Source organism: Mangifera indica, chromosome 17, assembly GCF_011075055.1.
Source record: "Mangifera indica cultivar Alphonso chromosome 17, CATAS_Mindica_2.1, whole genome shotgun sequence".
NCBI classification, from domain to species: Eukaryota; Viridiplantae; Streptophyta; class Magnoliopsida; order Sapindales; family Anacardiaceae; genus Mangifera; species Mangifera indica.
The window spans coordinates 6,388,264-6,442,597 of NC_058153.1; the positions used below are offsets into that span (position 1 = coordinate 6,388,264).

A 54,334-nucleotide genomic window follows, 5' to 3' on the forward strand; every position below is an offset into this window, starting at 1 on the left:
TCTCAAGACCCGTCATACTTCTTTTTATAATAAAGTGAAAATGTAACGTTTTTAACTCTTTTACAAAACACACCATTTTAACTTCAACCGTTAGTATCCTCTAACTCTGTTAATGAAAATTTTTGCATCTTAACATCCTTTCTCTGGCCAAAAGCACAACGCATGGCTTGAAATAGAAGAGGCATAAAATTTCAACAACTAAACTCACTACTTCAACAAATTAAACTGCTACTTATCCCATTCCTACAATATATTGTGCCTAGTAACTTTTCTTACTGATTATTCATCAATCTGAAAATCTATATATACTATTCAAAGAAATTAGGAAGAAACAAAAAAAAAAAAAAACACCACCATGCATCGTTGGATTGAAAGTAATAGATTCCATCAATCATTTCTCCAGTACAACACCTCTAGAACTTATCTACTCTCCACATAAAATAATTCAATTATATGTTTACACATCAATTTTTTTTAATCTATTAATACTCGCTTGTTTGTATATAAAATATTACTGATAAATATTTTCAGTTATAATAGTCAAGAGATGGTGTGCAAATACCATATATACAATATTAATTATTAGGTTAAAAGGAAATTGAAGCCTTTATCTGACACAACAACTTCAAATTTAGTATCTATTAGGGGTAAGCACCTCATTACCAGTTTAGAATCGGAATACTCAAGCACCCAACCATCGGTTTTGGTTCCAACCTAGAATCGAAAAATAAGGAGACCTACAAGTTCTGGGTCAGGTTTCGATTCTCTATTATTAGAAATCAAAACCAACTTGGAATTGGCCCGAACGCTCAATTTAATGAACTAGGTCAGTACTCGACCCAGTGCTTACTAACAACTTAATTACAACGTCCTTTTAAGAGTCTCCTCATTTTCTTTCTTGATTCTTCATTTCCTCATTTTTCAGTATCTCTTCAGTTTCTTTCATAGATCGTGTTGTGTAAAATGACGACAAAAAGGTGCTCTACCGAACAAAAGAAGAACAACCGGAACTAAAGGAAGATGAAGTTGGAGTTTTCTTTAATTTCTTTGAATGATGAATCTCCCATTGCAACGGATGAAGCTTTCTCTAACGGCAAGATCTGGACGATATTTCTTCTTCTTTTTTTTTTTTTTAAATCAAACTCTGTGACGCTTTTTTTTTTTTTTGATACAAGTGGGTATTCTTATTTGTTATCTGCACGCACGGTGCATACAAATAGCAGTGTAAGATTTGATAAATTTTCCACATTGCTAATGCATTGAAGATCAAAGCCTTACAGTTACAAGTCCCAAAACCTTCACCTACGCAAGTTGCAGCAGAGCCACCTGAATTCTTCGCCAGGAAATTACAGGGAACAAACAAATGTCAACCATGCGATAATATTAATTAGTTATTAGGTCAGGTTAAACAACTGTTTAATTGAGTTATTTTATACATTCAAATCATTCCTTGTAAACTGATGTGAAATTTCCTTATAATCGACATATGATCTATCTTAATGGTTAAGATTTTATTTAATTCTAATCCAAAAGATTACATTAAAAACCGATCAAAATATCTTGCATTTTCAATAAATATATTTATTAATATATAAAATTGTATTTATGTAATATTAATATCATCGGTTCAACTAATCAATCTACATATTGGCCTTTTAACCATAAATGATATGTTATGTTATATAATGTTTTGAGGGTATAAATTACAAGAATAATGATGCATAACACCATGCATGAGCAAGAAATCCAAAAAGGATGAGCCAAAAAATACTATTTATTCTAAATCGCACTACTTTACAATTTCTTCAAATTAGACCTCAAATGCAATTCCAATGTGGTCAAACTTTATACACAAGTATTATAACACATTAAACTATTATATCATTAAGTGTTGTAAAAATATTAATCAAGATAAGACAATAAAAAATGGAAGAAAATGACAGTGACAATTTTGTAATTTTTTATGTAACTCTCTACTAAGATAAGGAAAACAATACACATATTAAAATGACACCAAATTGGAACACAAACATAACCAAGGCATAAAGGATAAACCACCAACCTTGGAACTCCACCACCACCTTCTTAAACCCAAGAGAATGGATTAAATAATTGAGAGGAATAAAAGCTTCAAGCTTATACACTAAAAATAACAAAGTTCCCAAAAGTTTTTTTCACATTGGAATGTCTAGTCTTTATATAGAATGGGCTTGGCAGCAATGCTTTCATAATTTTAACCAAAAAAAAATCTTAGTTAGATAAACTAAACTCCTTAAATTAAGCTAAGTCATTCACTCTCTAATTGAGCTATGCCTCATTAACTTGGATGGAGACAAAAGTGGTTGTCTTTTCTCTTAAATCTAGGGACTATGTCCCCTAACTTTGGCAACTAACTCCCACTTGGTTCAAGAGTAACTAAATTGCATTGTTTTGAGCTCAAAGGGCTTCCTTATTGCTCTTGGATGGCTTGGATTCTTGGAGAGGCTTTACTTGGACTTTCTTTGGGCCAAGTAGCTTATTCACTTGGGTCTTGAAACCCATTCAAGGAGGCTATATCTAAAAGAGAGATTGGGTTTGTTTAAGACTTGAACTCCAACCTTCATGGATCCTTGGCTTGCTAGGAGGGTTGTGGCTTGCTAGGAGGGTTGTGGCTTGCTTGTGACCAAAATTTGGAGAGGAAACTGGATATGCATCATCCTCCCCAGGTTGAGAAGGATTCGTCCTCAAATCTTAAATGTGTCCATCCTCCAAATAGGGCCCACATTAAAGGTAACTGAAACTCTTCCCATCTCATCTAGAATGTTCACCTTGTAGGCATTGTCATTGATCTTCTCAAACACTTCAAAAGGACCATCGACCTTTGAAGGTAGCTTACACTTTCTCTTGGTTCGAAACCTCTCTTTTCTCACGTGTACCCAAGCTAAGTTACTTGTTTGGAAGAGTGAAGACTTCCTATGCTTGTTGATCTTATTTTTGTAAACTTCATGGGCCTTTGCAATTTGCATCTTGATGACTTCATAAAGCTTTTTCATGGCGGTTACCTTCTCACTCGCTTATTTATAGATTTGAACACCAAGAGGTAAAGATATTAGATCCAAAAGAGTTAAAAGATTGATGTCATACACTACCTCAAATGGAGAGTGGCTAGTTGATACACTTGGAGCTTTATTATATGAGAATTTAGCTTGAGTAAGCTTTAAGTCCTAATCCTTCAAATGTTTGCCAATCAAAGCTCTTAAGAGCGCTTCCAAAGTTCTATTAGTCACCTCGGTTTGGCCATTGGTTTGGGGATAATAAGAAGTGCTAAACATTAGCTTAGTCCTCACTTTGCTCCATAAAGTTCTCCAAAAATGACTCAAGAACTTAGTATCTCTATCTGAAACAGTGGTTTTTGGGATTCCATCGAGTCTTACCACTACCTTGAAGAATAACTCAGTCACTTTGCTTGTATCTTTGATCTTGGTGCATGGAATAAAATGAGCCATCTTTGAGAACCTAACCATCACCACCATGATCGAATCTTTTCCCTTTTGAGTTCGAGGCAGAGCAACAACAAAATCCATGCTCAAATCCTTCCAAGGTTGATTTGAAATAGGTAAAGGCATGTAAGGACCCAGTTTGAAATGTGACTTAGACCTTTGACAAGTGTTACATCTTAAAATGATAGCTTGGACATCTTCCACCATCTTAGGCCAATAAAAGTGCTCTTTAAGCATGTCCAAGGTCTTGTTAATTCCAAAATGACCTGTTAGACCTCCCCCATAAGTCTCTCTAATTAAGAGCTCCTTAAAAAACCCTTTTAGAATATATAACCGAGACCCTTTGAAGAGAAAACCATCTTGGACAGAATAATTTTCATATATTCCCTTGGAACACCACTGCATGATCTCCATAATCTCTTCATCATCTTGATAGTACTTTTTCATGAGTTGAAACCCAAAAACTCTTGTATCAAGGATGATAAGCAAGTAATGTCTTTTTGAGAGGGCATCAACAACCACATTTGAGGATCCTTGCTTGTAAAATGAAACAAAAGGGAAAGATTAAAGGAATTCCACTCATTTAGCATGTCTTGAGCTAATTTTATATTGGCTACTAAGGAACTTCAAGGTTTGATGGTCAAAATGGAACATAAATTGTTTAAGCCTTAAATAACGACTCTAATGGTCAAGAGCCCTAACAATTGCATAAAACTCTTTATCATAGGTGGAGTACCTCCTTTTGGACTCATTTAGCTTCTCACCAAAATAAACAATTAGCCTTTTGGCTTGAGTAAGGATGGTTACAATGCCAACTACACTTGCATCATACTCTACCTCAAATAACTTATCAAAATTAGGTAAAAGAAGTATGAGAGCTTTACATAGCCTTTTCTTGATCTCTTCAAAGGCCTTAGTTGTTGTCATGGACCATTTAAAGTTGCTCTTCTTCATACTTTTGATAATGACAACTATTATGGTGCTAAAATTGGGCATAAATCTCCTATAAAATGATGTCAACCCATGAAAACTTCTTGCCTCAATAATGGTCTTGGGTTGAGGCCAAGACTTGATAGCTTCAACCTTGGATTGATCTACTTGCAATCCTTCTTTATATATCACATCCCTAAAAAACACAATTTTGTCTACAAAGAATTCATACTTCTCTTTTTTTGTCAATAAATTGTTTTTTCACATGACATCAAAAACACTCCTCAAATGCATAACATGATCATTATGATTTCTACTATATACAAGCATATCATCAAAATAAACAACCACAAATTTGTCAAGAAAGGGTTTGAGTAACTCATTCATGAGCCTCATAAAAATGCTTATAGCATTGGAAAGGCAAAAGGGTATGAACATTCACTCATATAGGCCTCATTTGGTCTTGAAGGTTGTCTTCCACTCATCTTCTTCTTTCATTCTAATTTGATGGTAGCCACTCCTTAAATCAATCTTTGAGAACACACAAGCACTATGCAATTCATCAAACATATCATCAAGTCTAGGAATACGGTACCTATACTTGATAGTGATGTTATTTATGGCTCTATTATCAACACACATCTTATAGGTGTCATCCTTCTTTGGAAAAAATAGTACCAATATCGAGAAAGGACTCATGCTAGGTCTCACATAACCTTTTTTAATTAATTCATCAACTTGTCTTTGTAACTCCTTAGTCTCTATAGGATTGCACCTATAGGCAAACTTATTTGGAAATGGTGCTCCTCGGAAGCAAATCAATTTGGTACTCAATACCTTTAGTAGAGAAAGACCAGGTGGAAGTTTATTGGGAAATACATCCTCGAATTCGATAAGTAAGGGTTGTACTAATGGTTCATTCTCCTCTTGGTTACTTTTCCCTTCAAGCATTAATAAGGCATAAACCGGTTGATGGTTAATGAGAGCCTTCTCTACTTGTTGACCACTTAAAAGTAAGCTCTCCTTTGTTACTTCTTTCCCCTTGTAAGCTATTTGGAGTTGTTGTGGACTAAAAGAGGCCAGAGTGATGGTTTTATTCTTGAATCGAAAGAAATAAGTATTCTTTTTACTATCATGTTTCACCTCTCTATCAAATTGTTATAGCCTCCCTAGTAGTAAATGGCATGCATCCATGGGAATGATATCATAAAGTATCTCATCATTATAATGCTTCCCAATTGCAAAAGAAATAAAGACTTTTCTATTTACTTAGAGAGTAGTCCCATTGCTCAACCATTGTAGCTTATAAGGTCAAACATGTGGTATGGAAGCCAATTTGAGCTTGTTTACTAATGTAGTTGAAGTAGCATTAGCACAACTACTACTATCAATAATCAAGGAGCATACCTTCTTATTGATGGTGCACCTTGATTGAAAAATGTTGAACCTTTGTTCTTTATAAGGAACGTTTTTGACATGCAAATTTCTTCTAATCACCAATATTTCTCCTTTATCAGCCCTTCGAATAACTTTTTCTTCATCATTGGATTTGACCGATTTATGGCTAGAGGTTTTATTTTATTTTTCTTCTTCTTGAAGTAAGTCTTTAATAGCTTGTATCTTTTTCAAAGTTAAAGCTTTTCTATTTAGATAATCGGCTTGGAAGTGTCCATAACTATAGGACTTGAAGCACTTCTTGTTAGTGAGGCTTGTCTTCCCTAGTTTAGGCTTCTCTTTGCTTACTTCTACCATTTTTTCCTTGCCCTTATCTTTTGTAAAAGGCTTAGCCTTGATGTAGGATGAAGACCCCTTATGGAATATAGTCCCTTTGGATAAAGTCTTGGAAACCGTGTGCTTCATGGTTTTCGTTTGCTTCTTAACCTTGATAACTAACCTATACACAACTTCAAATGAACAATAAGGTTGAAGCTCTACCATGTTTGTTATATCTTGTCTAAGGCCCCTAAGTAACCTTGTAATGGTTTGCTCTTTCATTTTCGGTAACTCACTTCTCATCATTAATTTTTTAAACTTTCTAATATAGCTTTCAACACTTCTATCACCTTATTTGAGAGTATGTAACTTTAGGTATAAATTTTGTTTATGGTTCTCGGGTAGAAACTTTCTCTTCATAAGCTTCTTGAGCTTTTCCTAAGACCTTACTCTCTATTTACCTTTCTTCTCTCTTTACTTCTTCAAGTTTTCTCATCATGAAAAAGCATAGTCTTTGAATTTCAAAATAGCCACCTTGCAATTCTTCTCATTCGAATAACCTTTGTATTCAAACACCCTTTCAATTGAGTGCAACCAACCCATAAACTCATCAGGGCTAGTACTATCTTCAAACTTTGGGATATCTATCTTGAGTCCCCTATCATTATCTCTATCTCTTCTTGAGGCCCTAACTTGTTCTTCTTCACTTGAATCACTATAGATAACCAATTCCTCTCCATAATGTTTAGGAAGAGGGTGTTGCCTTACAAGTTTTCTTGATATAGGGTAAGGGTCGGGGTTAAGATAGGGGGGAGGGGTGGGCAGTTTTAGTTCAAGTTCATATCCCTAAGCAATTACATGAATTGGGTCATTTGGTCTTAGAGTTGTAAGACTTAGTTCATTTGGTTTTTTAAGTTCTAGGATTTCCCTTCGAAGTCTCATTCGGCCAATTTACCAAGGGTGAAGGGTTGAGGATGAAGAGGATGAGCCTTTCTTTGAGGACATGTTTGAGTATGGATAGGTGGGTTAGGCTTGAGGTTTTAAGGTGTTGGTATTTAGTGTTATGGAGAGAATTGGGTAGGGAATGTGTTTGAAGTGTTTATGTGTGAATTTTGGCTAAGGTAAGTTTTAGTATATGTTTAGGCTAGAAAATGGTTTAGTTTTAGGCAAAATTTATGTTTTGTAAACAGTACCTATCGGTGAACAATAACTTTGGTAAGAAACAGTAACTCCGAAATCAAAAAAATCACAATTAGCTCATACAAATAACCAATGCTCTAATACCAAACTGATGTATAACACCATGCATGAGCAAGAAATCCAAAAAAGGTGAGCTAGAAAACACTGTTCACTCCAAATTGCACTACTTTACAATTTCTTCAAATTAAGCCCCAAATGCAATTCCAATGCAGCCAAGCTTTATATATAAGTATTTATAACACATTAAACTATTATACCATCAAGTGTTGTATAAATATTGATCAAGACAAGATAATCAAAAATGGAAGAAAACTATAATGGTAATTTTGTAATTTTTTATATAACTCTCTACCAAGACAATTAAAACAATACATACACACCAAAATGACATCAAATTGGAATATACGCATAACTAAGGCATAAAGGATAAATCCACCAACCTTGGAACTCACCACCACTCCTTAAACACAAGAGAATGGATAAAGGAATTGAGAGGAATAAAAGTTTCAAGCTTTTACTCTAAAAATGACAAAGTCCCAAAAGTGTTTTTCACATTGGAATGTCTAGCCTTTATATAGAATAGGCTTGGCAACAATGCTTGCATAATTTTAACCAAAAAAAAAACTCATTTGAATAAACTAAACTCCTCAAATTAAGCTAAGTCATTCACTCTCTAATTGAGTCATGCCTTATTAATTTGCATAGAGATTAAGGTGGTTGCCCTTTTCCTTTAAATCTAAGGATTATGTCCCCTAACTTTGGCAACTAATTCCCACTTGGTTTAAGAGTAACTAAATTGCATTATTTTGGGCTCAATGGGCTTCTTTGTTGCTTTTAGATAGCTTGGACTCTTGGAGAGATTTTACTTGCACTTTCTTTGGGCCAAGGAAGTAACTTATTCACTTGGGTCTTGAACGCATTTAAGGAGGCTATATCCAAAAGAGAGATTGGGCTTGTTTAAGGCTTGAACCCCAACCTTTATGGATCGTTGGCTTGCTAAGAGGCTTGTGGCTTGCTTGTGACCCGAATTTGGAGAGGGAACCCGATATGCATAAAATAATATTACAATTAAAAATTGTCATACAATTTGACGTGTTTTAATTTGATTTGATAGTTTTAAATGAGGGATAAACTTAATTGAAAAAAATGATTTGATTAAAACTTTCACATTAATTGTATTTATTATACTAATGAAATCCAAATAATTTAGTAATAATTTTTCAATAAGGTAAATTAATAAATATTATGCTATTTAAGTTTTTAAAAAATCGGTTTTAAGCCAATATGTAAATGAATATAATGCAATCATGAAGTAGATAACAAGAATCTGCGACACAGATTTTAGTTTTGATGACATATTGGTTACATGGTGTTATTCTTGTGCACTCACCTCACTTGATAATACGAGTACTAAATCAATTATTATGCCAAGTGGATCATTCAAGTTAGGTCGGTTTAAATGTTTTAAAGGAATAAAAATTAAAAATAAAAAACTTATATTTTATAACTTTCATTTTACAAATATTTATAAACTATTATATATATATATATTAATCATTTAAAATTAAGAAGAGTAAAAATACACGTTTAAGTTAAGAGTGTGAACAAGCATAATAGCATTGTCCTATGAGACTTAATCAGGGCAGTGAAATTTAGACTTTTCTCCATTTGTATTGAATAAAGTTTGGCAAGCATTTATGATCTTGGAGAGTGGAGGGCCCTGCAGAAATACTATAAATTTGCTTACACACCTCTCATTGATAAAACTCTACATGTTTTTCTACCAAGTAATTTTGCTTTCTGCTAAAACCTTTAGGCTTCTATTTCCTTAACTTAAATACATTTAAATTTTTCTCTTTTTCCAATTTATTCAACGACATTTATAACATATTATCAATACGATTCACTCAAATATATCTTAATACTAGTTATTTTTCAATTATATTATTATCTTATTTGTATAATACAAATTATATTAAAATATTATTGAATATAATTATTTTTAAATTTTGTTCATATCAATTATTATATTAATTGATAATGAAGTTATTTTTATCTTAAACATTAATAAGTGATGATAGAACTGTAATAAAATCAAAATTACTTTAACAATATTTAAATGGCCAAAAGACTTATTCCCACTCAAAGTATCTTTTAATCTCAAGTTTTTATTCCTTAACAATGAAAATCCCAAATACCTACCTATAGGGGGTTAAGTTGGTTAGTTTTAAGGATAAAATTATCATTTTATCTGTAATATTAAAAATAAATTAAAATTTAATCTTTTTTCCCTTATAAAACTCTAAAAACTAAAAGTTTGTTTGTTATACCAAGTTTTAAAAAATGATATTTTTCCCCCTAGAGTTTAGTTTTTAAACTTCGGCGTTATTGTCGGTAGCCTCTCCCTCCCAAAGCTTCCTCTCTCTCTGGCGATCTCTCTCCACTTAGTTGGACATCCAATTGGCGTCGAATAAAGCTTAGGAGACAAAAAGCTTCATCTTTCTGACGAAGCTATTCATCTCACAAGTTTCATTCGATGTTGATTGAACATCCAGTTAAGTAAAAAGAGATCGCTAGAGAGAGAGAAAGCTTCAGGAGGAAAAGACTGCTTGCAATGACGTTAGAGTTTGAAAACTAAACTCTATAAAGGGAAATACCATTTTTCAAAACTTAGTTTATGGGGGAAATAGTTAGATTTTAAGGTTTAAGATGAAAAAAAAGGATAAAATTTTAAAGGGTTAGAATTTCGTTAATTTTAACTGTCTATGAATTGATAAATAAGATTTTTAAAATTAAGACATGGAAATTTAATATTAGAGAATACTTTAAATGAGAAATAGTTCTTTTAACCTATTTAAATAACTAAAATAAATATAATAATTAAATTATTGTTTATATTATCTTTCTTATAATAGAAGATTTTAAATATCAATAATTAAAGACTGATTGCTAGGATAATTTTGTTTAATCTTCAACCAAATGCCCCCAATGTATTTTTATAATAATCCTTGCAATGTTAGTCAATTTCTTGCACAACTCTGTAAACAGATCATTTTAATTAATTACCACCAAATGATTTAAAAAATTTAGAATTGGGGTGGTATTTTCAAAACCATTAAAAAAGTCAACCACACAAAGGTTGCAACTAACTAACAATGCATAGAGACTGAAACTTACTATAGCTACGTAAGCTAGTTACATGTGAATTATGAGTAATATTATATATATTTATTTTTAATATATAATTTATATATATACACTAATATATTATTATATGATTAAATATTATTTTATTTTTAATTTAAAATCACCTAATAATATAATAATATATTATTATATACGTAAATTATGTATTAAAAATAGATACATATAATTTTATTGATGAATTATTACTGATTAGAACCTTAACGTAATTATAATTATAAAGTTCTAAGAATAAAAGTATATCCAACATTGTGGTTAGATTAATCCCAACCCAACCTACCCCCATGATGAATATGCAAATATTCAAATAAAGTATTATATGCCAATAAAGACTTTGTTTTGGTCAAAGGGATTATTAGATGTCATGCACATTGAAAATGGTAATGGTTCAATTCTGACCATAATTTCATATGTCATGAGAGAAAGATCAAACGATTCCTCACAAGTGACAAGTACCCAGGAATTGTTTCTTTTGTTTTTTTCACTGTAAAATGGCTTAAAATGAAATCCATCAACTTTATTGAAAAAAATGAATAAATACCCTAATTAGGAAGTTTTTCTTTTAATTGGAAATTATAATATTTTAAGTGAATTCTTGATAGTTATAAAGGGTTTTCGATACAATCTAAATGAAAGAGCTTCATGGTAGATAATCTGACAATGAGAAAATTGAATTAAACCTGACTCCAAACTAATAGTTTTTCAAGTACGTTTTCAGTTAAAATAATATTGGAAATGACGCCAACACAATGACTAGTTCAAACTTGTAGTAGATAGGCCGAAGACAAAGTACACCAAGAAAGCAAGTTGAATTACAAAGAGAAACAAGGTATTCCACCTACCAATTGACATAGGAAAAGTTTTAATTCATCCTCCTACCTTGATTTAGACAAAAGGCACATAGATTTTATTCAAAACCAATGGGCACCAACCCTCCTACCGCCATTACCCCTTCATATATAATCCACTTCCCCTCCTTTATTCTCATCACAGCTTTCATTTTATAAGAAGAAGAAAAATATTCATATTCATACTCAGTTATGGCTAATCTTGTTAGCATCTCAATCTTTGTTTTTCTTCTTGCAATGTTACTTGCTTCATTCACCAAATCTATTTCTTTCTCAACCACCCTCCCTTTTATTCCTTTTGTTATTTACTTCTTTCACTCTATTATCAAAACTCCCATCAACCTCCCCCCATCTCCTTTCTCCATTCCAATCTTTGGCAACTGGCTTCAGGTGGGGAACGACCTCAATCATCGGTTTCTTGCTTCCCTTGCGCAAATCTATGGCTCCATATTCCTCCTCAAACTTGGTTCCAAGAACTTGGTTGTGGTTTCCGACCCTGAGCTTGCTACCCAAGTTCTACATACACAAGGTGTGGAGTTCGGGTCGCGCCCTCGAAACGTTGTTTTTGATCTTTTTACAGGCAATGGACAAGACATGGTGTTCACAGTTTACGGCGAGCATTGGCGCAAAATGCGCAGGATCATGACTCTGCCATTTTTCACTAATAAAGTGGTGCACCAGTACAGTACTATGTGGGAAGAAGAGATGGACTTAGTTGTGGATGACTTGAACAGAGATGAGAAAGTGAGAAGCAAAGGCATTGTGGTGAGGAGACGTTTGCAACTCATGCTATACAATATCATGTATAGGATGATGTTTGATGCAAAGTTTGAGTCCCAAGAAGATCCTTTGTTCATTGAAGCAACCAAGTTCAATTCTGAGAGGAGCCGGTTGGCTCAGAGTTTTGAGTATAACTACGGAGATTTTATTCCTTTGCTTAGACCATTCTTAAGAGGGTATTTGAACAAGTGCAGAGACTTGCAGCAAAGGAGGTTGGCTTTTTTCAACGACTACTATGTTCAGAAAAGGAGGTAAGGACCTGTTTTAAGCAAACACATAAACTCAGAAATTTTCAAATTCAATTTTCAAATGCAATCCTAATGTTATATATCTAAATATATATATTTTTGTATCATAGGGATATCATGGCGGCGAATGGAGAAAAACACAAGATTTCTTGTGCAATTGATCACATAATTGATGCTGAGAATAAGGGAGAGATAAGTGAACAGAATGTACTTTACATTGTTGAGAACATCAATGTTGCAGCAATAGAGACAACTCTATGGTCCATGGAATGGGCAATAGCCGAGCTTGTTAACCATCCCGAAGTTCAAAACAAGATCAGAAACGAACTCTCGACAGTTCTTGGTGGAAATCCAGTCACAGAATCCAACCTGCATGAATTACCATATTTACAAGCTACTGTGAAAGAGACACTAAGGTTGCACACACCAATTCCCTTGTTGGTTCCCCATATGAACCTTGACGAAGCGAAACTGGGAGGCTTCAACATTCCTAAGGAATCTAAAGTTGTGGTCAATGCCTGGTGGTTAGCCAACAATCCCAAATGGTGGAAAAATCCTGAGGAATTTCGCCCAGAAAGATTCTTGCAAGAAGAGTCTGCAACGGATGCTGTTGCTGGTGGGAAAGTGGATTTCAGGTATTTACCGTTTGGTGTGGGTAGGCGTAGCTGCCCAGGAATTATACTTGCATTACCAATTCTGGGGATTGTGATTGCAAAATTGGTATCCAATTTTGAGCTGAAAACTCCACCAGGTATTGAGAAGATTGATGTGAGTGAGAAAGGAGGACAGTTTAGCTTGCACATTGCAAACCATTCAACAGTGGTCTTCAACCCAATCAAGGCATAAAATGGACTTCCAATGCAAAATGTTGGCACTATATTTCTAATTCAATTTGTACTTGTCACGGAGTGTTTTCATGTTTTCGCTTAAAAGATATTGAATAAAGTATTATCTGTTAGGTACCTGGAACAATTTCGGCAGCACTAACTTCTGTAAATCTGTCCCCTGTAATGAAATATGAATTTCTACTCTACTGTAATGGACTTTCCCAGCAATAAAACTCAGTTCAATTCTTAATCTTCTAATTCCACAATGTCAACAACACAAGCAATCCAACAATCCAAGCATAAAAATTATGAACTCAATGAAACAGTAATAAACTCAATGAAACTACAGCATTCTCACATAATAACAAAGAAAATTCTTACTCTTCATTACTGGAAATCAATAACAGCTCCAATAATAAGTATCATAAAGTTTTTGTTTATCAACTAACATCTAAAAATACAAACCCAGGAATTACAAGAAAATAAAATGAAAGGCAACAGAATCTCTAGGCTGTTCAAGAGGCCTAGTCTCTCCCTCTATCCTTCTATTTTTCCTTCAAATTTTTTGTTGTTCTCTTGTATGCATGGCACCACCTTGCTGTCTTTAACAACCAAGTCTCTCCCTTCAGTGGCACATACCTCCTCTGTAATTGGTTGCTCAGGCCAATATAAATATGCCACCTGTTTCAACTTCAAGCTGCAAAGTGTATTGATTTTAGTGCTGCCAGGTGTGTTACCCTCTTTACCCTTCTTCCTCTTGCATGAAACGTAAATCCTGGACCTAACATTACTCCTCCCATTGAGAGGTATCTTGTCCCAAGGTGAAAATGTGGAAAGGTTTGTCTAAGGGTAGTGTATAGCTCTCATGAATTTTCACAATACGGTTGATTTTTCCATTTAGCAAATATTTCAAGCTCACCATTGGCTGTGTAACGATGCCTTAACACTTCCAATTGCTGCAATTCCAATTCCCCATCTTCAGTCATGCAGTCAGACAATGGTTGACTAATTATTGGTGGTCTAATTTGTCTCTTAAGTTGTGATACATTGAAAACTGAATGTATCTTAGCTGTTGGTGATAGCAATAGGCCTAAGAAGCACGGAAATCAAACCGCCAAAGTATAGAAACATGGAAACGAAAACACTACAAAACAGAAATACTGAAATGCATATTTTTAATAACATAGGAACAGAAAGTGGGGAAACAATAAATATTAAAAATATAGGGTTCTTATAATATATCAATTTTTATTAGCTTACATTGATCCTACTGCAGATTTGCATTTCTGCTGCCTCTAATCATTTTGATCCTGTTATCGTCACCCAACACCATTAACTTTAACATTAAAAATTAAAAATGGGTGAAAAGTTTTTTAAACCAAGGGTATGCACCCGTAGGTAGCTTCACCAAACCTAGGATACGAACATGTCATTCGACCATGACCAATTTCATTACAAAACAAAAGGACACCCTAACCCTACAGCCCAAACATTAAAAACAAAACTCATAAATTACCCCCAGACTAAAAAGTCAAAACTCATAAATTACTTAAGACTAAAAAGTCAACAGAAAACCCCAATAAATAATAAAATTAATGAAATATTAAAATTTTTAAATTAAAAATTTGAATTTGAATTTTTATCGTATTTATAAAATTTTTAATTTATCTGATAAAATTATTATAAATTTGAATATTATATCTCATATTTATTTATCTAATAAATGTGGATAAATTTTTTTACAATAAAAAAAAAGAAAAAAGTCAAAAGGCATATACCCAATAACTAAATGACAAGTGCTCAAACCGACATCAAGCATTGACATATCCACCACTCAAAAAGATATACCAAATCAGATGCCAAAAATAAAGCTGGAATATTCTCTGTCGCTTGACGCTCCCTGCTTCATAGGGCATTAGAGCTTTAATAAAACGATAATTAAATTCGAAAATAGTCTATTTTAATTTTAATAATAATAATATTAACATAACTTATATCTCAAATAATAAAAATAATATATTTTTTAATTATTTTATATTTTTATACAATATAAAAATAAACTTTTAAACTTAAAATCATCATCAAAGTTGGAGAGGAAAATAATCATTTAGCCTAAAAAAGTTAAAAAATTTCAATGAGTTAAAACTGCAAAAGGATCATTCATGTCTACATTAGCTTGCACCTGCTATAAGCTTTGAAATGAGGAGAATATATATATTATTATATTACAAAATGAAGAAAAACCCAGATGTAGCAATACACAATGCATGGAGAACTGTATGAACAGAATCCCCAAAACTTAAAGAGGATCCAATCCCAAAACAAAAATAAATAAATAAAAATTCTTCGAATTTTTTGAAAAGACTATGTTTCAAGCATTCCCATTATCGGAGCTGCTACACGCTTGATGCGGAAGAACAGAATTCCCAATATCTCCATCCAAGCTCATCTGCTGTACTTCTTGTGGAGATAGGATCTTAATGTAGCGAACGCAGTTCACAAACTCCCTAGACAATCCAAGACCAAATTAAGTAAAAATAAACCAATTATACTCATACATATGGGGGTTTAAATCAGACAATATACATTATCACATATATTTGTAACTGTGAGCAAAGCTTTACAGGGTCTGGGATTTATGTATTGAATATATTGGCAAAATGAGACTGGCTAAGGTTACAGGTGAATCAATTCTGTTGTGTGTGTATAAAACAAAGACAGCAGTACAGTTTGGCCCGCCCATGAATAGAATTCATAAATGAACAAGCAAAGGATTAAAGCAAGAGGACATGGAGAATTATTAGTCAAATACTAGATGATTACCACTACTATCTTGTAGATGCAAATTAAAAAAAAAAAGTGGGGAGAGAAGAGAATTCAAAGATGAAAAACACAGTGATAGAAGAAGCAAAGGCCTTACTCCCATGGATCATCCCCCACTAGCAGGACATCATTTTCGTGATCCACGTAAACAAGCTTCCAACCTATCCTCTGCCTGTCTTCCAATTGCCCCTCTATTCCAAACCTACGAGCAAGATCCTGTTTCAGCTCGTCATAACCAGAATAACGTGTAATATCAATTGATCTCCCAACTGCTCCACGTTTGTACACCTTCATAACAATGAAACTAGCTTTAAGACCTTTACTTTTATGAATAAGAGAAAGGAAGAGGTAAGCTTAATTACAGAATATATATCTAAAAAATTAACCTTAGTATACGTCCGCATTCTCTGAGGAAACTGTGGTGGTGGCACCCAGGCGGGCCTGTTCACAAAACTGCTATCATTGATTGTGGAATCAATTGGATTAAATGTCATTTCTGGAACTCCAAATGACTGTGAAACAATTGAGGACGAAAGTTCCTGCTGAACATCCTTGGAATTTTCACAGTTAGCAAGCATCCCTCCTGAAGATAAATTATTTGAGAAATCCTTCCCCAAGCCCATGTTCTTTGTTGCCAAAAGGTTATGATTGGGTAAAACCAATGGGCCATCAATGTTACTCACATACGGAACATTGCTCCTGGGATCTGCCTGAACTTCCCCATCCTGACTTGTGTCTCTCAAAGGATTATATGAAAAATTGTTATTCTGCTGTAAATGGACATCATTCTGTGAAAGGCAAACTGAAGTTGAAGAAGAAGTATCCAAATAATCGGCCTGCAAAGCTGTACCATGTGGGTATGTCTGTGGGGCAAAGAAACCTTGGTTTTGATTCTTGGAGATGTTCAATGAAGGCTTAACATTTGTTTTGGGCTGATAATCTTTGGCTAAGTTAATGCTAGATGATATGGTTTCCAAACCACTGGTACTCAAGAGTGTTGAGGCAGACTGAGCCATGTCCTCTCCCATTGCCATGCTCTCGTTGGGTCTACCATATACCATTGGTTGAATCAAGTTTTGACCATTGTTTGTGGATGGCGAAGTGGAACAAGAAGGAATATCATCAGTAATCACAGAATGCCCTACTCCTGCAGCTCCTGTTAGTACAGTACCACCAGCTGCTGAATGTTGATTATTAATTTGGGCTGAGAGGGGAGTCAAATGTCCAGGCATTTCAGGTAGGACACCATACTGCTGGTGCTGAAGCTTTTGCTGCTGAGGAGGATGGGACAATCGAACATTTGTCAGGCTATTACCCTTTATTATATTCTGTGAGGAAAAGTTGGCCTGAGGGAGTGAGGTGGGTGGTGTTGTTTGAGGCATGTCCAGCGTTTGGGTGGCTGTCACAGATCTAGAGAAGCTCTGAGAAACATCTAAAAGTTGCCTATCTTGGAGTTGAGAAAGTTGAGCTGGCTGGTGAAGTGCAGACTGCTGTGCTAAAAGTGATTGTTGCTGTTGCTGAAGCCTCTGTAACAGCTGAAGCTGAATCTGCTGTTTGTCAGGCATATGTAAGTTTTGGTTTGCTTGAGCAGGAAGCTGGGACTGCATAAGGTTTTGCTGTTGGTTCTGACCCATAACATGTTGCAGTTGCTGCTGTTGCTGCAGCATGTTTGAAGGAATGTTAATTGGAAGTGGAGGGTTTTGAATAGATGGTTGCTGTGGAAGAATATTATTATTGTGTACAAGATTTTGTGGCTGAAGCACTTGGGTCTGAACTTGACCAGGGGATAAAGTTTGAGTATTTATAGTTTGCCTTGATTGTTGAGTAATATCACCTAACTTTTGTGGTGGCAGTACAATGGAGCTTAATTGGTTCATGGTTGATGGCGGCTTTGGTAGCTGATCAATCTGTTGAACTTGCTGTGTTGACCTCTGAGAATTAAATTGCAAGTTGTTTGGTTGAGGTATTTGTGGGGGCAATCCTAACTGATGGGAAAGGTCTGCTCCAGCAAGGTTTTGCATGACAGACCCAGGTAAGGTATGAAGGTAATCTGATTGCACTGAGTTAGCAAGTGATGGGTTTTGCTGCATGTTCATCCACTGAAACAAGCTAAAGCCAGGCACAGCCTGGGAATCCTTCATGGAAAATTCATCACCACGCCAAGGCATATTCCTTTTGAAGAGATTATCAAAATCAGTGGATTCATCGTCTGAAAAAGGAAACATATATAGCCAAGTCAGATGCCTTCTCCAGGCAAAATTTTAAGCACAAATAATGGTTAAGATAGATTATGCCTTTTATTTTGCTTTGACGGACCACAGAAGGGTTTTCTACAATGCAAGGAACTAGGAGAGAAGCATATTACTACAAGAGTTTTATCTTAAGTTTAGCATTGGACCAACATTTCACAGATTGGTTACTTTTGAAAACCCAACATTGACCCAGACAAGACAATTTGATAGAATCTATCTAACAAAACTTGTCAATCTTCACTCACTATTTTCTGAAACTAGCAGTTCAATCCACTACTTTAAGGAAACTCCTTGGAGGGCCCACTCAAAGGAAATGATAGTGCACAATTATCTGAGCTTAAAGGTATAGTTGGGTCTACTTACTAGCTAAATTTTACAGTGCAAAGCCCTATGTCTCCGTTTATGTGTTTGCATTGGCATTTTGTTACTATATCCACTTCACATTACACAAGATAACTAGTAGTAACAACTGCAAACAAGCATCAAGGGATGCCCATGCAAAGGGAAAACTTAATCTACATACCACCAACATATCTGAGCAAGCATCCTATGTTATAACCAAGGAACTTGACCTGAATATCACATCTAGTACCTGGCATTCCTGCTTGTCTTGGATGCTTGGATCTGAAGAATGGAGGAGGGAAGATAAAAAATGGAGCAGTCACTGGTTCAATCTCCCAAATTGAGACACGATTACGCCTTTCTCCAGCAGTTGATTCATCCCAACCAACCTATTCATGCTATAGGCTTTAACTACAGCAAATAAATTTATAATAATATAAAAAACACATATGAAAATGCTGAGAGAAACAAAGTTTGTACCTGCAAATTGCGCCATTGTGAATTCTTCCATCTTACAGGATCCAGATCACTGATTCCTGTAATTGTGCCCATATACCTGCAGATCAGATGACTTCTTGTTAACGGCTACAAAATTATTTCTATTTCAATAAATTTGCCAAAGCATTTTGTTTAAATCTAGCAAGGCAATTCAGTCTAACACTCATTAGAATGTAAGAACCAATTGCTTTAAGCTTTATTTATTATAGGTACTTAGAGATACAATGTCAAGATTTTGATCTTAACAAATATGAAACAACTAGAAATAATTCTTTAACATGCATTTTTTCATGCAATCATTAAGCAAAAAAAGAGCAGTTCAAACACAACTACCTTCTAGTTCCTGACTCTTCAGTTTCAAACATCATCCTAAAGCGCATGCCAAGTGAGATTTGGTTGCTGAAAACTGCCTTGTAGTACTTGGCCAAAGGGACAACAAACTCTGAAGGACTAGCCCTGAATTAGAAGAGGCTATTTAGGGTGAGTTCTCATCCCATAGAAATGTAATTCATCATACATAGACTGATCCAATGATCACACAATCTTTCTAGCATAAATCAAAGCATACACAAAAAAAATAAAATAAAATAAGACCCTAAATAAACGAAAAGTGACCTTGGATTATAAAAAACAGTGAAGGGGCTATTGTTTGCAGCAGCATGTGCCGCTGCAGCAAGAATTCCAATATGCATACTGTCACTTGACAGAACAGATGATGATAGATTGGTAGGTTGCCTGTTAGCTCGCCTAATTCCCAAGAGCAGTTGTTGCTTTTCATCCCTGCTCATAGACATTAAGAATTATAGAGACAACTAAACAAGTTAGTTTACAATAACATGGTGGGTCCAAACCATAAAAGGATGTGTATATGCTAAAATAAGATTTTTTTTTTATATGGACAGGAAAGTTTAATTTCAAGGAATCTCTATACATTACCGTTACCTAATAAATAAAACTGAGTCACCAGCAAAAAGCCTCTTTCCACTAACAAATAGGCTCCATCCTGTCGTAAGCAAATGCCGCTTAGGTTGTCCTGAGTAGAGAGATGAAGAATTGGCATCAGTTCCAAATAAATGGGAAAAACTAGCAAGTATAAGAGGTAGTCACTCATGAGTTCAACTACTGAAAACTCAAGGATGTAAAATTGACATACCACGGTAGATATGGCGGAAGGTCCAAACATTATCATGCAAATCTCTAGCCACAAGTTCTTGAGCAGGTGGTTGCATAGAGAAATCCTATTGAAAGAAGAAAGATTATAATTAAAGTTTGAAAGTGATAATATCCATGTGTTGCCATAATGAAAGGCTGCTTACAAGAGCTGGGAAAATTTTCTCAGCTGCACGGCGAGGTACAGAGAAACCTCCATGAGTGCTTGTATCACTTGCTGTCAATGTTTTGCAGAAAAACTCTGTTTGTGTTTTATTTGACTTGAGCCCAATATCTGATCTCAGCAATGCATCCTTGTCAAACTGGGGGAAAAAGAAAAATGTCAACAGATTAACTCATGGTTTAGTAATTGGAAGATTTTCCCAGACACTGATGTCAATGTTTTGTTGTTATGTTACTTCTAGTAGCTTTGTTCGATTTGATAGAACTCCTAAAGCACAATGCACTAAAACACCATCCAAGAGTTTTGTTTCGAAAAATTAAAAAAATGAAGATTCTTTGGTCTAGTTGGATGAATTCCTTACAGAAGGAACAGGTTGGAGGGTCATCTGAGTATAGACTTCATCTGTCTCTGGGTCTGCCTAAAAAATCAAACAAGAAAGTTCACAACATTATGATAAATAAAACTATACATCATATAATTATGCTGTAGGGGAAGAAATGAAAGCAGTCCAGTAGTTCTACATGCAGGGTAACATTGTGAAGCAGACATAGTAGCTTTGATGCCAGATTTGGATAGTTTGGGATTTGACCATCTACATCCTTCTTCATAGATGCCGCTACCTGTTACAAGTTTCACTCTCAGGTCAGAACACCAACTTAAACCCAAACAGATACTGCCATTAGCAACATACAGACGGTTCATAATCAGCAGTCATACAAGCCAATCTGTAATTTTATGCGAAGAGTCTTCTTTATTTGACAAGCTATGAACATAACACTTACACTGGGAATTCAGCATATCTATAATTACAAGAAACTCTTGAAATTCATGCTCAATATAGAAAACAAAGGGTCTGAATAAACACATTTGGTCGCAAAAAGTTGGATTGTAAACAATTTTGCAATATAATCCCAAAAGCTAGTGTAAAACTAGTAAACAAAAAAACAATCAATTTTCCATTTTGCGACTCTTTTAGCTGAACAAATATTTTGAATTTTGCATCAAAACACATCTACATATATAAAAATACTAAAAGACAGCTCAATTTATTGTAAATTATTTTTGGCTCAACAAAATTAATGGGCCTTACCTAAAAATTATGGGAAATAAAAAAGATATAACCCAAAAAAGAAATGCAATAAATGAAGCAAATAATTAAATAAAATCAGGGTAAAATAGTAACTAACAAGATTTCAAAAATCTAATCCACAAGAAGTAGACTTAATGAACTCAGAAAAGAAATGGAGGGAAAGACAATAAGCGACCTGTTCGCTGTGGCCTTGAGGAAAATAAACCACATGAGTACCGGCTGCCGGAAGATCCACCAACGGCCCGGCACACGCATGCCATAGCTCCGAGTTTATCATCTTCTTCTCCGTTACTCCTGCAAAAAAATACACCGCCACGTGTCACCCAATCATGAATTCAAAAGCATTAGGAGTTCAAATTAATTTAATTCATATAAAAGGACAAAGACAAAAACAAAACCTTAAAATTAACATCACCCAGCGGTTCTTCGATGCTTAGATTAAATTTATTATCATAATTACAAAATATTACTTTTTCAAAAACCTAACCTTCGCCAGAATTTGAGGCCGCGGTAACGGACGAAGCTCCGGTAGCGTTCGCCGGCGTCTTCATTTCTCCAACCCTCAAATTTGATCAAAAAAATTCACACGCTCATTTCTATCCACTGACTTGTCCTTTCTTCCGGGAAAATCAACTATATAAAACAAAAAATTCTCCAAGAGTATCGAACACTAAAGCAAGTGCTTAAAAAGATGAAATTTTTTGGCTTATGAAAAAGAAGATAAGTCAACGGATAGAAGAAAAAGATTTTCCGACTAGAAGCTCGGACAAGGAAGTCGGAAAAAAAGGTGACAACAAATCGGAAAAACAAAAAGAAAAGAAGTGACTGTGCTCTGTATGGTTTTAGTTTGTTAGAGACCAAATGCCGTAACTTTACACCCAATCTACCCCTACCTCAACCAGATACGTTCTCTTCCTTCCTTCCTTCCTTCTTTCATCTACTACCCCCTTAGTTTTTACTCTCTTTCTTTCTTATTTTTACGTAATTACGACCCCTTAAACTAATATTATAAATTCAATTAACATTAAATTATGTAAAGATAAAATAAATAATTAATCTGTAAATATTTAAAAAAAAAAAAAACCAGATAATTTGACCTTTCTAATATATAAAAAGCCAAAGCTTTGATTTATTGGAGCAAGAGCAGAGCTGAGCTGAGGGTGTATAGGTCTTTTCGCTATTCTTTTTTTTAATTTTTTTCCTTGAAAATGCCTCAATCAAACCACTAACTCCAGGTCACGGTCATGGTGAGATGGAGATATAGTTTACTTACTTAAAAGCATAGTTTATGCTTATTTATTTATTTATTTATTTATTTGATTTCTAATCTAACCCTGATTAATTAATTTTGCAATTATTATTAAATTACCTACAAGATCGATTGGACAAAGGGATCCATTTGTTGACCGATTGCTTTGACGTTCGCCATCAGTCACCATCACTTTTTACATTCATGCACATGGTGCTTTTATCTAATATTCCCATTTCTTGGCCCATGATGGGGCATTCCTGTGAACATCGCTTTTATTCCATTACAGACTTTTTATTTAATTTAGAATTCCATTGTTACGACAACATACATAACTCTTTAGCCTAGTTAATAAATACTTATTTATTTATATTTTTATATTATTCATATATTAAATATATTCAAAAAAAATTTTAAACCTAAAAATATTATACGCATATTTTATGTTATTCTCGTATTAAACGTGAATTATATATCGTATTTTACGTTTACTATATTTTTGCTTTTTTATCTAAAGTACAAAATTATATCATTTATTTTGAATTATTTACAAAAATATCACTATTATTTAACCAAAAAAACCAACAACATTTTTTTCGTAATTCTTAATCATAATTTTATGTTTTCCTCCTTTGTAGTCTATACAAAGATTTAGTTTAATCAAAAATTTGAAATCCAAACTGATTAATTTATTTGGTTTTTCAAACTGACTAATACATTACTTATTGTATAAAAAATTTTGATTATGTATTATATTATATTAGGTTTAGTAGTTAATTAAATATTTTACAGTTGAATTATTATATTGATTTTCAATAAGAGATTAAAAGAAAGTACTAAAATTATTATGATATTATTGTATTTTTAAAAACGTATTATTAACGTTATGTCATATTTTACCCGTATATACACGTTTCATACTTTTTCCATATATTAGAGATTTTTTTTTTACAAACTTATTTTTTCATTATTCATCATATTATACTCATATAATTCGCACATTGTTTTTTTTTTTTTTCCGTTCTCGTATTTACTAACTAGGCTATTTAGGGATTAGAAAAATTAATAGAGTACTAAAACTTTCAAATAGAATAACTCAGTTCGAATCTACTTGTAAAATCTTGAAAAAAATTACTTACCAAAAAAATATTTTTCCTATTTTCTAATTATAATTATCATTATAATTTTGAATTGATAAATACTAGTAATTTTTATTTTTTATTTTTTATTTTTTAGTTTAAAAATCAAGCCTAACTACTAAAACTGAAAGTTTGTCAAATTTTTTTTGCAAAGTCATTTTAAAAATTATTTTTGTAATTAGAAGAGTATTATTTTGAGTGACTATAAACTTGTCTTGCAGTTTGGTTTCAAGCCAAAGTGGATTGAGTTTGATTACCAATTCGATATGTATAAGCTCAAAATGAGTTGTCATGGTTCAAGCTTAAGTCATAGTTTTAAAATTTATTGGGTTTGAGCTATGGGGGTTGAGCTCAACACAAGCTCCAAAAAAGTTTTTTTCCATTATAAAAAATTAATTTTATTCTTTTTGGTTTTTGTTTGCTAATATAAGAAAATATGGAAGATTGTTGAAATATTATGAAAAATAAAAAGATTAAACTTATTTATAATTGTTGGACTGAGTGATTGATATTCTTCTCACCTAATGTAAATTACTAGGAATTGGGTTTAATCTCACCTTAAAAAGATAACAGTTTCAACAACTTACTCTATTCACTATTAATAGATATATTTTCACCAAACGTAAAGTACTCTAATAGTATGAAAAGAATATTAACCACTCACCTCATCTATTAAAATATATTTATTTTTTTTATTTTTCCTCACATTTCAACTTCTTTCTCTGTTTTCTTTTATTTTGAAACATAAATTTTAAAAAATAATAACTTATTAGTTTAAATTTAATATATTATAGCCACAAGCTAAACTAGAGGTGATCTTGAGTTTGACTCTTCATATCAAGCTTGAGTTTGAGTTTAGTTTTATGAAATAGGTTTGAGCTTCACTTGAATAAGTCCAAACTTGAACAACTTCTACTTTATCCTAATTTAATTAGCACTGTTCACCTAAATGGGAAAAATGAAATCCCAAAAAAAATTTATTATTTTACTAGTCTATCTATCAAGGTATATACCTTTAATAAATTACCGTACATAAAAAATAATAAAAGAAAAGTGTAACAATATAAAGTGCATTAGTGTGGGAGTTTTATGATAGCTTATTGAGAAGTTATTCAATGGAAGGTATGATTATATCAAGGAAAGTAAAATAAGCATTAACCAATCATGTGGTAGATTATATATAGTGATTACGTTCCCACATGGATTACATATTTTCATCCAATGTTAATCAAGGAAAATGCATATTTGTCATGATATGTTGACTCTAATTACAATCATGTTTATGGGCAATATGATATCATGACTACATTAATGAGGACCTTTCATTTATAAAGTGCTCAGTGGGGGCAGTGAAGATGGAATATAATGGTTTTAACTATAAGACTTTGATCCTTTGAGGTCATATAGTGTCAACTTCCTTATAACCATTTAAGGGATAATTTGCACATATCTCTCTCTATATATGTTTTATTTGCATAGAGAATTGTTACATTTCACTTACAAATGTATAAATTGTTTAGTAATATAATAGATTCTGATCTTATAGCGAATAAAAGTCAATTACTAATTCTTTGTGTAATCCAAATTAACTAAGGAGTCCAAACTAATGCTAATATTGTATTAAGTTAATTCAACTAAAATAATTACCAACCAATCTATGCTACTAACGCGACCTGTCTACTATTTAACTGAAGTTTGATAATAACAATCTCTAAAGGTTAAGATGTCACAACAATCTCATATAAACTTATAGTTAACTATATGTGCTCTCGATGTTTTGGTTATCTTATTTTAGCCTAGTTCCTCTCTTAAAGGTGACAAAGTGTGTAAACATTAAATAGGCACCTACTCACGTGGTACTTACTTAATACGAACCCTTTAAGTTCCATGACAACCAATTTGCTTCATAAGGACTTAATCTATCTCTAATACTAAGTATTCAAGTTTAATGAATACATGAACTAATTTCACATCTACCTCTAAATAGTCTACATGAACCTACTAACATCGATGAAGTTGGGCCCTTAACTCAATGCAAGATATAACATACTCACACTAAATCAAACATTAATGAGAAATATATATTAATGATGAAATGCAAGATACTATAAGATCATGGGATCAAAGGATCCCATTTAATCCTTAGATTATAAGCTTAGTTGCTCATAGTTTCTACAAGAACACAACAATAATAATTGGAAATAATCATAATGAATCCAAGAGTCAAGTTTAGAATATTCTCGATGACTGAATGGCTCAAGTTGTTTTGGATTCTCTTGTCATCCTCAGGTTTAATATCATTGAATGTAATTTGTGTTGCAATAAATCATGGTGGTTTGCAGAAAATTCAAAAAGTGAAAATGTATGCCAGTTCTCTAAAATCATGAAAAGTGAACTCACCTTTGTTGTGCTTTAAGCACCCTTCTTATAGCCAGTGGTGATAGCTCGCATGAAATCTGGAAATCTAGCTCCATCAGAATTCTCCACATCTATCTATTATTTGCTCTTTCCTTTATGCACTCATATTTGTTTCCTAGTAGAACTTGGATTGTAATACCCTTAAGCATGTTCCAGGGGTAATTATGTCTTTTGACCATGTTTTAAGATATTTCTCATTTTAAATATATATATGTATGGGTGTGTTTATATATATATATAAATGCAAAAAGAAAAAGAAAAAGAGATAACGAGAAAGAGATAAAGATATATATATATGGAGAGAAAAGTCAAAAAAAGGCAACCTTTACACTTTTTCCATCATTTTCCCGTCCTTTCTAGAAAAGGAAGCCTTTTTCATGCTTTTTATTTGTTTTTTTTTTTGAAGAAAAAGGAAGGATTTGAAGGAGTTTTGGAAGACTAGTAAGGAAAGAAAAGAAAAAGAAGCACTTTAAAAGCCTTGGTAACCAAAAGATCTCTTTCTTTCCCCTTTGTCTATGTTTATATTTATATTGGATGCATGTTATATGAAGATGTTAGTGTGTTTGGTGTTGATTTAAGGTGAGTTTGGTGCTCAAAGAAGGAAGACAAAAAGGAGGGAGCCAATTTAGCAAAAATTGACTTGAAATAAGGTAAGGGGTATTATCTTTGATATGTTTCATGTTTTATGCTTTTGGTTCCTTGGGTCCATATTATAAATGATGATTTTGAAGTTGAGAAATGTTGTTTTTCCATTTGGGGTATCTATGTGTGTGATTTTGTTCATGGCACAAAGTTGTATAATAGTTACAGTTTTGCCATTGATTTCGTCTCACGTTTTGGCTACCTTATCTGATGAATCATGAGTGTTATTATAGCTTATTGGAAACATATTTGAATCCTCTTTCCAATGATATATAGCTTGTATGAATTAGACATCATTTGGACTGAGAAATATTGTATGAACCACAAGGACTGCTTTACCAAATAAATAGAGGAGACAGTTTTTGCCACTGATTTCATCTCATGTTTTGACTATCTTATCTGATGAATCATGAGTGCTATTATAGCTTGTTGGAAATATATTTGAATCCTTTTTCCAATGACATATAGCTTGTATGAATTACAGATCATTTGGACTATTAAATATTGTATGAACCATAAGGAATGATTTACCAAATAAACAGAGGAGGCAGGTTTTGCCACTGATTTCATCTCATGTTTTGACTGTCTTATCTAATGAATTATGAGTGCTATTATAGCTTGTTGGAAAGCTCTTTGAATCCTCTTTTCAACGATATATATCTTGTACGAATTAGAAACCGTTTGGACTATGAAATTATATGAAAAAAAAGGCTTTCATGTCAAATGAACAGTATTTCACAATTTTGGAAAGGAAAGGAAAAGAAAGAAAAGAAAGGAAAGAAAGGAGAGAAAAAGAAAAGAAGAAGAAAAGAAAGAAAAGCAAGAAAAGGAATTTGGGGCTCAAGATTCAGGGGTTGTCCCAAGAGTATGGTCTGGTGAGTTATGAATAGATTTAGATGAAAGCAAAATTAGTAAGATATAAGGCTTGCATACATGCTATGAACTATGAGGGGGCACTTTACACTACACCGTCTACAGTAGGGCACATCTATAGTAGGACATAGACCCTTAGTAGGGTCTACTCATAGTAGAGCATACTCGTAGTAGAGTTCAATTCAGATTCAAAAATGATGTAGTGAGAGAAAGAAAGAAAGCTCAAGCTTGAAAGGTGTCAAATCCCTATAGTCAACTTCCAGAAAGTATCAAATAGACACCAGATGGGACAAAGTATAACCCAAATAGTAAAGAATGAACTAGATTATCCCCTTTATTTCTTATGGGGGTTATGAATAAGGTTGAGTCCCGAGAGTGAGTTAGAACAAGAAAAGAGATAGTTTACTTAATTCTTTCCCCTTTCTGAGTGTTCTTATCTCTCACTTCCTTTTCTTTCATGATTGCAGGTACAGGTGATCGAGGTAGCTACGAGGTAAAGTCAGGTTAGCATAGATAGATCCAGCTTGACCAGGTTATCTTTGGTTTATATTACATACATACAGTAGCATGTTCTTATTGACCTTTCTGAGATGATTGTACAATTGTATAGCTTTACTCCATATTTTTAGATACTTCCAGATGAGTTTTTATATGAGTATATACATCTTTTGTTTGCTTTCAAATTTTCAGTTTTCTTAGAATAATTTCTAAACACTTTTAATGATACGTTTATATTAAAGTATTTTAAAAGAAAAAAAAATAGACGCTTCGGATATTAATTTGTAATATTTCTTCTTCAATGGGTAATACTTCTAGGGAGGGATATTACATGGATCCTTCATGTGCTAAGGCTAACAGTCTCTTATGAGATCCACATTCTTCTATTTTTCTTATTTTCTTTCATGTTTCCTTTATTTTATCCACATTTCCTAGATAAGAAAGAAAATGATGTTAAGACAAGAACATAACATAAAACAATATAGAAATTATCTTAATCCTATTTATTTCTATCTATAATGATCCTAAATCTATAGGTCTAAACTGATAATTTTGCATAAAATACGAGTGTAATAAATTCTCCCAAACTTAAACTTTTACTTGTCTTTAAGCAAATAACAATCACATTAGATCAAAAGGAAGAATTGCACTACAAAAAGCAATAGTGTTAAGGCTCATAAGTTTTCGAACAACTAGGTAAAAGAAAATATGACAAAAAATGATTTCTCATAAGTTGGGATACACAAATATTCAATCTCAGCTCGTACGGTAACTCGACGGCTCAATCCAACTAAGAACTATATCCTGTAACCATCGTAACCCAAGCTGTTACACTTTAGATTAGGCATATATGTACTTGTCAACTATTGCGATCTTTTAAGTGCTAATCTAACTCGAGTCCAATAGGCAAACTCACACTTCTTATCTTTATTAATGTATATATCACATCTCTAAGAATCAATAGGTCTTTTATTCATTTGTAATATAGCTATAGGTGTTCGTAATGAAATGAACTGATATAGGAATAATGTAACATCCCTTCCTAAAAGTACTACCCACTGAAGGAGAAATGTTACGAATTAATATTCAAAGTGTTTATTTTTCTTTTTAAAAAACTACTTTGAACTCAACTCATTACTAAGAGTATTTAAAAATTATTCTAAAAAAACTAAAAATCTAAAAGCAAATAAAAGATGTATATATCTCTTATGAAAATTCATCTGAAAGCATCTGAAAATATGGAATAATCATATACAATTGTACAATCATCTCAAAAAGGTCAAAAGTCAATAATATAAACTAGAGATAACTTGCTCAAGTCAGATCTATCTTCGTTGTCCTGACCCTACCTCGTAGCTACCACGATCACTTGTACTTGTAATCATGAAAGAAAAGAAAGTGAGAGATAAGAACACTCAATAAGGGGAAAAAATTAAGTAAACTATCTTCTTTCTTGTTCTAACTCACTCTCGAGACTTAATCTCACATTATAACCTCTATAAGGAATCGAAAAGATAATCTAGTTTATTCTTTACTATTTGGGTCATACTTTGTCCTATTTGGTGTCTATTTGATAGTTTTTGGAAGTTAACTATAAGAATTTGACATTTTTCTAATCTCAAGCTCTCTTTCTTTCTCTTACTATACCATTTCTGAATCTGAATTGAGCTCTACTACGAGCATACCCTACTACGAGCATGCTCTACTATGAGCAGACCTTACTGTAGGTCTATGTCCTACTATAGACATGTCCTACTACAGACGTATCCTACTACAGACGTGTCCTACTACGAACGTATCCTACTGCGGATTTGTCCTACTATAGGTGATGTAGTGTAAAGTACCCCCACATAGTTCATAGCATGCATACATGAGTTATATCTTATTAATCTTGCTTCCATCTAAAATTATCCATAACCCACCAGACTATACCCTTGGGATGACCCCTGAATCTTGAGCCCTAAATTCTTTTTCTTGTTTTTCTTTCTTTTCTTCTTCTTCTTTTCTTTTTTTTCTCTCTTTTCTTTCCTTTCCTTTCCTTTCTTTCTTTCTTTCTTCCTTTCCTTTTTCTCCTCCTTTTCTTTCTTTCTTTCTTTCCAAAAATAATGAAATATTGTTCACGGAACTATTCATTTGGTAGGGTAGTCCTTTTGTTCATACAATTTAATAGTCCAAGCGGTCTCTAATTCATACAAGTTATATATCATTGAAAAGAGGATTTAAAGAGCTTTCCAACAAGCTATAATAGTACTCATGATTCATCAGATAAGGTAGTCAAAACATAGGATAAAATCAATAGCAAAAATTGCATTTACTGTTTATTTAGTAAGACAGTCTTTTTGTTCATATAATTTAACAATTCAAACGATCTCTAATTCATACAAATTATATATCGTTGAAAAGAAGATTCAAAGAGATTTCCAACAAGCTATAATAGCACTTATGATTCATCCGATAAGATAGTCAAAATGTAAGATGAATTTAGTGGCAAAACGATAAATATTATCTAACTCTCTGTCATAAACAAATTAACACACATAGATACTCCAAATGGCAAAACAACATTTATCAAATTTAAAATCATCATTTATAACATAGAACCAAGGAACCAAAAGCATAAAACATGAAACATACCAAGGATAACACCTCTTACTTTATTTCAAACCAATTTTTGCTAAATTGGTTCCCTCCTTTTTGTCTTCCTTCTTTAATCACCAAACCCACCTTAAATCACACCAAAACACACTAACATATTTATATAACATGCATCCAATATATATAAACATAGGAAAAGGGAAAAAGAAAGAGATCTTTTGGTTATCAAAGCTCCAAAAGTGTTTTCTCTTCTTTTTTTTCCTTACTTTTCTTTCAAACCCTTCAAATCATTCACTTTCCTTCTAAAAACAAAGAAAAAAAGCATGAAGAAGGCTGTTTTTTCTGGAAGAGATGGAGAAGATGATGGAAAAAGGTAGAATTACTATTTTTTTAACTTTTCTCTCTTTATGGATATAAATAAATAAATAAATATATATATATATATATATATATATATATATATATATATATATATATATATCTTTGTTTTTGTTTTGTATATAACACACACACACATTTCAACATATACATTTAAAACTAGAAATGTCTCAAAGTAAAACCAAAAAACACAAATGCCCCTGAAACGTACCTGAGGGTATTACAAATAATTAATGCAAACACATAAGTACTATCTTGAAAACTGAATCTAAACACTTACCATGTATACTTAGGGTATTGTTTTCTTGTTAATAGGCTCCTACTAATGTATTCATTTTCCTCAGATTTGGCAAAGGATTTTTATGTCTATCGCCAACAATTAATCATATACGTATGTCATAAGGTAAGGTTGATGCATATCCAAGCTTGGTTACTAAATACAAGTTACAAAGAAAATATTTGCATGGCTAATTCATATTTATATGCAATCAAGGCTCAAAAGGCTAGTAATTGATTATGTACGTATGTAGGATAGTGAAAGATTATATGTATGACTAGCTATTTAGGCTACAAAAGAATAGGTGTTTATATCATGTTATCCTTGGTGCATGCAACTAGGATTTTGCCTTGAAAGGTTACACTGAAAGTTCTAGGACTCATGAGGTACTAGATAATATGCTCAAGCATGGATAAGTCTTCTCTAAGTAAGCATACTCAACTTAGCAAGTTAGTCACAAGAAAGCAATCCCTAGTGGAAATTACTAGTCTTGCTACCTTTTTTACCAATCTCAAACATCCTTGTATCCTTAACCTTTTGAGATAAATCAATTTCAACAAAACATTTTTGGCCATCTTACTTCCTTAGTTACCTATACTCTATTAGTTCATGTTGGTAGAAAATCAATTCTTTTGTCATGCAGGTTTATACTTTATTACTAATGTGAATATGTTCTGCAATTGTCCTATCCCTATACGATTGATTTCTGCTCACATATCTAGACACTGATGCAAATGCAACTTAGGAATCAAAAGCAAGAAAAATACAGAGAAAAAGAGTCATAAACTTGTTAATAATTGTATTATTGTGTAATCAAATCCCCTCATCAACTAATGTCTCCTCAAGGCTTAGGTATTGAGGTAATATCTACCTCAAAATATCCCTTGACTTCACATTATTTGAATTATGGAATAACAACCAAAGAGTATTGGATTAAGTGATTGCAACATCCATGGAAATTGAGGGCATTTTAGTTAGTTCTAATGTTTAAAGTTAATTTAATATGTATTTAAATGTTATTGAATAGTTGCTCATAAAAGAAAAATGAATGCACCTTCTATATCCGGGAATCATTTTAGAGTGAATGAATGAATGTTCACTAGAATGCTTATTCCAACAAGAGGAACTCCTGTTAGAGAAAGGTTATCAAAAAATCACGGTTTTGAAAGAAAGAGAAACACGATATAAATGGGATAACTATTAAGAACTGCAACATCTACATGTATGCTCAAAGGTATTTTGGTCTTTTTTCTCTTATTTTGGATTAAATATACATGTCTTGAAAAGTTTGTACAACTATACATACCAAGGGTATAAGCCTGCACATGAGTTAAGAAGGGAATAAAAGTTATTTTGTGCATGAGGCATTAAATTGCTTATGAAAAAAAGAATATATGGTTGTGCATATCTGAGATGTATGTTTGTACACCTAATAAATAAGGAACAATGGTAACTAAGTCATGGTGTATGTTTGTGCATAAGGCAATGTATAATCATGCATGACATTTAAATTTTGGATAAAGAACTTTTTATTATTACAATTATAGTTTTCACCACTAAATTGTTAGTATGCCTGTGCATGAGGGTTACACAACCATATGTTGCATTAGATTGTCAAAATAAAAAAGGATGCAAGGCTTGATATGAGTTATTTTACTATCCTTTGCTTCCAGTGAAAAAAATGAGAGTGTAGAGAGTTTGTGACTTATGGGATAGCATTGGAATAGAGTTTTTAGAGTCTTTGGAATGTCCAACAGCCACATGAAGTCTTGTTTATCGCTAGAGTCCAAGTAAGCAGATGATTCTCTTTATCAAGTTTCAGTTTTGTAAAATAAAGGTGCTAGAGTTGATTTTGTATGTTATGGATGTTTACATGAGTTTACAAAAGGATAATATGATATATGAGAAGGTTTAGTATAGTCATGGATTGAAAACTACAAAAGAAGACATGCATTAACACTGTGTATAAAAATCTAGGGTTGAATGTATTGATCTATGATAGTTGTGGATTCCACATGATGATTACAATGTTAGAGACTTAATTTCATGTTTCTAAGATAGAGATTGACTTGGTACATTAAAAAACGTTATTTCAATAGGGTCAATGGCATAGTACTATTGTACATTTGAATATGTATGCCCTTACATAAAATAGGTAGAAGATAAGTTTCATATGCATCAGATGTACGCTCATAGGATTAATATGATAAGGTAATATACATTTATGCATCATGGGGTGCACGCCCGTACATGGCATATAAGGATATATGACTATGAGATGGAGTAGTGCACGGATGTGAAAGATGAGAATAGAATTAACAAATATTATTACACATTAGTCAATTATTAGTCAAATTAAGATGCACAATTGTGACTCTAAGGAGTGTACACCTGTGCATAGTATATTAGAGGTACAAATGTGCATAGTACATAGAAATACTTATACATAGTTGAGAAAAGACAATTTTATTCTTATGTTGTATGTTAAAATGGGAATTAGGATAAAAAGGTCTTTTTAAAGGCAAGTTACGACTATTAGTAAACTAGACATGATCAACTATGTGCATAATGATATAAACCCTAATCAATGTGGATTCTAATCCAATTCAAAAAAGTTGAGAACAATTTTATACATTGAATTAGCCACCAACTGTGTGCAATGTGGCATAGTATATGTGAAAATAATAAAGCTAAAGATGGATACCTATGAGATACATTATCCACTCAGTGTCAAGGCTTAGTAACTCATTTATATTCAAGTGTGCATGGTAAAGAGAGTTGCACTAGTTTGGTTCCTTATGTGGTCAATAAGAGTCTTCACGTACGTACCCATGATAGGCACCATTGGAGAATGGTTAATAGTTATTAGTCCCATGATTATACATATGTGGAAAGGTAGGAACTATGATCAGATTCCTCGTGTAACTAAGGTGTCGTTAATAACTTGTCTGACGTTTGATCGACTTTGTATTGCGTGCACAATTAGTAGTAAACATTTGGGATCTTATTCAATATGTTTTCACATGGTGTCAAGGATACCAAGACCAAAGATCGGTGTCTCAATGATATTGTGAGCTTAGGATTTGTCATCCAGGATGACAGTGCCTATGGATATAGGGCATGAGTATTTCATATATCAAAGGGATAGACATTTAGGATGTTGAGTACATCCGCATTTAGACCACATAATAAAGTTTAAGTTTAGCTTAGGAATACTATTACAATTATTGTGTGCTAGAGGTGTTAAGAGGTCATCTCCCTACTAAATGTTATAACATTCATGTGTTCTTCTGTTTGTGGTTTTACAGGTAGGCAAGGTGAGTAACAAGGCATGTGAGGAGCTAGCAATTCAACTTATAGAGCTTGCATGAGAAGGGGCATTTATGTCATTTATAGCTTTGTTCATTTGTTGTATTTGGTTTAACAATTGACACTATGTATGTTTTTATGCACATTCCATTTTATGTTTTTAGAGTTCCAAAATTATACAATTTACACACATCGTTGTAAGGATATTGTATGACATGGATGTTATTTAGTTAAGTTGTTTATTCACCTTTTGCATGCATTTGTTATTAGTATATCATGTTTATCATTTCTGTTGTTATTAATTAAGTCAAGCTTTAAGTATACAAGTCTCTTTGGATCTATATTCTATCCAAAGGCATGTCTCTGCAGAAGGATGTTATAAGAACACTCATGCATGAGGGTGAATGCATCCTCCTAGTAGTTAATCTGAAAATCTATATAAAGGAGTTTGATTTTGATAAGCTAAAATTTTACACCTTTATTATACAATCTCACACACATTATTATAAAGAGTTTGAGGGCTGAAATTAGTAGGTCCAATCATGAAAATTAAAGCTAAAATTTTGCTTTCATCAATGGAAAGGTAAGCAAGAGAAAATCATTTTGTTTTATTAAGATTTTTGGTTGATATTACATGTTGTTGTGATTAATTCGACTATAGAGAATTATTAAAACATGTTTATGTATTGAAGACGACTAATATGCAAAATTTTAGGTTGTTTGTAGTAATATATATGTGTGTGTAAGTGTGTGTGAAAAAAATATGAGACCTTAAAATGAATTATGGGGATTTGTTGAATTAATGTGTTGGTATGAATAAAGGCATGCAAAACAAGGAATCAAAATGATTTAATGACCTAAGTATTTAGAACCTTAATTTTTGTACGTAAGGGTATAAAAATAGTAAGCAAAAAACACATAATTTGAGTTACAAACTCGATAGTGTTCATTCATTAGTGGTCAATTGTTCATGGAAGATGAGCGCTCTCATCACTAATAAATACTAGTTATTTTCTTTATTTTATTTTGTTAGAAAAAAAATTTTAAATCATTTTAAATTTTATTTTAATGCTTTGTAATTAATAAATGGCCAAAGGACTATTTCCCACCCAAGGTTTAGTGAAATGACAAATTCCCGCCCTTTAATTTAAAAAAAAAAACTAAATACTCACTCATCTATTAAAATTCACTACTAAGATTAAAAGTAAAAATGTTATTTAGTAAAATTATTTTAAAAAATAAAAATTATCACATTTCACCCCAAACCAAAATTTGAAAAGTGATCGAATTGCCTATAAGAATTTTTGTTTTCCCTTCTCTAGCAACCTAGGAGGGAAATGTGATAATTTTTTTAATTTTTTAAAATATTTTTGCTAAATAATATTTATATCCCTAATTCTAATAGTAAATTTTAACATATAGATAGGTATTTGGATTTTTAAAAATTAACAGATGAAAATTTGTTATTTTACTAAACCTTAGGTGGAAAATAGTCCTTTGGCCTTAATAAATTAGTGAGAAGAGAATATATTTGAGTGTACATAAGTTGTCTATATATAACTAGTCACTATTCACCTAAACAGAAAAATATTTCCTTATTTAACAACTAATTTCTTCTTTGGCAGAGGATAATACAAATACACACAAAGGTTTCAGATAGTAATAAATACTCTCATTAAAATTTTATTTTACTATACTACCCTTTATCAAAGTATATACTTTAAATTTATTATCATGCATAAAATAATAATTGAATAAAAGAAAAGTGTAATATAAAAGAATATTAGTGTTGGAGTTTTATGATAGCTTATGGAGAAGTTATTCAATGGAAGCTATGATTATGTCAAGCAAGTCAAATAAGCATTAACCAATCATGTGATAGATTATATTTAGTGATCACATTCCAACATGGATTACATCCAAACGTAATGAAGGAAAATGCATATTTATCATGATTTGATGACTCTAATTACCAACATAATTATGGTGAATAATACATATGTGCTCTTTTATATTTTGATTATTTATAACATGTCCAACAATAAGTGATGATATCAATAATTGATCGAGATGGAGAAGATTGTTGATAATGGTAGATAATTGCCCATTGGATATGACAAATGCTGATGACTAACATGATACTAGGAGATGACGACGCACTACTAGTGCCTATACCTCTAGCAATCGTACACAAGTCAATCAACTTGTTTTGGTGTGTTTTGAAGATTTAACTTATGTTGACTAGGGAACTTAATTGCGTGGCTTTTGGGAGTTGCATTGTTTGAAAGAAAACAAAGTTGGGGGTTGAATTGGGTGCCCAAAAGGTAGATGTTGATACAATTGTTTGCGCCTACAAATGAAGTTGGGGCTGAATTAGTTTGACTATCCTAAGTTGGAGTTGCTTTGTTTCTATGAACCATACCAAGAGAAATTAAAATCGACTTAGTAAGTTTCAAGTAAAAAGTTGTCTTAGTCAATTCTAGTTTTAGTCCCTAAATTTTAAAAATCAATCGATTTTACTATTTGTTTTTTTAGTAAGACACCCAAATCCACTAACTTCTAACAAAAAGTTTGGAAAGAATGGGTTATACATGAGTCCACCCATACCAACATAAGGTAGAATACATGTCCACATTTTATTACCCGTATGAATTTATCCATTGTTAGACTCATATTTGTAATGGTTCGATCCATATATATCTGTCTTACCTATTTTGTCATGTCTATATATATAATTTATTAACTAAGTTTAAACACTTAAAAACCAACACAAATGCATAAAAGTTGCAATTTTGTTTAATGAGTTAGAGAAATTGATATAATATTGTATCTGGTACATGAAATTAAAATTAAAAAAATGAGATGAAATAAAATTTTTAACAAATTTTTATTTTTCTCCTCAAAGTGAGTAAAAATGATTAATTTTTATTTAACTATATTTATTTTGATATTATATTGAAATAGTTTCTCAAAGGTGAAATATTCTTTAAAACTAAGATAAGTAATTTGATAATTAAAAATTTTGAAATGTTAATTCCTTCTAAGATGTCTATTGATAATTACTCTTTCCATTTACCTGTTCATAAAATACAAGATTTTTAATTGTTTAATTTTTTTAATATATGAATCATTCTATGAATGTTTTGAAAGTTGTGATTTAGGGATGAGCGAAATACCTGAATTAGAATTAAAAGGGTAACTGGCTTTCGATTTGGTTTCTACTCAAAACCGGCCAACCACTAACACCCTAGGCATGCGACTACATCCCTAGATATTAACACGCCTAGTAGTAGTTCAATACCAGTTAATGGAATGATTAGCAACCCTAACTACCCAGCCGTAAAACCATTTGTGCACAACCACTTGAGAGCCCACATGACCTCTTTGGAGAAGATGGTTGAATGCACTTTGGTTGGTAATAGGGATGGCAACGGGGAGGGGCGGGGAGGGGATCTCAATCCCCGTCCCCATCCCTATAGGGGATATCAATCCCCGTCCCCGGCCCATCCCTGCTACGGGGATGAAAATGAATCCCCGTCCCCTCCTCGCAAAGAAAAATCCCCTCCCTATCCCCTCTCCGTCCCCGCGGGAAAAAAATCTCCTCCTTGTACCCATAAAAAAAATCTTTTTTTTATACATTCTAAATACAATATAAATATATTAAATAACAAAATTAAGCAAAATTAAAATTAACCTACTATTTCAAATATCACAAATATAATATATTAACTACTTTAATATGCACAACAAAAATCTAAATAAATTTGAAAAATATAAATAATTTAAAATTATAAAAATATATTAGTATTTTAAATAAATATATTAATATAAAGGGGCGGGGAGGAGACACATGTATCCCCATCCCCGATTGCGGAGATTTTTTTTATCCCAGTCACCGTCCCTTTTCCCGATTCTATCGGGGAATCCCCTCCCCGTTAAGGTCGGGGAGGGTTGGAGCCTCTAAAGTCAGGTCCAAATTGTCATCCCTAGTTAGTAATGTCTCTCAACCAACAAGACAAGTTTTCCATCGGATGGACATTGTTCACAAACCATCACCTCATGTGGGCTCTATGTTTGACTATAATATGCGAGATAACTTGAGCCATCAAGTTTAAGGTACAAAATAACAATTGATAAATAAGTCTTATAGACCTATAAAGCAAGCCTTTCATCAAAAGGATAACATTTGCTCAACACTTATAAACTAATGTTATAATTGGCCTAGGTAGGTAGACCACACAAACGGAAACCTCGCAAACCCTGCAAATGCAAACCACGCAATTTACTAGAAAAATATTGCGATTTTCGTTTTTACTTAGATCTGAATAACAAAACTATTGAATGTACAAATGTAAATATTTATAAAAAGATTCAAGCACTCAGAGATCATCATTAAAGTTTTTAACTTTTCATCTTTAGAAAAATTATTAGCTTCATAGTTTTCTTAATACAGATTGCTATTTATATAAAGGAAATGTAAAAAAAACTTACTTGTTATATGATGATGATAAATGACAGAGAAAATAGCTAAAATATGTTATCGTTAGAATGTTGATCGAAGAAGAGCGTTGAAAAAGGGGATGATGATGAAAATAAGATGAAAACTACGAAAATAAATTAATTAAGTAAAGTGAGAAAAGGGTCTTATTAGAATAAAAATATTGGTTTGCTTATAAAGGTAAAAAATACGATTATTGGCCTAAAAACATATAAACAGAAAGATTTTTAATTATTTTAATTAATTTCCCCAAAAGTATAAATATTGTGCAACTTTTTGAATTTAAGATTGATCTCGATTAACTTTCATCTTTGACTTTGTGGGTTTTAAGTGAAAGACTACAAATGAGATTTTAAGTTGGAGACTAACAAGTTTGCGTTGTTCTCATCTTTTAGGTTGTTGAAAAGTTAAGCAGATACAATCAAACAATTAATTAAAACAGTTGACTACAACGATATAACCCTTCAATAATTGACTATTTTTTACACTCTTAAAAATTCCATTTTAAACTAATTACCCTTACTTAAACACTATCAGAAAAAAAAAAAAAAAAAAACAACTACTTTCTTCTAGTTTCAAACAACGAACAAGTTAATACTAAATAATTTCACAAAAATATAAAATAAAATAAAATAAAACAAAGAGCAATTGAATTCAGGTATAAAACTGAATTTTTTTGCCTGGTTTTCCAGGAATATGATTAAATGTTATAATTGATTCTACAAAAAAATAATAATAATAACCTTTCTTAAACTGGATGTAAGATGGCACATATAGAAGTATATTCACAACAGTTTCTGTAGATGTAAAATATCGTATCTGGTATAAACTATTGTTTTCTATTTTGTTTTTTTTTTAAATCATATGGTTTTATCACACACGACAAAATGAAGCTTATACCACTCCAACCCCTCGACTCTCCCTTCTCTGGAAAACAAAACCAGCACACTTGAGAGTTGAATATACAGCATACAAGCATTCGCCCGTTGTCACCAAAAAGAAAAGGATGAAGATTACACCCTCACAGATCACAACTACTATTTCTAGATTGACCAGGCTCTTTCACTGTCACCAGCTGCTGATTACACATCTCAGTATTATTGTACAACTGTTTTGATGTTCTCTTCGCTTGCTTTGCTGGCCGAGGAACAGGATCTAATATAGGCCCCTCAAATGGTGGAGGTGGAAGTGCTGGCCTTCCCAGCCGCAAGTTTGTACTGTTATTTGGATTTGCCCAAGCTAGAGGATTCACTGCAGGAAACAATGGGCAGTTTCAATAGATAAATATATATATATATATAGGGCTTCTATATGCATGAAAAGATGTCATCACTAGAATACCTGCGACCTAAAATCAAAGGCCTTCATTCAATAGACATATAGCATGAAAGAAAAGAAGTGAAAAATAGATTGAATTATGCAATGCGAAAATGCTGGGCTACTCTACTCCTGGTATTGTTGACATCACCAAACAAACAAAAAAATTGTTGGGCAACACTCAGGTTAATCAAAGCACCAAATAGTTCTACATGTCATGAGCAAGGAATTGATACATCTAGAAGCAGGAAACACTCAAATAATGCGTTTATGTTGGAACACCACCTCCAATTTTTAAAAATATTAGAAATGACAATTAAAAAATTGTTGACCCTGAACCAGGGAAAAAATCTAGTACACGATTTCGGGTAAGGCATCAAATAGGGAGCAGAGATGAAGATAATAGCAAGAGAGGATGTTAGAGAAATTGACAATAGAAAACATTTATATGATTTTAGAAGAGAGAACAAAGCCTACTGAGAGAATGCATCAAACAGGCATACAGACAGAAAGAAACATTAAAAGAACAAAATGAGTAAAAGTAGAAATTCTGATGCAAGACTTTAAAAGAGCACCCTGGTAAAGTGGCTCGTCTCACATTCCAACAAATTAGAAAAACAATGTATTTTCCTGAATTATCTAGAAATAATTTACCATCTCATAAAACAAATGGTTTCCAGGAACAGAATTGCACAGATGAGAGAAACACCTCTGCTAAAAAACTTATCTCAAAATAAAAGCATTCATATTGTATTATGCATTGAAATGAAAAAGTAACCCATCTCTCAGATAGACATCAAATGTCAGGAAAACAAATGGACAAGTTCAGTTTCTTTAAGTCAAATGATAGATTCCAATTATATACTTTTTAAAATATGCCATCAGGTCAAGAATAGCTGACAATAAATTTCATATTAAGTTTGAGTTAGGAAGTAGTTTCTTCTCAGTACCTTCATTAGGTTCAAGAGATTTTGTAGTATCTTGTGTAGTAGTCACTTTAGCAGGACGCTTTCTCACATAGTTTTCCTGTAAGGGCTTCGGGATTTGAAATGAAAATTGTGAGAGAGTCACACCATCTCTGGTGTATTCTGGATGCTCTATCAAGTACCTAGAAAAGCAAATCAATAGAAGATCAAATAAATTAGTTAACACCTATAAAGTCCACCCTACACGTTATCTACTTAAAAAATGATGAAATAATAGCACATGACAAATAAAAAGGCTTTAAATTTCATAGAAATTTGGTTCATTAAAGGAAAAATATACTTTTGAACCTCAACCATTGAGCGAAGTTTCTTTCCAGATGGTGCTTCATAATACCTGAAACATTTTAATGAAAAAACTATAACAAAATTGAAAACTGGATGAAAAACCTTGACAAGAAATTCCAAGCTAAGAAAATACCAGTGCATTATCAGCTGTAATATGAAACCACGCATATATAAACTAGGCTAAATTATACTAAAACCTCAGTTTCATAAAATAACTTGGAAGCTGCTTTTATTCCTAAACAAAATAGCTTCTCCAATCAGGTTTCTTTGTTTTTTGGATTATACAACTAGTAAGGTTATATCATACTTGGTGGAATTGTATGTAATCTATGACAACAAAAGGAATTACCTGTCATTGTTTCCTTGTGATCCCCACATGCGAGAGAGGGATTCAGTGTAATCTACACTAGCAACTAAGAGAGCCTCATGAGTCACACATAACTAAATGGCAGTAGGTGATGTGTTTTTAGTGTGAGCCATCCCCATATTTCCTCATGTAGACCTTAAGAAATGGATAGAAGAGGAAGGACAAATACAAAGGAAGGGAAGATCATCCTGCTAATAATAGAAGTAGATACAATACTTTCCTTACAAGGATCATCACCTTGCTCAGACGCTAGACAACTATCAGGAGGAAACACTCACAGATTCTTGCAGAGTCCAAAGAAATATGAAATAAGCAAATATCTACAATTCCAATTTCATATCTATCAAATTATAAATTTTGATAGGATGATATGAACATTTGACTAAAGTTTTGAAGTGCGCTCATTTTCCTATATATTCTCTTAGTGACCTTTTAAGATATACCTATTATTCACTTTCAAAGTTCATGCGGATATATCAATATTTACAAACTTGCATCCCAGAAGATTTTATGATTTCTAAAAAGCTGGCATTTTCCCAGACAGATTTAAGTAACTTTAGTACATCTGGAGCATAGCAAAAGATGAATAAATATGAATTTCATCACAATCCTAACTCTTGGAGGAAAAAATACGATTAACCAATCATCAGATCTCTTTCAATAGTTAGTCGAAACTGACCACAAAGGAATGCTTCATTTTCCAATAAAGAAAATATATCCCTTGAACATGTAACAACGACACATCCCCTTCTACATCTCTGTTTTCGTACGCATTCGTGACAATTGTGATTATGTAAATACAAGTTCGAGGAAGGACATAGAATGAGATGACTTGTACCTCATGAGATGGTGGTCTTTCCTCGTTTCTTTAGAAGAAAGAGAAACTACATCACATAGCAACCCCAATTACAATAACGAGGTAAAAGATAAATTACACCATAAACCGTTTACTTCAATGTGGGAAGTCAAGCTGGATGAAGATAAGTGAAGATTCTCCATAATAACATGAAAGAATCCTCAAATGAAACACTAGTTTCATCTTATAATCTATTGTAGAGAAATTCATTCAGGCATCCTCCACAAAAACTCTCAGCAATTGCCCAAGATCATCTGACATCATTACAGAAGTCCCCAAGAGAACAATTCTTTTTAGCAAGGTCAAAAATGGACAAATAACAAGTTGTTTGAAAAAAAAAAAAAAAACTGGGGAGATGTGTTACTTTCAGTTTACAAAACCAAAAAAAAAAAGAATTACTAAGTTATATTAATTTAAAAAAAAAAAAAAAGGTTGAACAAAAGTGAGTAAGCAATCCACTGAACAGCTTAAGCAAACATGAAATAGCTATACATAGTGCATACCAGAAAGCCCCAAATGAGAACCATTCAAAAACAATCACCACAAGACCAGACTAACACTCTCAAGCACATATTAGAGAATTTCTTTGAAGAAATTCACTGTAGAGAATCTATTTTGAGCCTAGCTGAAGCAAAAAATTGAACCCTAAAGAGAATATCGGACAACTAAATCACTCTAGCTAGCACAAATGATGAGTAATAGGGGTCATTGATAGACACATGATCCATCATAAGAAAACAAGTAGAGAGGTCATGGATCTCTATCCCCTTCATTTTCCTGAAAGAGTCATTCCAACTCTAGTTGAGAGAGGGAACCCATAAAAAGAAATCACACAAGTTTGATGGAGACAATCTCAACAATCTACCCGAAAAAAAAGAGCAGACATGTCTAATAAAGGACATGTGATAGCAAAGAGTTCTCCCAAAAATACAATGGTCTCACCAACCCTGCTTCCAGCTTCAGATAAGAAAGAAATTCAGGATGGCCTTTGGAGATAAATTTTCAAGGGCTTCAAAAGGATCTGCCAGCCACCATCTTAGAATCCCAACCTTTACTATGAAGGCCATATTAAATAACTTTTTTCAAAGAAATTCTCCAAGCCATTTATCGAAAAAAGCTTGATTTCTTTTTTCCAAATTACTGATTTTCAAACCTCTTTTATCACAAGATCTGCTAGCCAACCTCCCCCCAACCCCCAATTTCAGAAGATAAAAACTTTTATTTTCACCAAAAAGGTTCCCATTATATAAGTTGAAAGTACAAACTCTAAGTTTAACATTATTGCAATATTCGGCCACTTAAACTAATGTCAACATACTCTCAGGCATAGGAAGAGTGAATAAGAACTCAATAGGACAAACAACTTTGTTTGTACAGCATAAAATCTTATCATTATAGATTGTTCCAGGTAAAAGATCTAGAAAACTCATAGAAGAATGTATGCAACTACCATTAGCTCCTTAATTGACAGTAGTTTCGACTTATTTCCAAGCACATTGAAGTATTGTTAAGTAAAAATCAAAAATAGTAAAACGAATCACAACAAATGCCTGGATCCAAGAGGAGTATCCTACATACAATGAAAATATGATCATAAGAAGACGTTTTCAATGTAATACGGACCACTGTAGGATGCTAAACATTTATTTCTTCGCAAAGAACAGAAGCTTTCTTACTAAATGATAAATAAAGAAGCAAAAAGGAATTCATATTAGGCGGCAGAGATCAAGTCACAAAACCAACATATTATTAACAATTAAAAATATAAAATTATTAATAAACAAATAGGATTCGACACATACACATCCGCAAATTTGGTACTTCCTTCACCTCTGATCCTTAAAAGTCGTTGCCACCCAGAAGGAGGTTGAGCAATATTGGGCTTATCAATAGCCCAAAGCCGGCTTCCATCTTGAGAGATGTCTGTTGGATCATCACATGTTATATCAGGCCGCCATTCACGAGCTTTTTCACATATAAATGGATTTTCTAGGACATGTTCACGTATTTCTTCATATTTCTCCTTTGTTGGGATGAGTCTCCATTTAAAGCAGTTGGCACACTGAACTGTGAAAGCCCCAACAGATGGCAAAACCCTAGACTGCGTATGTGGGCCTGAGCATCTCCCAAATGGTAGACGCTGACACTGAACTGGTTCTGGGACAGGTACAATTTCACCTGTACCATTAGCTGTAGGATCATAAAGCACCAATCGCTTAGAAGCATTCCCATCAGTCTGATCTTCTGTCTCAATAGACTCATGATCAGACGACGATGATGAAGAGGTTGAAGAAGACAGATCTATGGATTCCTGATGAGTATTATCCTGGTTACTTGCCAAAATCGAACCAGTTAAGTCATTTTCATCCTTTTCCACCTGTACAGAAGCTTTTCCAAGATCTGACTGCATTTGAGCAGATCTTAACCACCTGTCACAGAAAATTTAACTGAAAAAAGTACAAAACAGCACTCAACATAAAACTTCTCTATATGTCAACCAAACAGTTTAGAAACAGATTCCATAATCAAGTCAACATCGAAAATTTCTAAAGACTGTACTTTGACACACAAAGACATATGCATATGCACACTTACCAGCACGCGTATATAAAATATTTAAGATGTGCTTCTATTTAAAACTCAATCCAAAGTCTCATAGAAAAAGGTTGCATAGCAAAGATAAGTCCCTTCCACTACACCACAACGAAACATCCAGAGCAGCAAATATATTCATTTCTCCCCCGCTCCTTACACAACATTCCCACCTCCCCAAAATTCTGCACTACAGCATTCAAATTGTAGAATACTTTCTACCATTCTCCCTCTCCCTCTCCCTCAAACAAGTACACAAAAATACCAAATTAAATAGTAATAACAGTCACAATTACAATCAATATAATTGTGAGCCACATTCAAAAGGCTAGATGAATATGATGCAAACATGCCATGGACCACACTATACACAAGAAAATGAAAGTAGATTCAACTTGTTGTTGAGTTAGCAACATTAAAATGTTATAATTTCCATAGAGGGACTAAAAGATTTATGAATCATACAACAAAATTTTTAAATAAGGCACATTCTAACCAACCTAGAACAATCCCTTTTGCAGGAAATATCTCACTTTCCAAAACACCTCATACATTACTAGTCAATCAAATAATGTATCTCTATCCACAAATGGATAGAATTTTCTAGAACTTTTGTAAAAGAAAATATAAAACCACATTAAGCAGCTATCCTCGAACCAATAACAAACTATACTAACAATAAGCAGAAAATTTTAACTCTTCAAAAATTTAATAAGCTAATGCGTAAATCCGTGTTCAAAAGGAAATACACAAAAGAAACTACTTAAAAAATCTATTCAAAGAGCAAACACATTTCTTCACTGAAACGTAAGCTAGATATTAAGCCTAAAACTCGGCAGCAAATTATAACGGCTCATCCTCCTCCCAGATTGACAGTATTTTCCGGAATTTTTGTGACAGACAATTCACAACCACTTAAAACAGCTATCCACAAATCAAATCACAATAAACTAAAAGCAGAAAATTTTATCTTTCCATGATTTTATGAGCTACACCATACATCCATTCTCGGATGGACATACACATAGAAATTACTTTAAAAAGATCCATTCAAGCATTTAGATTTCTTCACTGAAAAGTTGACAAATAGGAATCAGAATTGCAAAAACAAAATGGATCTAACGTATCTACTGCTACCCAGGTGTAATATTTACACAAAAACTACAATATGAAAACGACAATAATAAAAGAAAGAAAGAACGAAGCATAAAACAAAATAAACGCAGTGAAACACACATTCAGAACAAGGATCCGATAAAAAAAAGAGTGAGAGACGAAAGTAGAGATAGATTAAAAAGAAGAAAAATAAAAAGATCCGAAATGAGTTAAAATTCGCTGTGCTTACAAATATTGGAGGGTTTCTTTACAAATTTTCTTTGGCTGCTTCTTCTGGTTCGTCGGAGGTAAGGGAAAGAAAAGAATGAGAAGGAGACAGAGGGAGGAAGACAACAAAAGCTAATCTAATAACTATAAATTTTATCCTTTTTGCTTCGTTTGAAAGGAAAAATATTAAATGCACTGCTAAACTTTTAAATCAACAAATTTCTTTCCCTGAAAATAGAAATTCTCCGATTTCAACCATTTATAGTGACAAAAATAACCTTGAATTTAAACAAAATTATACTCAAACTAAGGGTGGGCAAAATAACTTAATCAAAACCGGAACCATCGGATACTTAGATTTCGGTTTTAGTTTTCACCTAAAACTGGCCTATCTTCGATTTTGATTTTAATTTTATGGAATCAACCAATTTTAGATTCACATCTTAAGGAATCGAAACTAAAACTAAAAAAGTAACTTAAGACATCTTTACAAAAATTGACAACATAATGTGAAGTGAAATATATTTCATACACATGGAAGATGAAGTTGTACAATTTTTATGAAAGTTTTTGGGAAGTAACAGACCTTAATGGAACAATCATAGAAATGAATTCTCCATAGAGAAACAATAATGTGGGTTTCTTTTACAATAACCTTAACCATAATAGACTTCACTATCTCTCGAGTTTTAGGACATAAATGATCATAAAACTACAAGTAAAGAAAAACATTGTTAGTCTTGTCGCATAAGAAAGAGGGTTAAAGCAATGAGAGAAAACATAATAAGGAAGCTCATGAAGTGAGTTATTATTAGTAGGTTCTAGGCAGGAATCAAATCCTACCCAAAACCTATAAGGTCGGTTTAGGGTATGGATAGACCTTGTAGGTTTTGAAGTCCAATTCCTATTTCTACGAACTGGTTGGTTTCAATTCCTCAAATTTTCACAAAGTACTCAAATCTTCTCACCCTTGACTTAATTGATAGTATTTTTCGTTTTTCTTCCACTTCATCTTCAAACCCTAAATGAGAGATGACTTTTCATCATAATCGAGTTTATTTTATCAAATTCAAGAATGCATGTTTTGATAAACTCTTAATCATTAGGTCTATCCAATTATCCACTAAATTGTAATACAGTTTTTGTAAGGAAAGTTAAAATGGAGGAATTGGATGATGAAATGTGGTTTAGTTTTAAGTAGGGAGGTTGTTAACATTTTTCTTGTATGATTTGACAATGGTTAAAAAGTTAAAACGGGTCATCAAGTAATATAATAGATATCAATCTCACACGAATTAGAAGCCAACCACTTATTCATTTTGTAACCTAAATTAGATAGGGCATCGAATTCTAATGTTGCTAAATTAAATTAATGACTTTAATTAACTAACAACTAACTTAACTCATTCAACTACTTAATCATTGTCTTCACTTATCAACAAATGGATTCTACATTAAGATTTCACTAACAATCCCACAGAACCTATAGTGTATGTTGTATGTTTTTAGATGAATATGATGTTTTGATGGTTATTATCCTACTATACCCTAATTCCCCTCTCAGGGTTGATTAAATATGTACATATTAAATAAATATTTTGCTCTCATGGTACTCATTAACATGAACTCTTTAGCTTTATGACAATCAATGACTTTATAAAGAATTCAAAATGTCTCTAAGTTGAACTTTCAAGTTCAACAAATGCAAGAACTAGTTGTGCACCTATCTCTCGATAATCTACATCAATCTACTCACATGCATTACGTTGGGTCTTTAACTTCACATAAGACATAAAATTCTCATACATTTAATCAAACAACATCATGATGTTATTATTAAACCAAATATAAAATGCTACAAGGTCATGAGGATTGAAAAAACCATCTTAATCCCTGGAAAGTCTGTTTAGCACTCATGATTACAAAAACTCAATTCAAATTATCAAGATAGTTCAGAATGTATAAAAGAAGAAGTTAAAATTAAGAAGGCTTGCAATATCGCTCAACATCGAACACTTTAAATCTTGGTTGTAATATGCAAGTCTTGATCTTCATATTGATGTAATCTACAAGTTTCCCTTATAGTTTTTCTTCTCGTTCTACATACACTTCCCCTAAAATAGTGCATTAAATGTAATCTAGCTATGTGAGCCTTCCTCATAATAGCTTTATATTCTATAGTCCCCATTTATAGCCTCTCTTTGAACTCCACTAATCATCTCTTTAAAACCTTGTTTAGATACCCATCATCATGGTTTAATCGAGGCCATGAGTTCAAGTTCCCTCGTTTGAGATAACTTTGTGTCAACCCTACATTGTGCTAATTCTTTGCTTATATTCTCTAGCTTTTTGTCTTATTCTTTGCTCTTTGGTGCCTTTTCTTCCTCAACTTTTTCATCTCATCTAGCTCTTTCTCAAGTTGGCCTTAACTCTTTGTGTTCTTATTAAGAAAAATCAGTTCAACTCATAAGGAATATTATAAAGCAAATGATGAAATTTGTATAGTTACTTGACTGTCATGCAAACAAACTCTTGTAACTTCTATTGGTAGCTCAATTCCCTAAATTCTTGCCAATGTTGCATTAGATCCATCAACAGATTGGCTACGAAAACAATGTGGGGAGGCCACTCCACTATGACTCACTCACCCCCCTTAAAGCTTTGTGTTGTTTGATTCATAATTTCCTTTTGTGCTTATGATAAAAGGCTAGACTTAAACCATCTCTACACATCTTCCATAAGTCTTTCACCTCTACTAGGTGAAGAACTTTGCTAGTTTGGCTATTTGGCCAACTGTGAGGATGTCCCTTCCCTTTCATCCATGGATTATAAGTAGCCTATTGTCTTAAACATTGGAGAAAGTTGAGAAAGGGACAAGAGAATATTTAGTTCACTATGAAATTGTAGAAGGAGTTTTGGTACCTGATGTTAATTCATATGTCAAAATGAAGACCTGAGAACTTGACACAAAAAGTTTTGACAAAGTCAACAAATACATAAGGTCCATCACACCGCATTCATCTTTTGAAATTAGTAGTGGATGAACTCTATACAAATTCATATTGGCTATTTTTGAAAGTTTTTGAAAAATATTGCTAAAGGCAGATTGTTGAGGTTTGAAAATAACAAAACCTAAGAGTTAAAGAACATAGGGAATTGTTAAGGTTTCTTTTGAAGTTAGAATTGGTAAACTACTTATAAGTTCAATTTATAGGCAAAAACCTCCAAATAGAAGGAAATCCTCACCATCCAATTACCTTGTGATGGCAATTCAATAGACGACTCCAAAATTATCTTAGAACATGTCTTTATCATATTTAAAACTATAAACCCTAGTCATCCACATGCCTTCCGTGAGTGCAAAATGAAGATAATGAGTTTTTAAAGTCTTAGTCTGTAACACCCGTTATCAAAAACTTACTCTAATATAAAATATGGCCCAAAGGGACATGCGCTACTAGATTTCTTAATTAGAAACAACATAATTAAAGGCATGATATCGAATGCTTCAATAAATTCATGCAGAAAGGTGTAATGAAAAACAACTAAAATGCCTCTATTTATTAAGATCATGAATCAAATGTCTAAAAACTCAATCCGTAAAAATACAATGCATAAACATCCATAAATTCATAATGTGAAATGACAAAATACATAAATATGCAATAAGTTGAAAATGGCAATTTTGCCATTGCCTTTATGCAACCACTTAACTAGACCGTTGGCTCCCTCGTATATCTCATTGCTCACATTTATCTACAAAACCATGGAAAATGAATGCGTGAGTGAAAAACACTCAGTAAATAGTGAACCTCGCATGTCTCCCTCATATGTTTCTTGTTTTCGATTTGCACATCCATAGGACACTTAATAATGCATTCATTTGCGCCCAACTTTCTAAATCATCAAGCATCTCATGTATCTAGATCTACTATGCCAAAGTCAATGTTGCAAGACAAAAATAATGAAGTTTGAATGATAATGTAAAATTGATATACACAACGTTATTACCTATAAGGAAAGTAATAATCCCATTGGAATATAATGTTTCATCAAAGGACCTTTCCTATCTTTGGATGGGTGAGAACAACCTTTTGGCATCATTTCTTTATTAGTCATCTCATGGAATCAATGGTCAGATAATAAATTAGAATAACTCATGAGGTTTGCCAAATATGAGAAAGTCATCTATAAGTTCTAACACATCTATAGAAATTGTCTTCCAATTGTTTGCACATAATAGTCTATGGTGTAAATAATATAACAATGCAAGCTTCACTTCGTCTTCGTCATTGTCCCCTTTTTGGCTTGACATTAAACATTAAGACTAGTTTACCTTAAGTCATCGACATCTTATTCACAAAATATGCAATATGTATTTTATGTCTCACTGAGAATGCCTAGTAACAATGTACATTGGTGTAGTCACAAAATCTCAAACCAGTCACCACGGTAAATTCGAATAAGATGAATCGAACGCCAACTCTGTTTAGTTGAAACTACAAATTTATTATAGGTTTTCCCCAGTAATCTCTTGCATTTGCATTGAATGCTAAAATATTAACTCCTCTAAGTCGAAAAAGTTCCTAAACATGTGTCCAAGAAAAATTTCTTCTAGGCTTCCTGGTGAATCTTTTCATTTACGTCTTTGTGCTTTACATTTTCACTTGTACTCTAAAGTTGTGAGAAGAAAGCAACTTCTCAAACATTTGGTTATATGGGTTTGATAAACATTGATTTTTATTCTTTTATTTTGATATGTTTGTGGAAAAAAATAAGAATTCTCGTTGATGATCATAAACTTGAAAAAAATTAAATTTATATAAAAAAAAGTTACAAAATACTGAGAGAAACTTGAAGATTGTAAAGTTTGCTCGAACAAGTATGCTAACTGCATATCCATTAAACTGAGGGGAAAATATTAATTATCCTATCAACGTATTCGGCTAGTAAAATATTTATTACCCCGTTGTGTAATTACTCCTACTAAAAATTACAAATAACCCCTCACAAAACTTATTAATATTTCAATTATCCCCTTGGCATATTACTTTGTAAAATTTCAATTCAATTACCCTTTACCATATTGCTCTTGGTGAAAACTACATATGATCTCCACAATGTTTAGTAAAAATCTCAGTTACCCCCTTATTATATTACTCTTGGTAAAAAATTATACATAACCCCCACTACACTTAGTGAAGTTTGAATTAGAGCTGACAATTTTTAACACGGTTCGTTAATCCAATATGACACAACACAAAAATATCGGATTAGGGTTGAGTTTTTTGATATGAAATTTATTTCGGATCAATTCGATACGACGGAAATTAAATCGGGTAGTATTAGGGTTCATACGAAAGTAATCCGATATAATCTGAATCAATTCAAATATTTTGGAGAAATATTACTTTAATAAAATTTATTATGATAAATTATAGAAATGTTAAAAGACAATATCAACAACAGTAGAAATTTTTATAGATTGCATATAGTTATATTTTTATATAATTATAATTACTCTTATTATTGTTTATTTTTATTTAAATATTTTTATTTTGTTATTAGTAGCAAGAATTTGATTTTATTAGTCAGATTATAAATGTCCTTAGAGTAAGAATTTGAAATGTTTATAAATGACATATAATTATTACTTTATATAATTATAATTACTCATATTATTTTTATTTTTATTTAGATATTTTATTTTATTATTAAGTAGTAAAAATTTAATTTGGTTAATTAGATTATTGACATGTTTTAAAATTCTTAATATATAAATTTTTAGAACATTTGTTTATAAGACAAAATGTTATATTATGTGTTTTATTAATAGTATGCTTGAGTAATTCAATGAAAAAATTAAAACGATAAAAATACTTTAGAAAGGGAAAACAATAGATAATTTTAAATTAACTCGAATATTAAAGGGTCGGGTTAGGGTTAAAAATTTTGATATAATTCTAATTCAAATCAAATTAGAGTTAAAAGTCTTTAACACAAAACCTGAATTGATATGATATGAATACAACTTGTTGACATGAACTACCAGGTCTAGTTTCAATTATCCCCTTCAACATATTTTGTTGTAGGATTTTTGTTATTCTTACTCTCACAAACATAACAATGAAAACAATGTGAAACAATAAATTTTAATCACAAAACTCTAACTCATAGATCTACAGATGTTAACACATAATAGTGAGGGTATATTAAACCATACATATATTTGGAAACTCTTTCATAAAGAAATCCACCCTGAATTTGTCCAAAATTCTTCCACAACTCTCTACAAAGTAATAAAGTCTCTACTAGTTCACATGAAGGTATCTATAAATATACACAAATATGAAAAGGTGTTTAGGTCTAAGGCGAACCTTAGGTTTGTGAATGGGTCATAGGAGAAAGAAAATTTTCTTGTTTTAAGTATAGGGAGGATGAATTAGAGAAGTATCTGAGGGTTTATGGAGATGTCTCAATTCATATGAGACATATCCTAACACCACTACACCTTTTATATAGTCCACCCATAAACTTAAGTTATTTGCACTTTTAGCTCAATCTTATATTATACATATTTATTGGGTATTTAAAATATTTTAATATTTATTTCTTAATATTAAAACACATTTTTAAAAATCTAAATTCATCAATTTCAAGATAACTTAAGGTGTTTCACTCTTTATGCATTTAAACTACAATTCATCTTTCATTAAATTATTTCTAGTCTATAAACTATTGAATTATCATTATTTGACCCCTAATATATTAATCAGATATATTTAGGTCCAATAATAAATAAGATATCCATCATAATATGACTATATCTATATTTACTTATTAATAGAACTCAAAACCACAATGTTTATGTGTGATTCACTTTATATGTAATTAATCTACAATGTTTTAATCACGACTATCATCATATTATTGTATGTGACCTATAGGTTATCTAATTGTGTTGACAGTGAATAAATCAATGATTAACCTTACGATTAAACAATCATTTTATAATATCACTAACCATTAATAACCTCTACTAAAATATCATGATTACTCAACTGATAAAGAATCAACAAAAGATTATCAAAACCTTTCAATGGTACAATTGTCATGCATTCAAATTCTTTTAATAATCGTTATCTTGTCAAAACTAAGATATAAA

At 32.4% G+C, this 54,334-nt stretch overlaps 3 protein-coding genes across 4 annotated transcripts; 1 reads left to right on the forward strand and 2 right to left on the reverse strand.

The window, feature by feature from the left end:
* The first annotated feature begins 11,513 nt into the window (after positions 1 to 11,513).
* On the forward strand, positions 11,514 to 13,479 carry LOC123200117 (cytochrome P450 CYP73A100-like). Its single transcript, XM_044615247.1, has 2 exons — positions 11,514 to 12,405; positions 12,513 to 13,479. Exons 1-2 carry the CDS (start codon positions 11,567 to 11,569, stop codon positions 13,246 to 13,248), a joined length of 1,575 nt encoding a protein of 524 aa, XP_044471182.1. The 5' UTR covers positions 11,514 to 11,566; the 3' UTR covers positions 13,249 to 13,479.
* Positions 13,480 to 15,429: 1,950 nt separating this feature from the next.
* On the reverse strand, positions 15,430 to 22,451 carry LOC123200608 (auxin response factor 19-like). Its single transcript, XM_044615880.1, has 14 exons — positions 22,055 to 22,451; positions 21,743 to 21,861; positions 20,999 to 21,097; positions 20,839 to 20,895; positions 20,461 to 20,616; positions 20,298 to 20,382; positions 20,087 to 20,177; positions 19,760 to 19,924; positions 19,478 to 19,600; positions 19,127 to 19,202; positions 18,897 to 19,035; positions 16,439 to 18,261; positions 16,150 to 16,340; positions 15,430 to 15,736 (listed from the first exon to the last, which is right to left on the reverse strand). The coding sequence occupies exons 1-14, from the start codon at positions 22,116 to 22,118 to the stop codon at positions 15,601 to 15,603; spliced, it is 3,324 nt and encodes a 1,107-aa protein (XP_044471815.1). The 5' UTR covers positions 22,119 to 22,451; the 3' UTR covers positions 15,430 to 15,600.
* Positions 22,452 to 40,173: 17,722 nt separating this feature from the next.
* LOC123200716 (methyl-CpG-binding domain-containing protein 2-like) lies at positions 40,174 to 47,396 on the reverse strand. 2 transcript variants are annotated; one of them, XM_044616058.1, is made up of 5 exons: positions 47,192 to 47,396; positions 45,057 to 45,701; positions 42,027 to 42,080; positions 41,711 to 41,868; positions 40,174 to 40,694 (listed from the first exon to the last, which is right to left on the reverse strand). In XM_044616058.1, exons 2-5 carry the CDS (start codon positions 45,662 to 45,664, stop codon positions 40,465 to 40,467), a joined length of 1,050 nt encoding a protein of 349 aa, XP_044471993.1. In that variant the 5' UTR covers positions 45,665 to 45,701; positions 47,192 to 47,396; the 3' UTR covers positions 40,174 to 40,464. The 2 variants fall into 2 exon arrangements, with proteins under 2 accessions (XP_044471993.1, XP_044471992.1); XM_044616057.1 differs by having other exon boundaries at positions 45,057 to 45,683; positions 47,192 to 47,392.
* Between the last annotated feature and the right edge of the window lie 6,938 nt (positions 47,397 to 54,334).

What these genes read in the sequence shown, in the direction of transcription:
- LOC123200716 (XM_044616058.1), bottom strand. Translation starts at nt 45,664, where the DNA reads ATGCAGTCAGATCTTGGAAAAGCTTCTGTACAGGTGGAAAAGGATGAA. An exon ending in AGTACCAAATTTGCGGATGT is followed by an intron (nt 42,081 to 45,056) that starts GTATGTGTCGAA and finishes AAAATGTTTCAG; the next exon opens with GTATTATGAAGCACCATCTG. An exon ending in ATCTCTTGAACCTAATGAAG is followed by an intron (nt 40,695 to 41,710) that starts GTACTGAGAAGA and finishes TGTTTCCTGCAG; the next exon opens with TGAATCCTCTAGCTTGGGCA.
- LOC123200117 (XM_044615247.1), top strand. Translation starts at nt 11,567, where the DNA reads ATGGCTAATCTTGTTAGCATCTCAATCTTTGTTTTTCTTCTTGCAATG. An exon ending in TACTATGTTCAGAAAAGGAG is followed by an intron (nt 12,406 to 12,512) that starts GTAAGGACCTGT and finishes TTTGTATCATAG; the next exon opens with GGATATCATGGCGGCGAATG.
- LOC123200608 (XM_044615880.1), bottom strand. Translation starts at nt 22,118, where the DNA reads ATGAAGACGCCGGCGAACGCTACCGGAGCTTCGTCCGTTACCGCGGCC. An exon ending in GGCCTCAAATTCTGGCGAAG is followed by an intron (nt 21,862 to 22,054) that starts GTTAGGTTTTTG and finishes ATTTTTTTGCAG; the next exon opens with GAGTAACGGAGAAGAAGATG. An exon ending in AAGACAAGCAGGAATGCCAG is followed by an intron (nt 18,262 to 18,896) that starts GTACTAGATGTG and finishes TTCCTTTTTCAG; the next exon opens with ACGATGAATCCACTGATTTT.